The 72089-nt window shown below is 35.8% G+C and overlaps 4 protein-coding genes and 1 long non-coding RNA gene across 6 annotated transcripts; 3 read left to right on the forward strand and 2 right to left on the reverse strand.

Annotated features, from left to right (window-relative positions):
* Window positions 1-13591: 13591 nt before the first annotated feature.
* Window positions 13592-14945, forward strand: LOC113308702 (E3 ubiquitin-protein ligase SGR9, amyloplastic-like). Its single transcript, XM_026557165.1, has one exon. It carries the CDS (start codon window positions 13663-13665, stop codon window positions 14551-14553), a length of 891 nt encoding a protein of 296 aa, XP_026412950.1. The 5' UTR covers window positions 13592-13662; the 3' UTR covers window positions 14554-14945.
* Window positions 14946-20823: 5878 nt separating this feature from the next.
* Window positions 20824-21776, reverse strand: LOC113308625. Its single transcript, XM_026557088.1, has one exon. It carries the CDS (start codon window positions 21744-21746, stop codon window positions 20925-20927), a length of 822 nt encoding a protein of 273 aa, XP_026412873.1. The 5' UTR covers window positions 21747-21776; the 3' UTR covers window positions 20824-20924.
* Window positions 21777-22266: 490 nt separating this feature from the next.
* Window positions 22267-24252, forward strand: LOC113311707 (pentatricopeptide repeat-containing protein At3g62890-like). The gene has a single exon (XM_026560512.1). The coding sequence runs from the start codon at window positions 22267-22269 to the stop codon at window positions 24250-24252; it is 1986 nt and encodes a 661-aa protein (XP_026416297.1).
* Window positions 24253-24534: 282 nt separating this feature from the next.
* On the reverse strand, window positions 24535-25466 carry LOC113311023. Its single transcript, XM_026559866.1, has one exon. The coding sequence runs from the start codon at window positions 25216-25218 to the stop codon at window positions 24805-24807; it is 414 nt and encodes a 137-aa protein (XP_026415651.1). The 5' UTR covers window positions 25219-25466; the 3' UTR covers window positions 24535-24804.
* Window positions 25467-38776: 13310 nt separating this feature from the next.
* On the forward strand, window positions 38777-40795 carry LOC113313371. 2 transcript variants are annotated; one of them, XR_003341818.1, is made up of 2 exons: window positions 38777-38886; window positions 40610-40795. It is a non-coding gene; the product is annotated as an uncharacterized LOC113313371 (long non-coding RNA). The 2 variants fall into 2 exon arrangements; XR_003341819.1 differs by having other exon boundaries at window positions 38780-38886; window positions 40602-40795.
* Window positions 40796-72089: the final 31294 nt, after the last annotated feature.

Below are 72089 nucleotides of genomic sequence, written 5' to 3' on the forward strand. Positions count from 1 at the left end.
CTCATCAACATCTCTATCAATATCTGAATCACCTTCATCAGAAAGTTCATTCAACTGTTCTTCTAGGAGAGTTTCCCAATCAACAGTTTTCACATCAAGATAATGTTTGGATATTGACTTAGATGTGACAGTTCTCTCAGTTGAATCCAAGCTTTTAGAATCATCTGGTAATTTCTGAACTGGTACGTTATTAGAGATAGACTCGTCCATAATCAGATCGCTACAAACACAGACTTATAAGGTCTCTAACGTGTTTGCCTGCTCTGATACCAATTGAAAAAGCGGGGGTCTAACAACACCACCCAATATCTCGCTTAGCAATCTGTATGGACTAACTCCGGAATACTTTGCTAGAGAATCAACTAGACAGTCAGACTCAATCTAGATAAAAGTATCTCAAGGAGTTAATATCTCTCTCTTGATTTGATTTTTACTCAATCTAAAAAAAATAGCGAGTCTTTATCAAATACAAGGAATACTTGGACGGTACCAAAGACCAATGTCCAAGGATCAATCAATATCAATCAACAACCAAAGGTTGGATTTCCAATTGATGATCACGAACGCACAACCTGTATTATTTCAATTATATAAAATATAATGCGGAAAAGAAATAACACAGACACCAGAAATTTTGTTAATGAGGAAACTGCAAATGCAGAAAAGACCCGGAATCTAGTCCAGATTGAATACACACTGTATTAAGCCGCTACAGACACTAGCCTACTACAAACTAACTTCGGACTGGACTATAGTTGAACCCCAATCAGTCTCCCACCGATTCAAGGTACAGTTGCACTACTACGCCTCTGATCCCAGCAGGATACTACGCACTTGATTCCCTTAGCTGATCTCACCCACAACCAAGAGTTACTGCAACCCAAAATCGTAGACTTGATAATAAACAAATCTGTCTCACACACAAAAGTCAATCAAAGGATAAATCTGTCTCCCACAGATAAACCCTAGTTTTGTTCCGTCTTTTGATAAATCAAGGTGAACAGGAACCAATTGATAATCCGGTCTTATATTCCCGAAGAACATCCTAGATTAATCAATCACCTCTCTACAATCCTTCCTGACTACACAAGCGGATTATTGAGGAATCACAAACAGGGAGACGAAGATGTTTGTGACTTATTTATCTTTCCTATCGGAGAACTCTCACGATCTCAAGTCAATCAATCGATTTTACTCGTACGATAGAAGATGCAAGATCATATCACACAACTACGATAAAGTAGTATCGGTCTGTCTTCACAATCCCAATGAAGTCTTTAAGTCGTTAATCTGATTTTAGAGAAGAAAATAAAAGGTTAATGGAGATCGACTCTAGCGAGCGCACTAGTAGCACACAGACGTGTGGGGATTAGTTTTGCACAATGCAAGATGTCTCCTTTATATAGCCTTCAAATCAGGGTTTTGCCTTATTTACAAACCAATCCTTATTCACTGTTAGAAGAAAACCTGATTTAGATTCAAGATAATATTTCCCAACCGTTAGATTGAAAAACCTAGCTTGTCACACACATTTTGGTAAACTTTTACGGGGTTCGTGAAAACCATGCCCAAACGTGTACGTGTATGTTGGTTCAACATAGTAACCCAAAAAGGTCAACCATATGAGCATTTCATATTAACCTTGTTCTTCTCCACCATAACTAGTTCAATTGACTCAAATGAACTAGTTAAAGAGTTGTTAAATTGCTATGAGATCTTTTGTAACTACACAAGACACAATTGAAACAAAGATGATTCGATTCGATTGAATCGGCTCATGAACTTTATAGCCACGGTTTGCATAAAGCATTCCTTATTAATTTAAGTTCCATGTTCAGAGAACATCTTTAGATCATAACCTCTTAAGTTCACATACAAGTTCGCGGACTTAAGTTAATCGGTTGAGTTTTCCAAACTCAGCAGAAATTCTCGGAAAAAGAACTTCCGCCAGTTTGCGGACTAAGCACACAAACGAGTTTTGGAAAATCCAGCAGAAATTCTCGGTCGAGAACTTCCGTCAGTTCGCGGACTGAGTCTGCGGACTGGGTTCGCGGACTTGGCAAGCCAATTCCACAATCCTCCCGATTTATCTTGATCAACAAAGTTCGAAAGCTTCGGTTCAAGGAATACATGGTTATGTAATCTAAACTCTTATTTCAATCATTGAGACATTCTCAGAGGACGTTATGTAGCCGTTATTCACATACCGATTCACGTCAGAGCAATTCTCAAAGTGATTGAAACTTTTCATGACTTTCGTCACTAGGTGAAGATAAACTTGATCAAAGCGAAACGCTTTACCAACGCATGATTTCGAGATATAGATAGGCGAGATATACTCGGCTCAAAATATCAAATGTGTATGATCTATTCTATATAGCATACGCCTTTTGTCTCATAAGAAGTAGGAGATACAAGAATAGACTTTTGAGTGATAGATAAGTTCAAGTCTCCACATACCTTTTTGTTGATGAAGTTCCACGGTTCCTTGTATAGATCTTCGTCGTTGTATGATGAATCGCCATGAAGTCCTTGAGCTCAACTACACTTTTCTATGCTAGTCCGAGACTTAGCTATGTAGGATAGAAATTAAGACTTATAGTTTTGATCACTAACATTGACAAACGTGCTTGAGATAGCAACGGATGCGAGGTTGACCGAGCTATGCTCTAACAGTGTTAATATGTAATCCTTACCTATGGTTTGATTAAATGTCTCTTTGTAAAGATGGATCAACATAGTCTCATTTCCACTGATAGCAGTTGCGATAAGTTGGTCATGGAGTTCTTTATTACATTCTCTTAACAAGACAACATTTCTACAATTTCAATGTTAGTATCTCCGGCTACACCGAGAGGTTACCATCTTTCTCATACGTCATTATGTCTACTAGACAGACAGTCATCCACCTCAATATCTCCCTCATAACAAAATGTACATCAACTATGCCTAACGAAACAACAAAATGAAAAGGTGTTGATCCATTGCTGTAATTTCACCTGTCAGTGCTTCAAGGAATTCTCGGAAAAATTTATGTGCCCTACACCACTCTATTAAAATTTGATTTGATTTTATTTACATATGCAATACTTGATTTGATCTTTGATGATGCCAATCAAGATGCAATATTTCCAGCAACTTCTGATATCATCAGTAACATCGGCAAGGTTGTAGATAGTCTCTACAATAAATTCGGCTAGTTGTTGTTTTTCTTTGTGCAGTTTTTTTTTATCAAGTCTCTTCTCTTTCTCATGTTTCATGAAGAAGAGATGAATATAATTAAATATAGAAGAGACGGGTTAACACATGATATTGCCTAGTCATGGTTTTGTATTGCCTAGTCATGGTTTTGTTGATGTTTGCTGGGAAGGTGTTCGCTCGAGTCTTTCATAATTTATATTTTGCACTTGAAGTTTGAGTATGATAATTGTTAATTTGACGTTGTTTTTATCATATGAGTTGGAAAAAAGTAGCATAACGCTTCATTGTTTGATAATTTGCACCTCCAATTGTCTCATTATCTTGTCTCTCGTTTGAATTTGAACACTGTTGGAGATGCTTTTATTATCGTTATCACTAAAGAAAAGAAAAAAACTAGAAAGTTTTCTCAAAATATTACTTATTTTGGAGATATTTTTTCCCATAAGATTTTAATATAAACATCTATTAAAATGCCTCCAAATCTTTTTAACATAGACTTTATTGAAACCTTAAAATCACTCATTTCAAATTTCAAACCCAGTAACAAGAAATTTGGAAGACTGTTAGAATGTCGCGCTATAACAAAAAAATTCGAAAATATTTAAAAAGATTTTATCGATTAACGAGATATTTAAGATGTCTTTCAAAAATCCTTTGAATTAATCCAAAACCACTAACTGGTCTGGAGATATTATTCAATGTATGTATTCCTTCTTCTTTAAACGACAAGTTATGATAACACAAGTATCTTATTGTCCTTCATTTTCATTAACCAAATGTTTATTATTACTTTTTTTTCTTGCCTGATGCGCAACAAAATATAAAATGACTTTATTATTTAAGATTCATATCACCATAATTCTAAAAAAAATTTATAATTTCCTAGGAAAGATCTATGATTTCTTAAAAAATATGGGAAACATACTTAGAGTATAATTTCTTAAACAAGATGGGAAACATACTTAGAGTATGTTACCCGAATACATTGTAGCTTTTTTCATCACTAAACCCCTTGTAAGTCTCTTTGTTCCATTGGTACATGGATTATTTAGCAAATTTAAGGCCACGCCTCGAAAAAGGTTTTGTGGCATGATGTAGAGATTTCTATCTCGATGGGTGTCAAATCATTAGACACTAAACTATAGTAAACAGTAAACTAGCAATGTGGATTTTAGAAATTATTCTTTGAACGATTTTCTTTTCCCAAACCAATTCCGCATTCTTCCACAGAAATAATATATCCAAATTAAAGTTTCATAGGAATATATTTTGTACAACTAGTTATTTTGCCACTAAACCTTGACTTGTATTAAAATGCAGAAATAGTTATAAAACAAACAAGAGTGCTTACTCTCAGGTTCTAATCACCAGGTTGTTTCCGCTAAGGTTGTTACACAAGCTTCCTCCAATGACTATATCAAACTCAGCAAATGAGGTTATGAACGGTTCCAACTTACCATCGTCCAACATCTATATATCATCAATATCAATCAGATTCACCATTTGATTTTATAATTCCTACCATCTACGAAGAATAGTTTTACTTGTCTCTAAAATTTTAATAGAAACAACTATTTTTAAAGGTACTCGACTTCTATGTTGTCAATGCCAGATAAAAGTAAGAGAACTTTCATGCTATTTAGGAACATCTCCTTCGGCATCGAGAGACGGTAAGCAATAAAGTCAACCTGAAATGAAATTACAACTCTTCTAAGTCTTTCAATCCTACTGATTCCACCACCTCATGTGTGGTTCATAGGGAAGTCTGACAAAGATTCTATCTTATCAGGCTCAAAACGGTTTATTTCTCCCAACCAATACTAGGTTATATTTTCTAACACACTACATATTATTTCTCCCAAGCCACACTATGTTCTACTTTCATCATACTATACATACTACCCTCACTTTGCCGACTTACACCTTTTCTATCATGTTCTATTAGGAAAAAAATAAGGTGGTTCTATCTTTGCTTTAAGGTTCACTTTTGAAGAAAAAAAATCAATTTGGTTCATATCTGTTTAATAAGAATATGTTGAAGACACTATATTCATATATATATATATATAACCGACTTACATACTCTTTCTCTCACAGTTCGGGGATTGAATAGATAGTATTTGCTGATTTGCGCTGAAGAAACAAAACAAATATTAATAAAACAGTAAAAACCCGCTTAGGTAATCTTCATAGGTCACATTTTAAGTACATCCTTGAACAACAAATAAAACATTAATATTGATGAAATGGGAAATGGTAAACAATAAATGTGAAACTAATCTTCCTAATTAAACTAGTATTTGTGTGTAAAGGGTTTTTTTCTTTATCAAAGTTCCAAACAGAGGTTTAGTCAACTAGAGGCCAGTCAATTGAGTTTTAATGGACGTGGAGATACCTTTTGTGCAAGAGATATCGGGAGATTCTTTGTGAGCTCATAAGTTTTTCGGACTTTCAGTTTTAGAAAATCTTGGTAACTCATAAACATAAAACAAATACAATGGTCTGACTATCAAAAAAATAAAATGATACTACCTAGGATTATAGAGGTACTTTCCATAGGATTCTAGAGATACTTTCCATAAAAATTTCTCTGGTGGTAATTAGATGGTCAAACTTCTTTCTGTTTTGGAAACTTAAGTTTGGATGAGGGTATCCAGTTTTAGAGACGGGAAAAAGGAAAGTCAGTGAAAAAAATTCATATAACATCTTCTTATTTTGTCTGAAAGTTGATAAAAGAGAAACCAAATGAGGACTTGGTTTCTCAATTGATTATTCATAGGGTATTAAAAAAAAGTCGAGAAGCAAATACATTGTCTAATAGGGAAATGAAATCTCAATTGAGAAACCAAAAGAATTTTTCTAATGAAAAAATCGATTTATGTGGAAGACAATGTTCTTCTAATGAAACTATTTCCTTACTTCTCCATTAAGCTTGAAATTCATCGTTCACTTAGTATGTACTATCTACTCGACATGTAGGATTTTAAGGGGAAAAATCGTTCCAAAATTTGGTCTGAGTGAAATTATTAATATTTTTTTTCTATATTAGAAAGGCATCTCAGTGAAAACAAAAACATTGAATCGAAATAAAAAATCTCTAGACTTTCTATTTTATTTTCCAAATGAGCCGGATATTTACTGATTTATTTAAAGGTTTTATTTCTTATGCTGGATGAAAGTCGTGGTCTTTTGCCGGAAAATTACAAATATCGGCATTAAAGTTGTCATATGTGTTAGAGCATTGCTCGGTCGAACTCGCATGCCTTGCTATCTCAATCATGTTTGTCAATGTTAGTGATCAAAACTATAAGTCTTGATTTCTAGCCTATATAGCTAAAGGTCTCAGACTATGATAGAAAGTGTAGTTGAGATCAAGACTCCATGCCAATCATCATACAAGACGAAGGACTACTCAAGGAACTGGTGGAACTTCATCGACTAAAAGATATGTGGATACTTGAACTTATCTGTCACTCAAAAGTCTATTTACTTTATCTTATATTCTTGAGACAAAAGTCGTTTTGATATATAGACTTTCACTATACACATTTGCTGTTTCGAGCCGAATTTAACTCATCTATTTATTTTTCGAAATATGTGTTGGTAAGCTTTCGCTTTAGCCAAATTCATTTTTACCTAGTGACGAATGTCATGTTATGTTTCAATCATTTTGAAAATTGCTCTGACGAAAAATGGTATGTGAATAACGACTATATAACGTCCTCTGAGAATGTTTCAATGATTGAAATTAGAGTTTAGATTACATAACCATTGGTAGGATATAAGCATTGTTGTGGAAACACATATATGTATAAGTCCTTATTCCTTGAACCAAAGTTTGCGAACTTTGTTGATAAAAAGAAACGGAATGTGGTGTGAGCCAAGTCCGCAAACTCAGTCCGCGAACTGGCGGAAGTTCTCGACCCGAGAATTTCTGCTGGAGTTTGTGAACTCCTTTTGTGAGCTTAAGTCCGCGAACCCAGTCTGCGAGCTTGAGTAGGTTATATCTAAAATCGGTTGTTCATGAACTCATGTTTATATAAACTAAGGAATGCTCTTGCAAACTGTGGCTATAAAGTTCATGAACCGATTCGAGTGAATCAAACCGTTTTTGGTTTTATTGTGTCTTGTGTAGTTACATAAGTTCTAAGCAATTGAATAACTCTCTAACTAGTTCATTTGAGTCATTTGGACTAGTTATGGTGAAGAAGAATATGGTGGATATGAAAGTGATCATATGGCTAACCATTTGGTTAACTATTGTTGAACCAACAAATGTTAATGTTTGGGAACGGTTACATAAACCCAAAATTGGACATTTAATTTGTGTGTAACAAGCTAAGGTTTCGATCTAACGGTTGATAAATATTAGCTTGAATCTAATCAGTTTTTCATCTAACGGTGAATATTGAATATTTTTTTACCAAGCTAACATTGATTGCAAACCCTGATTTGAAAGACTATATAAGGGAGAACTCTAGCAAATGGGAACCCTAATCCTCACACCTTACGTGTGATACTAGTTGCATAAGCTAGAGTCGATTCTCCTTTAATCTTTGGTTTCTTCTTCTAGACCAGGTTAACGACTTAAAGACCTCATTGGGATTGTGAATCCAGACCGATACTACTCTTCTTGTAGTTGATCTGATCTTGTTGTTTCTATCGTTTTGAGTACAATTGTAATAATTGGCTTGAGATTTATATCTCTGATAGGCAAGATATAAAAGTAATCACAAACACTTCGTCTCATCGTTTGTGATTCCACAATATCTTTTTTCGCTGCGTCGATTAGGATTATTGTGAGGTGATTGATAATACTAGGTTGTTCTTCGGGAATATAAGTCCGGTTTATCAATTGGTTCATGTTCACCTTGATTTATCAAAAGACGGAACAAAACTCGTAGGTATATTCGTGGGAGACAGGTTTATCTATCACCGTAGACTTTTCTATGTGATACAAATTTTTTTATTAAAGTTTTCGACTTTGGGTCGTAGAAACTCTTAGTTGTGGGTGAGATCAGCTAAGGGAATCAAGTACGTAGCATCCTGTTGGGATCAGAGACGTAAGAGCATAATTGTACCTTGGATCAGTGTGAGATTGATTGGGGTTCAACTACAGTCCAGACCGAAGTTAGTTTGGAGTAGTCTAGTGTCTGTAGCGGCTTAATACAGTGTGTGTTCAATCTGGACTAGGTCCCGGGGTTTTTCTGCATTTGCGGTTTCCTCGTTAACAAAATTCTTGCAGGGGCGGATCTACATGCAGACACACTTAGGCACGTGCCCATGTTGAATTTCCAAAAACATATACGTCCTACCAATGTTTTGCTCTAAATTTTCTAAAAAAAAGGCAAGAAAATAACTTGTTTGTTATTCTAGTGAATCTGTTTACATTTTCTACCATTCGAAACTTTAAATTAAGTTTATTTTATGTCCTTATATAGATAACAGAATAATTAGTAATTAATGTCTATAATATCTTTTGCTACAAAAATTAAAACTTTCTTTAGTTATGTGTCATCAACTTAAACCAATTCATTAGGCCTCTACCATTAAAAAAAAAAAAACTTAACCTAACTACAATGTTAAGTTGTGCAATATCATTTCTATTTTTTACAAAATTTCTTAAGAAAAGTTTGATTGAATGTGTATTTCTTAAGCAAAGTTTGAATGTATATATGAACAGATGAACGTTGAAGGCGAGACATCATCAACTCCAGGTAATTCAACGGGAATTAGTGAGACATTGGCAGCACAAATCAATTCGAGAAACAATTAAAATGAAGAATTACCACGGTCTCCTATCCCAAACACATTTCGTAAGTAGGAAATTTTTCTTTATATAAATCTATACAAGAAATTGATTAATAAGTTTTTCCAAGTTCAATATCTCTGTTAATTTTGATTAGTAAATCCAAATCGTAGGGACAAACTCGAAGCCATTATGAAGGAGTATTTTCTAGCATGAAAATTTTGAGGTCTCGATTATGCAACCAGATGGAAGATGACTGATTCATATTTCGTTTTTTTACATTGAGAAAGATGTCTTTGATGCTATAAACAATTAAGTTATCATACAATGATTCAAAAGTACAAGAATTTGTAGGGGACAAATATGAAATACATATTAACTCTAAAATTAAAAAAAAAAATCTAGAAAGTGCCTCTACCAACATAAGATCCTGGATACACTACTGAATTCTGGTGTCTGTGTTATTTCTTTTCCGCATTATATTTTGTTATATAATTGAAATATCACATGTTGTGCGTTGTTCAATCAATTAGAATATCCGACCTTTTGGTTGTTGATTTAAATTGATTGACACTTGGATATTGGTCTTTGGTACGTACCATCCAAGTTATCTCTCTTTGATAAAGACTCGCAGATTTCTATTTGCTTGAGTAAAGATCAAATCGAGAGATTGAGATATAAACTCTTTGATATACTTTTTATCTAGATTGAGTCTGATTGTCTAGTTGATTTTATAGAAAGTATATTGGAGTTTGTCCATACAGATTGCTAATCGAATTGTTGGGTGTGGTTGTTGTACCCCCGCTTTTTCAATATGTTTCTACTCTTAACTACAAATATCAGCATTAAAATTGTCATACGTTTCTACTCCTAATGTAGCAACTTTACCATATTTTGCTACTGCATCCGCGACTTGATTATCATCCCGGCTCACAAAAGAAAAAATGCAATAATGAAAACTGGAAAGTAAACTCCTAATCTCTTTTAAAATATTTATATTCTCCTATTGAATTAAAAGACTGTTGTTAGTGATAGACTGAATGAATAGCTTGGCATCTGCTTCCATGTTAATTCTGGTTAACGATCTTCTCTTAGCTCATGCTAATGCTTCCCGAATCGTCATGCATTTTCCTTCCTCTGGATTAAAGACTCCATTTGCATAACTCTCTTTGATCCCTCCACAATCCCCTGTATGATCACAAATAATTAGTCCCGTACCAAGATTGGAAATGAGAAAGTAACAATGATTATGATAATGCTACTGAAAGAAAATATATTTCGGTTCAAGACTTCTGATAGCCACAACTTTCAAAAAAAACTGTGGCAAGTTGTTGCGTGCATATTAACGGAAATATCGATTTAAAAACCATGGTTTCTAAGTTACATGCATAAATCCAAAAATATGGATTTAAAAATCTTCGCTTCTCTCATGTAAGCTTTCAGTTATGTTATGTGAATTTGCTCTAGAGGGATCCATGTATGTTAAAAAGATGACAGTAAAGAATAACAAATTTACTAACTCCCCCTTATTATAAGATGACAATCTTAGCTGTGTAATTTGGGCTTGGACAACAAAAGCAAAGGATGAACTACAAATCTTAATGATGGGATTCTCTAAAAATCTGTAGAACTTGAATTTATTCAAGGACTACGTAACTGTATGATTTTTGGTACATAAATGCATATGACAACTACTTATTTTCTCTTCTTCTGCACTGAAATGCATAAATGTTTAACAATCTTAATTAAGAGCAATCTATTATTCATAAATTATTTTTGTTTCAAATTGATCATTTGGAATTTCCCTAGCAATGATATTCATTATCTATGGCGATTGGGAATGTTTCAAATTGTTTAATGAGAGTTTCCAGAACTACTGAGATTCTGGACACAAGTCAGGTACACCTACCCAGTACGCGTATCCTAGACATCTTAGTTCCGGAATAAAGGATGTACGCATACCCAGTATGCGTACCGTAAGGTTCTGAGTTCGTGAATGGGGGAGGTACGCATATATACCCACTATGCGTACCCCAAGGGTCTGAGTTCGTGAACGACTATGGATACACACACCCAGTACGTGTACCCCAACTGCCTAAGTTCACGGACTAGCCTATAGGTATGTGTACCCCTACACATACCTACCCAGTATGAACTAAGTAGATGCATACAAATTATTTCAAAAATACGTTTGGCATTGCTACAACTCTCATAAAACGCTTATAAGACAACATTGTTCACTAAATCACTTTGTGCTTATGAATCATGGTTTAAGTCTTGAGTGTTAATGAACACGATTATGCTTATAAGCTCATAAGGCATATTTTCCATGAACTATCATTGTACACAGTTCCAAAATCCTGGACCATAATGTATGTTGTTCTATGTAATTTCAAAGCGAACTTCTTGCATGCTTACATGAATTCCTAACAGGAATTTCATCTGACTTGAGAAAGTGCTGTCTTGAATCCCGAGTTATCTTAGCTTGAATTCAAATCTAACTAGAGACTTGAAAATATATAAATAGAGATGTTCTTGCAATTAGAATTCTCAATCCCTGACACTTTATGTGTCTTAGTTTCAAACTAGAGTCGTGCTCTATTAACCTAGGTCTCCTCTGGGAAACATAATTAGGTTTACGGCTTGAAGACTTCACTTAAAGATTCGTGAAGCCAGGTAAGACTATCTTTACCTAATAGTTCGTGTATCCTAATCTTGTTCTTATTGATTATTGAGGTTTTCGTTAATCTACAATCAGGAATGAGATGGATAGAAATCGCAAAGTTGTTTTTATCTTAGACTTTGTGATTCCTCAAGATAGATATCTATAACTCTTCTTAATTGGTTGGCTTAGATTGTTATTAAGAGGTGGTTAGTAACCCAGGCTTCTCCACTAGCTGAATGTAAGTGTTCTGGATTCGTGAGGTATGTTAGCTTTGTGTATTGCAAACAGATTTCCAGGCCTTGATATAAACGAGCTAAATGAAAATCAAATAGGCTTATTTGTTAGAAGCATATTGGTATCAAAAGTCTTCACTTAGGTTGAAGCAACTCTTAGAATGTAAAGGACGTCAGCTAAGGGAATCAATTGCGTAGACCGTTGCGAGGTTCAAGAGACGTAATGAGTATGACTGCAGCTGAATTGATTGAGGGTTAATTCTGTTTCAACTACATTTCAGTCCAAGGTATGATGGTAAGATAGTATCTATAGCGGCTTAATACAGTTTGGTATTTAAAGCTAGATGAGGTCTTGGGGTTTTTCTACAGGTGCAGTGTTTCTCGTTAACAAAACTTCAAGTCTCTTGTGTCCTTTTTGGCACTATATTGTTTTATCTTTATGATATAGGAATAACACAAGTATATTTATTCAATCTAGGTAGTTTAAGTCCTTATTAATTGTGATCGATAACGAGACTTGTTCTTGTTGAATTCGTATCTTGAAAGATAGATTACAAGTTTCATACTTGGAAGAATTCAGATCCTCTTGATTTGGTACGACTAGATTGATCTTGGATATTTATTTGTGAGATCCTCCAAGTACTCCTCTAAGCAATGAGGTTCACGGCTTTATCATTCGAGGCATATTTATTGTGGAAGAGAAAGCGAAAAACTCTATATACATATTGTTCGATGATCTTTAATTTAGATCTACTTATAATTGTATTCGATTTTGTCCATACAGGTTTTCGAACAAAAAAACTGGTGATGTATCCTTTTCAGGTTCCTTCATTACTGGATTCATAACCAACAATTTAATAATTCAAACAAAAAAACAAAAATGAAGGATCAGGGATTGAACAATGTTTATCTTTGATCGTTCACTTTCTCGTCAGTCAATCTCGATGACTTATAACGCGTTTGGATACCAGAAGCAGAAGTTATTAGCAAAAATATTTTGTTTCACAAAAAATGACTTTTTTTATTTCTAAAAATCGTTTTGGAATCTTATATCCGAATTATTTCTTGCTTTTTGACTTCTAGGAATCGAAAGACTTTGTATTTAAATACAGCTATTAATCCATTATCAACAGTTCAACTTCATTTTGATTTACATAATAAAAATCCAATAAAACCTTGAAAGAAAAATAAAAATAAATCGGCCTCAAGAGGAAGGAAAGAGAAAGGCCAAACGTGCAGCATTAAGTTGACAAGGTACTTATAGACAAAATCTCACCGTTTCCACCCAACACTCTGCTCCACAGCCTCTCTTATCCTCCTTACATGACAACTAACATTGCTACGTCCAAATAATAGTAAAACACTAAAACCTGACATTCTTCCTGATCACTCCTTACACTTATTGTTTGATGCCTTATAAGCCCTTCAAATTTGAAAAGACACATTTACCCTTCATTACACACCCCCAAGCATCTAGCTTGAGCATGCTAATGTAGAGTTGGTCGTATTTGTTGTTGACGAAAGTTTTAGTTTAACTACGATATAACTATAGAAATAGTAGTTGGTTGCCTTGCCTATGACTTGCAAAAGAAAGATCAGAAGGATAAATTGGCCTTCATTCCATGGACTTGTGTCGGTATTGTTACTTTCTTCCACATTGAAAATTGAAGTATAAATAAAAAAATGAAGTTGCAATTACAAGAAATCTTTGTGTCTAATTTAGTCACCTAAAAAAGATTTCATGTAACCCACTTTAAAGCACAACATTCTCCGAACTCTTCTTCTACTTCTAGACACAAACACAAGATCCCATAATGGAAACGGATCACCAGTACCAGAGCTCAAGTGAAACGATCATGGCTTCATTGTTAACTCTAACACCCACTCAATTCTCTTATCTCTCCCACACACTCTCTTCCGACTTCCATATTCAGACACACCGTCTTTATTCGCTCCTATCTTCGCCACTCCGTTTCGCACACACTCTCCAGTTCCTTCAAACTCTTTCTCTCCATGATAAAACCTTGCTCATAGCTCGTTACCTCCAACGAACACTGAAACAGCTCACTAACACTTGGGAAACCGAAACACATGCTTCTCCAAACACGGGTTATTCGTATTCGAATCGATTAAGGTTAAGAGAATACGACGCCGTTTCATTGCTCTTGTTACTTTGTGAAGTGTATCAATACAATTCTCAATTTCTACAGACGTATTCATTGATGGAATGGCGTGAAATCCTCAATGATTACGTGTTCAACAACACTTTAATGAGTATTTCCGGCATGGGGTTCTCATGTACTAGTTTAGTCCTATGTCCTTATATTGATAGCGTAATAAAGTGCAAGAGATTTCTTGATACTATGATGAGTTGCAGCGTTGGTCATAATAAACAGGTCGTCGCGGCAGCATCTGCATTGGCAGTCGTTTCGTTAAGATCAGTCCAAGTTAGTAATGAAAATGGAAGCAATGGGGTTGATCCTGTGTTCTGTGTAATATGTAAAGAAGAAATGAAACAAGGAAGAGATGTCTGTGAAATGCCATGCAAGCATTTATTTCACTGGATTTGTATATTGCCATGGTTGAAGAAGAGAAATACTTGTCCTTGTTGTAGATATCAAATGCCAACAGAAGATGTTTTTGGTGAGATCGATAGATTATGGGGTGTTCTGATCAACAAAGATTGTTGCAGATTAAGGAATTGAATCTGAAAGTTTGATCAGAATTGTCTGTCAGTGCATAGGGAATTGGATTGGGTGATTGAGATGAGTGGATGTTGGGAATTGGTTCATTTTCATGGATAAAGTGAAACGTGGAAGTTAGATATGGGGGGTTCGAGTTTACATTGGATCTGATGGAGATAGCTTGATACATTGGACCTTTCAAGCAAGCTTTGTTACAAGAGTCCATAAAGGAAATGTATGAAATTATTACACCTTTTCAGTTTTATAGGAGTCGCTATCAGTATTGAGTATTGTATTGTAGTTTGATATACTCTGATCCTCCAAATACTAGGGCTGCTGCAATGCCTTTGTTTTATAGGGCTTCATGTGTCCATGTAAATTGTGAGGATCAAGTGATATAGATTGTCTTTTGGTAAATGTAATCATCTGCATTGCATTTCGGAAAATTTGATTCCATATTAGTACAATCGTCAATCTCCATGAATACCATCGGCGGATGGCCCCGCGATTCCCCTTAACTCCCAGAAAACAACCCACATGTCGAGAATGTGATTCATACTCGATACTTTAGTTGTCCGACAATTTGAGGGTAGTAATCAGTGAGGATAAGCACTCGGTGACTAGGCCTCATAAAAAATCAAAGTGTATAAGCCAAAATACGTGGGGATATTTTTCTGACAACCGGTCACAAGACCAAAACCGAGTCAATAGTCATCTAACTCGTCGACTCTAACAAGCTAGATCTCAATTCTAATTTTCTAAACCATGCCATTGGATAAGTTTCTTTTCTTTGAGACAAACACACCAGTCTAAGCAACTTAGTAACCGATCTTGTTGCTGCTAATTGGAATGCAGAGAAAGATTCAATAAACAGCAATTCCTTTGGAAATTCAACCGCAAAACTTTATAATTTCAAAACGGTGTCTTTTATATTAGTGAGCAAACTTCAAAATGCTCTAACTGCTAATATTTCAGTTTTATGTAATAAATCAACCACTCTAAGAGCATTTTCAATGGTAGGGGTGAAGATAATCCTAGGTGGAGGTCATATTATTACATTTTTATTGTGGGACATTCCTACGAGGCTAAAAAAAATTAAAGTTATACTTTCTACCTAAAATTTCATCTCCATTGTTAAGGTATTATAATCCTAGAACTTAGAGAAAAATTAGCTTTTGAATAAAGAATTGATGATATGTCAAAAGACCTTGGATCATGGAGAAGGTAAAGATATGACTTTCTCCTTTACCCTTTCATATGAGATGGCATCCATGTCATGCATTTATCTTTATCTTGACCTTGTCATTGGAGATAAATTTTTGATTTGAAAAGTGTTAAATCCTAGATGTCATGCTCTTTTAAAACCTTCACCCTACCATTGGAGATACTGTAAGAAGTTGGAAAAACAATCAATTAGACCAACTGATTAATCATCTCAACATGAGGATGACATAATCTCTGAACTGTATATGCCCCACACTTCTGGTTAGAAGTGTCTGGTGTTTCTATTCTCTTTTTCTATATAAAAAAAAAAAATAACAACAACTTAGTAACATATGGAAAGTGCGGTGTATAGCTTCTTTCAAACTACAGCTATTTTGAGAAACATAATTTAAGAGTAAAAACTTAACGAGGGAGAATGGGCGGAAACTTTTATATGTACACTATCTCACTGGGCAGTATGGACGCGGTTAAAATGGTCATGTTTCCGTGTTAGACTGCGTCTGACATTTGGACGCGCGTGTTTCCAGGACAGACACGTCGGTGACATCGCATACACATGTCACACACTATTTTAATATAAATGTCTATTAAAAATGTCTGGATTTTTTGTATATGTATTATTTTATTTGTGTACATGCTTATTGTTACACAAATTTGCTATCTATCAATAATTTATTAGCATTGTTGAGAAATTACATTTATAATATACACATTTTAGTGGGAAATGTGACTAGTTTGATAACGTGTCCGCGTCCTAGTTTTTTGAAAATTCATTCGTGTCTGCGTACGTCGTGCCCGCGTCACCGTGTCTGCATCAGTGCAAACCCATGATTCGAGCCATTTTTCCTCTAAAACTCAAACGACAATGAATTTAAAGCTAATATTTTGATGATGCATGCATTTCTCTTATAAGGCTCTATATTTCTGTCAAAAATGAGCATAATCCTAGATACCAAACCCCACCATTTGCCGACGTTAATTTCAACCGTTAACCTCTAACGATTGATTTTTAAAGGGGTAGAATGTGGTATACGTCTCGGATTTTGCTCATGTATGGTAGAAATATAAAGTCTCATAGGAAGAACTAAAATATTAGATTTAAACTCATTGTCATTTGAGTTTTATGGAAACAATGGTATAAATCACTATGATATTGTGCATATAAGAGTGTCCATGAATCCCCTCTAAACTTAATATTGTCATTTTCGCATGTCGTGTAGGTGTAGATGGTGAAATTTGGATAAGGGCAAAAGTGTCATTTCAAGATCATAGGACAAAACTAAACTCTCAATGGAGAGGTTAATCCCTTGGCCCTTAAGGAACTCATAGCCATGATTTTTAATATACGTCCCTGCGAGACTGGTCGTGATGCCGTGACTCATAGCGCACATCCTCGACGAGATGCTGCTGATAATGTAGGTTATGTAGAGCGTAAAACGTCCCCGTCGGACTTATGAACCAGGACAACCATAATTTGATCATGTCTTCGTGAGACGCAGCTGATTATGATGCCATGATCCCTAGTATACATCCTCGACGAGATACTGTTGGTCATGTAGCCACTGTAAATGCGCAAAAACGTCCTCAGTAGACTTATGAACCAGAGCGGAGACATGCATGTCTCCTATAAGCACGACTCACCCTATTTGAGATCAAGCATTGATTCCTAGTACATTATCGCGAGATACACTAGTCATGTATACTCTAGGTTCTGACTCGACTCACTGAGGCTTTCGAATAAATTCTAGGACATCCCTACGAGATACGTTGGTTATTTTTTCTCTGGTCCTTTCGACAGACTCTTAGAATATCCATTCGATATACATTGGTCATGTCGTCCCCATTATACGGACACAATTAACTCCTATCACATCTCTGCAAGATACGTTGGTCAAAAATAAATGAGCCAAAGTCTCGCAGAGACATTATTAGGCGTGCAAGCCTTCTTTTTTCTCCCGAACATGTCTCAACTAACTTCGGAGAAAATCAATCATGCGAGCCAAATCTCAGATGGCCTCAATCATATCGGTCAAATATCAGACAGCCGCAGTCGCGTTGGCGAAATCTCAGACATCCTTAGTCGCGTCAGCCAAACGTCAGGTGGCCTCAAGCTAAGCCAGCTCGTCTAAAGAGTCTTATACAAGCATGAGAGTCATGCACAAGACTCACTTAGGTCTCATGCCTCTTTCTCAGTGACTCAAATACACTCACGACTAGTAAATTGATCCTGAACTGTACATTTCTATCCAAAAACGTGGATAATCTCCCTTGAGTTCCGCATGCTCAACAAATGGACCCACAAGCAGTAATACGGTCTCCACGTAATATATCTGACTGGCCATAGAGAGAGGGAGCCCATCCTCAGCTCCTCTCACACTCTACACATAATTTTTGAGACATTTCATGCCTTTTCACGTGACTCATCCTAGTCATTCTCAAAAATCAGAGAATATCTCTTTATCTCGGTTAACTCGGATATAGAGAATATTTGTCTCTCAACACATCATCGCAAAGGATGACTCAGCTTCACACAAATATATCAATTAGGGTTTTGGTCTGGCGGTCTACGACACGTGTGAGAAATACCTGGACTATTTCTTACCGCATAAGAGAGTAAAGGCGGTAAAATAATGAGATAAACTCAACCTAGTTTATCTTTGTCTATTCCTAAAGAGACGGTAGAAGTGCTCTGCACGACAAGCATTCCCTATCTTCACTGACCTGAGATTAGAGAATTCAGTTATAAATAGGTCATCTATTTCTCCAAGTTAACACATAACTTTCTCATAAACTCTCAGAGCAATTACAAGTTTCATGATCTCTTAGTTCATCTTCTTCCCTCCCTAAGACTTTCCTTAAGCCTTCTTCCCGATGAATGAAGCAGCCTTTCAACGGCCATTGCATGGTTTAAGTGACGACTGTCGTGCTCAACCTCTCATAACTCACTTTCAATACACTAGAATCTCACTTTTAGCCTCTCACCAACTTTAGGTAACTACAGTAGGTAATTTTAAAAGTTTTCCAAATATATAATCCACACAATTCGATGTTCATTTAAAAAAAAATGAAGTTTTGAAATATTTATCTTCATTTGTATAATAATGGCATTTTCGTAAATAATGATTTCAAGTATATTTTATTTAAATCCCATAAAATTTATTTATTATTTAGGAATTCTTAATTTTAAGCATTTAGGTCCCTATTTCGTTAAGCACTTTATTCTCTATTTAGTTTTGTTAAGCAAATGGTCCCTGCTCCAACAATTAAGCAATTAATTTTGTCCTTATTCCATTGAGTTGAACCAAAAATGTATAAGGTTTTGATTTAGTTTGCTTGTCTTAAACAGGGGGAATAAAGAAGAAAGATGTGTGTGAATGTGGTGCTTCCCATTTATCAAATTTCAACCTTTCTCCTCTAAAAAAAACCGCAAACATGAAAACAAACACGGATAGAACTAATTTGTTGAAATCGACTTATTTGGAGAACATCTAAGCAGATCAGCCTCCTTTAACTTCTTTTCTTCTTGCTTTCTATATATCTATTAAAACTTAATTTAATTATTTGCATCCTAGTTTATTGTATTTTCGTTTTCCAGTACGAGATTTAGGATTTTTCCAGTTCAGGTGTTTGTGTTTCTGATTTATTTGCTAAAATATCTTTCTTGCTAGTTTTTGTTTTAAGTAATGACGATTCCAATTGAGGGTTGTGGCTCTTTCTTTATTAGAAGAACAACTTCTTTAGCTTTGATGGAAACAACATCAACAAAAATAAAATTAGCAAAATCATCTTCAACTCTGTCAGCAACACCATGAGTAACTTCATTAACAGTAACAGTGAAACTTATCAAGACATTATTTTCGATTCAATAAGACTCTGACCGTTTTCGATCGTTCCAAAAGACTGATGTTACTCGTGTTATTCTTGTCACCCTAAAGACCAATGTTACTCTTGTTGCCTTTATTTACATGTTAAAAAACCTAGGTTTGAAAACCCTTGGTTGGATTTTTTTAAGATATCTCATTGTTGCAAGCCTGCGGTGGTGCGGATATATTTTGGTTAAAACGTATTTGGCCTTTTAATTTAGATCTGTTATTGTTATTGTCCTTGTTGTCACTTCGAATAGTTAAAATAATTGGTGAACATCTTGGATCTGTCAAGAATTGGTTGAATAGTTAATTTATTTATTTTTTAATGTTTTCTACATCTTTAATGCTTGTTATATGATTTATAATCTACCTTGAAATCAATGTATTTCGAATTTTATGCTTGTTATATGATTTATAATCTCCCTTGAAATCAATGTATTTTGAATTTTATGAGAGAAAGAAAATGAAAATCATTTGCTTTTGGGTTTTTTTTATTTATGCCACTCTATTTTTTCCGATAATTATTAGCTAAAAAGAGAATAAATTAATAAATGACGATTTTACAGTGATCGAAGAATTTTCACGATGCACATAGCCCCAGGAGCCCACACCAAGAAATATAGGTGTTTTGGATCCCATTATGTGTAGTGGGGAATTTTCGGTAGGAATTCTTTCTGACATAAAATAAAACAAAATAACGAATTTTCGTAAAAATTCTTAAAAAACTTCCCAAAAAACCGCCCTAAAAATCCGCCAGAAACAAAACTTATCCAAAGACGGGATATCCTGTTGTCCTCCGCGGGATCCACTGGGATCCACCAAAAAAACTGTGAGAGAAAAAGCAAACTCCATTTTTTTTCTTGTGTGGTTCATAATCTCGGTCTGTCCAAAAGCCTTGCGAAATAATAGCATCCGAGGCAAAATTCTTGAATGCTTCCGAAAAAAAAGAAAAAAGTTCCTACTTTTGTCTTGTCCGACATTTTAATTAAATCTCTTATTTGACTGGTCAACCTAACCCCAGCAATCCAAAAACTACCAATGGTCAGTTACAATCAAATTAATATGCCATAAATCTGCAGCAATAAGACATAGGAGCATAATGTAAACATCAGTCTGCAAATCGGAGTTACATTAGGGGAAGGTTTTGTACTTGCTCTTTAGAGCTTCAAAAAAAAAATGAAAAATTCAAACATGTCTCGACATTAGATGTAACAGAATGTTTGAAAGTACATGTGGTGATTACAAAACATTGCGAATGAAATACAAATTTCAGGATATAAGGTCTTAATTATCCTTGTACAATCAACTAAGATAAACTGTAACCAAAAGCAAATTCTTAGAATTAACGGCAATGTTCTTAACCGAGGCATATCCATTAGCCCCCTGAAACTTTCCAGTCCCTCCAATAACAGCAATATGAGATTCAGGATCAGTAACTCGATGAACACCGAAGAATCTCAAACTGTCTTTAAGTCTCCCGCCATTATTAGCCAATATCACAGTCATTGCCATCATATGATCACCTTTTGCACGATCATTAACAGGTAACGAATTACTTCTTTTGACGTACACGCCTTTAGCTTTTCCGAACACCGAAGAAGTATGAATAACCAAAGGATCAAGACTCCCTAGTATCAACTGTTCATCAATGGGAGTTATATTTCCAGATTCTAATCCTTGTAATGTTGCCATGGCGGGAAATGTAAAACCTATATTTGATATTGAAGGATTAAATGTTTGATATTGACCTGCTGGAACTGAATTCAAGTGATGCGTCGGGTCGGATATGGACCTGGGTGATGGTTTTGTTTCCTTTGGAGGTTTATAATGACCCGTAATTGGATCATGGTGTGGATGAATTTGATGGTTATTGATTTGGGTAGTCATTGATGATGGCGATGATGATTGTGATTGTGATTTTGGTGAATGGTTATTAGGATTGTAAAGTATGTCTTTCATGAAGAAAATGGTCGGGTTAGAATGATGTTGATGGGTTGCATGAAAATGTGGTTGTGGTAAGGATTGATACTTCTTCTCACCGTCGAGGAGTTTTCTAGCCATGGATGGCATGAAAAATACTAGTAAAAGCAACATAACTGAGGGATTCTTCCATATTTTCTCCATGAAAGAATTTATGAAGTTTTTCGAATCTATGTTTTGAATTTTGTTTCCCTCTTTTTTGATGCATATATTTAGTCATGATTATTGGAGTAGTTAATTAGCAACCTAAACCAACGAAATGATAATAAAACCATTATAAACTCCACGGTCAACAGAAAAAAATGAATTGGATTAGGTTGAATTTAACAAAGTAGGAATATTAAGAAGTTTCGTTGTAAAATAAAAAAATCATCGTCAGTTCATTGTGTAAATTGTGAGATCATCTCCTGGAAATTTTTAATCACTGCATTGCATTTCAGAAAATTTCATGGACCAAAATTTGGTGTATATGACCAAGCCTCGTAAGCCAAAATAGGTGGGTTACGAGGCCCAGTCACAAGACCAAAATCCAAAAGCGAGTCAACTCATCTAACTTGTTGACTCATCTAACTTGTTGACTCATCTGACTCAACCATATCTCAATTCTCAACCATGCCTTTGGATAAGTTATCTTTCCAGACAAATTTTTCACAAGAAAACTAAAATGGCAGCTCAAGCTGTTCCCAACTACTACAGTCAAGTAAAACCTGAAAATCTTCAGAACTTTCAAACTATAACCTCCAAGCTAGAGTTATGCAGCTCACTTCAACAAGCCAAGCAAATTCACGCTTGCATCATCCGAAACGACCTGCCAGTAGAAATCTATGCAAAACTTTTACAGTTCTGTACTTCATCTTCTTCCTCTGCTGATGCCCTTAACTATGCTACTCAAGTTTTCGATAATCTTCAACATGAACCAACCATTTTTATATATAATACCATGATTAGATTCTATGCTAATAATAACTCACCGGGGCGAGCTTTTTCACTCTACAGACAGATGAGAGAAAGAGGAACACAACCCAACAATTACACCTTCACCTTCCTCGTCAAAGCTTGTACTGTTAACGACTCTTTACTTGGTCCTGCAATTCATGCCCAGAGCATTGTTTATGGGATTCAAGAGACAGACGTGCACGTCTACACTTCACTGCTTAACATGTATGCCAATGCCACTACTAGAGAAGGGAATTTAGCAATTGCCAGGAGCTTATTTGACAGGATGAAGAATAAAACTGCAGCGACTTGGAATTCCATGATAGCTGGGTATTCAAGGACGGGGAAGATTGATACTGCGAGAGAGCTCTTTGATCAGATGCTTGAGAAAGATGAACATTCTTGGAATGTTATGGTTTGTGGGTACACCAGAACTGGAGACTTTGATGTTGCAGAAAGATTGTTCAATCAGATGCCAAAAAAGACTCTGCCAACATGGAATGCCATGATTGCAGGATATGTCAGAGCTTCAAAGCCAACTGAAGCCCTAGCTCTCTTTCGGAAAATGCAGATCGCTGGTGTTAGACCAGATGCAATCACAGTAGTCACAGTACTTCCAGCTTGTGCTCTTATGGGTGCTACAGATTTAGGAGAATGGATCCACATGTTTGTCAAAAGAAACAAATTTGATCATAACATATCAGTCTGCAACGCCATAATAGATATGTACGCGAAGTGCGGTTCTATAGATAAGGCATTTGATGTTTTCAAGGGAATGAGAGAGTTGAGTTTAGTGTCCTGGAACACAATGATATCTGCGTTAGCAATCCATGGATGTGGTAAAGAAGCTATTGAGCTGTTTACAGAGATGGAAGACGGAAGAATAGTACCTGATGACATAACATTTGTGGGATTACTAAATGCATGTGCCCACACTAGGCTTGTTGACAGTGCAAAATTTTACTTTAACAAAATGCAAAATGTTTACGGCATACCTCCAAAGATTGAACATTACGGGTGCATGGTCGATGTACTGGGACGAGCACAACTTCTGGATGAAGCCCTAACACTCGTAGATCAAATGCCCATTGAACCTAATTCAGTTATTTTAGGCTCTTTGCTCAATGCTTGCAGGATTTGCAGGAACTCCCAAGTAGGTGAAAAAGTTCTGCAGAAACTGGTGCAACTGGATCCTTCAAATCCAGGTTATTATGTGCTGCTTTCAAATATGTATGCCGCTTCTGGTGAATGGGAAGAAGTTACCAGGGTGCGGAACTTGATGAAATCTCGAGGAGTTGGGAAGATGCCAGGATGCAGTTCAATAGAAGTTGATAACATGGTTCACGAATTTGTTGTTGGAGATAAGACTCACCCTCAGACCCAAGCAATATACACCAAACTTAATGAGATTTCCTCGAAGCTGGAATCTGCTGGTTATCTGCCTGATACTTCAAATGTTTTCTTCGACTTGGATGAGGAAGAGAAAGCACAGAATCTTTCAGTACATAGTGAGAAGCTGGCAGTTGCATTTGGTCTTCTAAATACAAGACATGATAAGCCAATTCGAGTGGTGAAAAATCTCCGTGTTTGCAGAGACTGTCACGCTGCAATAAAGCTAGTCTCCCAATTATACAATCGAGAAATCATTCTCCGAGACTGTAACCGCTTTCATCACTTCAGAGATGGTAGTTGTTCTTGTAATGAGTTCTGGTAACACTCGAATACTTCACATAATTCAAGTAGCAAGAACAAGAATACAATACAGAACACCTTGGAGTCGATAAAAAAATGGTCTCACACTCCTAACAATGTGGATTAACAACATGGTTACAAAGATTGAATCAAAACTAGTTCAGCCCTAACTTGAAATAACCTAGTGATAGCAGTACCCATATGTTTTTGTTGCAAATACCCTGAACAGATTTCAAACAAATGTTTACAGAACAATTACGAAGACAATGAAATTATAATTCAAGCAAAATCAATACCGAAATAATGAGAGTCGGATTCAAATTCATTACTTAGATGGATAAACAGTATCAACAAACACTGTTAATCGGACACTCATGTTCCCAGAATCACAAAATCAATCCAAAAAGATCAAAAGACAGTCAGTTCTATCTAAAAAATAGTAATCCGGCAATGGAAACAAATCAACAAAGACACAATTTTCATATAATTGAACTGAGAATCATAAATTCAAACAAATACCCAATCAAAGCAAAGATTCAATCTTTCGATAAGCATTTCAATTCTCACTCAATCTCTAATGCTTCCTCTTCTTATTACTCCGACTAATATCCCTCTCTTCCCCATCCTCCGTCTCTTCTTCCACTTTCTTCCTCTTCTTCTTCTTTCCCTCTGTTTTCACTATCCCTTCCTCAGTATTACCAACACTCTTTACTTCTTCTTCTTGGTAATTGTTTCCAGTATCTGCTAAAACTCCATTTTCACTAACCTCAGCTTTGGGTTTCCTCTTCAGTTTCCGTTCTGATTTACCAGATTCCAAATTACTATGATACTGTGCTAATCCATTCAGTGAAGCATAAGTACGCTTCACATAAACTCGAAGAGCATGAGAAGCACCATTTTCAGAAGACACGAAATTTTTCAGAATTGATGAAGCTTTTGATAATGATACGGGTTCTGATGATAACACAAATCCTGAAACTGTCTTCATCTTCAAACAAATCGAGGGTTCTGATGAAATCTGCTAGTGTTTTCTGCAAGAGGAGGTCTGATGAAGAAGAAAGCTAGGGTTTATGGAGAAAGGGGGAGGAGGGAATAACTAAATACTTGGAATTTCTTGGGTTTCTGAATGAAGGGCTACTGGGCTACGTTTTATACGGGCTGGGTTTGCGAACCGGTTTTAAAGGATGTCTAAACGTGCCAAATTGACAACCGGCGGAAACGGAACTTGTGACGGCAAAATATCGGATCCCCGTATGGACATATCCCAAGGTACAAATGTAGGATAAGAAGAAAGATGCAGAGCATATAAAGAAATTTTGAAAGCCGCTACGCCTGTATCTACCACTTCAACTTGACGAAGACACGTGGAAAAGAGATAAAATCAACGGTCAAATTTAAAAATCAAGATAGAATATTTAATGACGATACGTAAAATATGAAATAAGAAATAAAAGACAATGTGACCTTATACTACTTTTTGGTAAACCGAGAAACCGAACGGAACCAATTAGGAGATAATAAAACCATTATAATTGATTCGGTTAGAACGTATAAACGGCTATGATTGGTTTGGTTTGGGTGAAATCCTCCAATCCGAGATAACGGAATCAAAATCGTTTCAAAAAAAAAAAATTAACCGTAAATATATTGAGTTTATATCTTACTCATTAAGTAAAAAATATAAAAATCCTTATCAATGTAATCATATGAACTCAATTTCCTTCTCATTTTTTCTCACATCTCTCATCTTCCTATCCTCAACCAATTGCTAGTCTCCTATATCATCTTCTTCTTGTGTAAGAATCTTTTGTTCTGTTTTAGGTTTAATGTTTAGTTGTTTTACGTGATTTTCAAGATGTATTTTAGGTATGAATTTTCATTCTAGTCAATGAAATCTTGGTTAATTCTTGTTACATATTCAATTTGGAAGCTTTACTTGATTATAATTCGTTGAATTGTATGAACAATGGGGTGGGTTTGTTGCTGTTGTTGATCAGTCCGTAATGAACAAAAAATTTTGGTTTAATTTTGTGTTTTTCCTAAAAGGTGAATTGGATTTTGGTTCCTTGAATTGGAAAACAAGTTGATGATATACTCAGTCATGGAGAACGGACGGTTATGCACAAAACTGAGTCGCTTCGGCTTATAAACGAACCGATTTATTAATGGCTTGGTTTTGGTTTGAGAAACCAATAAACAAAGTATCGCGGTTTTGGTTCTGGTTTGGTAGAAAATCGAACTAAACAGTACCATGTACAGTCCTAGATGTGGAACGCTAGTACCTCGACTAAATACGTGATCGGATAATTCAACAATGGAAAACTGACACGAAGTATATCGGACAATCCTTTGAGAGAAACTAAGCCAAACGAGAAGGAGGGTTATTGAAGCACAGTAGCTCAAGAAATACCAGAACATAACTTGTAATTTGTTTTACTTATAAATACCCAACTTGTGTAGAAAGTTGGACAGAATTTTGGGAGAGTAATTAACGTGAAAAGAGAAAAGAATAATGTGAGTTCGAGAATATTTTGATATTTCTAATCTTATCGTGAAAAGGTAAGACTTATAATTTCTATAAGATATTAAGCATCATTCTCATGGGAATAGATCTTTTTAATAGCTGAACCACATTAAAATTTGTGTTCACTTTCACTATAATGCGTCTAGTTGTTTTTACTAAGTTAAGTTTCGTACCTCTAAATTTCTTTGTGTAACTGCGGATATTTTGCAGTTATACTTAGCGCTAGATACAGAGATACCAAACATTTATCTTCTTAAGTCATAAATCATTTAGAGTTGAGCTCTTTTCCAAGCTTCATGAATTGATCTTGAAAGCAACTTGGTTTCTATGACTCCTTGCTTTAAGCTCGAAAAGATGCTCTAAGCCATGCACTAGATTTTGAAGTATATCTTCGTTTAATCAAAGTTTTATGCTTATTTACATCATTTCGCAAGAAAATATCCCCAAAGCGAGAAACTAGATTTTGAAGTATATTATTGTTTAATCGAAGTTTTATGTGAAACTTTTTATTCCTTTATGTTGTTTTCAGTAGTCATCTCGCAAGAAATGCGGAATAAAAAAATTCTCTCCAACTATGTAAAACTAAATCTTGAGAACAACTTAATTTTTATGATTCCTTACCAAAAGTTTGAAAACATCCATTAAAAACGATGTAGAAAAACAAAGAAGCATCGGAGGAAAATTTGGTTGTTATAGCTTATATATATTTATTTGGTAACTTTGAAGGATAACACGCATTAGTTGTGAGAGATTATGTAACAAACACATTTTTTTATAGAAGATTATTTCATAACAAAGACATGTATATTTGATTTGGGGAACTTTTATGATTGGGGATTGGAGTAGACGACAACTCACTATTTTTAGGACATGACATGAGATTCAAGATGTGTATTACTCTAACAAATAGAACTATATGTATCTCGTACATTGCAAGATTCAATTAAAAAAAATGATTGCAAGACTAACTAGTCAACTTACTATATAGGAAAATAAAATGTATTAAAATGATCGTCTGCTTAAGTTTGGTCTGATTCATTTTTCTAAAGCATTGTTGTATGTCAATATTTGCCACTAGTATCTGTAAAAAAACCAGTAGCACCAAGAAAAATCCATTGCTTGTCTATACTTTTTATTGGTATTGGAACCATCAGCCGTTTCAATGGTGAACTCCGTGGAAAAGATCCTCTAAGCGAGGCACTAGATTTTGAAGTATATTTTCGTTTAGTCAAAGTTTTATGCTTTTTCGCATCATTTTGCAAGAAAAGATCCCCTGAGCGAGAAATTAGATTTTGAAGTATATTTTTGTTTAATCAATGTTATGAGAAAATTTTTCTTCCATTTTGATGTTCTCAGTAGTAATTTTGCAATAAAAACTTCTTTTGACACGACTCTTTAACTAGGAGTAACGTTCACGCCCAATATAACCGGGGAAAGTTCTGCGAGGGGATCCGACGAACGAGGGGCAATGATACTAGCATTTGGATAGGTAAAGGTAAAAGTGGGTCCGTTGTTTTGTGAATCACGGGATTTATCCCGGTTTTTTCTCCGGTAAACCTAGAGTCATTTTTAACTACTCGGTAAAAATAGAAAAGCAACTCTTTTGACGCATGCTTGCAGTCAAAAGCAAGAACTTGAACTGTAATTTGTATATTGTCCAAAATAAGTAAAAAATGCTTGGCAAGAATGATTAGAGTTTATAAGTTCAGCAGGAACTCATATGCGAGAAAGAAGACCAGTTTTCTATGTGTTTTCTCTCTTTATTTCTTCTTTTCCATCGGTTCCTCTCTTTATTTCTCAAACAATTGTTTGGAGATGGATGAAGAATATACATTTGATCACTATTTTAATTATGATCTATATAGGATCGAAGAAGATGAAAGGATTTTTGCTCAAATCCAACATGTGAAAGAAGAAGAAGAAATAAAAGAAAAAACTTTCTTCTATGACCTTGTAAAATTAAATCTTGAGAACAACTTGGTTTTTATGATTCCTTACCGAAAGTTTGAAAACATCCTTTAGAGACGATGAAGAATAACCAGGAAGCATCGAATAAAACTTTGGTTGTTATAGGTTATACATATTTATTTTGTAACGTTAATAATTGGATAATACGGATTGATTGCGATATATTTTGTAACTAACACGTGTTTATTGTAAAAGATTATTGTATAAAAGACACATGTTTATTTAATTTAGTAAACTTTTGTGACTGAGGATTGGGGTAGATGGGAACTCACTATTTTTTAGGATATGACATGAAACTCGAGATGTGTATTACTCCAACAAATAGAACTATATGTATCTTGTACGTTGCAAGATTCGATTAAAGAGAAAAATTTGATTGCAAGACTAACTAGCCAACTTACTTTATGTAGGAAAATAAACTTATTAAAATAATCGTCTGCATAATTTTGGTTTGATTCATTTTTCCCGATGCATTGTTGTATGTGAATAGTTTCCAGTAGTATATGTGGAATTAAAAGTTATTTTAAAATAAATGATGAAAAAACTCGATACGGTATTCATAGTATCTTAAAGTATTAGCTATGTTCTCATGCTAGGTTTTATTAACCAGAATTAAATATCAGATGATTGCATCATCAAAATATTTAAATTCTCAACATAATATATGAATTCAAAAACAAGACTAGAAGAAAAGAAAGACCTAACCCTAGGATCAGTGGATGAAAATCATCAAAACCTTCAAAAACTTAGATAAAGTTCATCGAAGCCATAATAGTACTCGACTTGGACAATTTAAATGCACAATTAAAAAAAAATGAAACCTGACTTAAACAATTAGATAACTCATCCAGTTTACTAAAACAATAAAAAACGTATGAATTCAAGTAATAGATAAGACATCATAAGAAACAGCAGTGAAAAATCAAAATTTATTAAAGAGGCATTGAAAGACATACTTTACTAATCTGTTAAAGTTTGATTGCATCTTAGTGAGAATGTTTATGACAATCTAAGTTAGGGTTTGATGGCCATAGAGACACAGTATGTCACTCTGTTAATGAATATCAAACTGAAGTAACTCTAGTTTAGATTGGAGGAATGATGCTTGCATAACTCCTTCAGTTTCCCTTTGATCGACTCTCTTACGTAAAATGTAAACCGGGACGTCTAAAAATATAAATTGTGATCCACGGAGTAAAACAATCGTTTTGTCATGATAAGTGTCTTCCTCATATTCATCAATAACATGAGTAAAATATGTGTCTGTGTCTATTGAACAATTTCGGTTTTGTTTTCTCGATTTCAGTTTCTTCCTCCTAATGTTCTCCTTCTTATGCCTCTTTTTCTTCTTCAGAACTCTAATTTCCTCTTGCTCAACCTCAGTCGTCTCTTCCCTTTCTTACTCTTCTTTGTCATAAAATGGGAAAACAAGATTCTCAAACTTGCTCATCTTCTCTTAATTTTTTTTTACTATATAGTAACTAATAGGCATATAGAACAATTCGAAGTTCTTAAAATATTCGATAATCGTCATTTTTTAAGTCAAGATACAATAACACAAGATATGAACTGCATTGGCTTATTTCTCCGCTTTTTCAAGTTTATCTCTTGCTTCGTTTTGGATGGAAAAAAACAGGTCTCGCTCCCCTTTATTAAGACCTTCCTTAATAAAGCGCAATTTCTTTAGTTGAACTATATCTGCAGGAAAAGAAAAGGCAAAATGATCAACTTGGTTAAACAACATTGTAAAAAAAAAACTAACTGAAACATTAATATGATATTGAAAAGATATATTACCTCTCGCATGTTTCCTCTCTTCGGATTAGTGTCACCGATCAATCCATGATTAGTTACTCTGAGGAATAGACTTAACAAACGATATGTCGCTCCTTAGTTCTCTACCTCTAACTCTAGACCTCTCAGGACGACAAAGTGCTTGGAGCATGCTTGAATCCCTCTGATAGAATTTAGGGTTTTTTCCATCAATACATGTACAACGTACTCATTTAAGAAACCAAAATTCTGACCACCTAATAAATCCTCAGCGGTGGGATCACATAATATCTCAAATGTCGCGTGAACCATAATATACTCAACATCTCCAATGTCCAATAAATTTCGGCATGCACCATCTGATGCGGTGGTGAGGATTGATTTGAAATTATCGAGTGAGTTTTTCATCATAACTTATGTCGAGTGAGTTGTGCATCATAATTTCTGCATCATTTTAAAAACTAGTTAGTTACGAAGATAAAAGAGTGAATTAACCCTGATTTGGAAAACCACTGAGGCCTAAGTAGTTGCGCCATAAACTAACTAATGTAACCGTCAAAATCAAGTGAAAAGAACACAACAAGCATTTCAAATTCAGATAGAAACTAAAGAAATCATTACACGCAAGAAAATCAAACTGAGAAATCCAAATGTGTATACGTATTTTAACTACGATGAAAGAAGAGAACTTACAAAAACAAAAATCAAAGAATTAAACTGAGTATTTCGCAACAAAGATAAATGAACAAAAATCAAAACCTAACATGTATTTCAGCAAAGATGGAAGAACATAAAAAAATCACAAAAATAAAACTCACCAATACCATATATTTAGCCTTCCCGCCGTCTTATTTAACGCTCGTGATTTCGTATAATATGGATCTACAAATAAGTCTAAAGATGATATGGCTTGACCGAGTTGGATGTAAGCGCTAACATTGATAACCTTTAAAAATTCCACTTCAATATAAATAACACATTTCCTCTACCACCCGACACTAAGAAATCAATCCCGAAAAGATAACCGAAACGGAGGATCATTCCAATAATAGTTGTGCCATGGGATTTAATATGAAACCCTTTAGAAAAATCACGAAGATGAGTATGTTTTAACTCTAGATTAGAAGAGTGAAATAAAATTTGTAAATCACAAAGAGAAGTATGGTTAAAATTTCAGACATCTTTGATAAAAATATCTAGTTCCAATGATATATGACATAAAGTTATAGTTGTTTCTATAGTTGGAATAGTAAATATTTTCAAAAAGCTTATCAAAAAGTTATAGTTGTTTCTATAGTGGGAATAGTAAATACAAACTACTTTTCTACATCTAATTATAAAGATAAACAATATAATGCGGAAAGGGAAAAACACAAGACACCTGAAGTTTTTTTAACGAGGAATCCACAATAGCAGAAAACCCCCAAGACCTCATCCATATTTGAACACCAAACTCTATTAATCCTCTACGGACACTAGCCTCAATTGAGACTGAAACGATCATTCAAGAGATTCAGCTATAGTCGCGCTTCGTACGTCTCTTGAAGTCACAATCCTCTACGCAATTGATTCCTTTAGTTGACATCCTTTACAACCTAAGAGTTACTTCAAACTAAGTTAAGACTTTTGATATCAATCTACCTCTAATAGATAAGCCTATTTGGTTTCCCGTTTATATCAAAGATCAAGCCTTGGAAATCTATTTGCAATAGACAAAGCTAGCAAATCTCACAATCCAGAACATTTACACTCAGTTAGATGAGAAGCCTGAATCTTTAACCACCTCTCAAGAACAGAATTAATCAATTAAGAAGATTTTTCAGATATCTATCTTGAGGAATCACACAGCCTGAGACGAAGAGAACTTTGTAATTTTTATCCATCTTGCCTGAAAGAGATTACGAAAACCTCGATAACAGAAAAACAAGATCGGGATACATGAACTATCAAGGTAAAGATAGTTGGACCTGGTTTCACGAATCCCCAAGTGAAGTATTTAAGTCATAAACCTAATTATGTTTCTCAGAGGAAACATAGGTCAATTGAGGATAACTCTAGCTATCAACTAGGACACAAAGTGTCAGGGATTGAATTTCCCAGTTGAAAGAGCATCTCTATTTATAGAAGTTCAAGACTAAGGGTTACTTAGAATTCAAGCTAAGATAACTTGAGATTCAAGTAAACATTTTCTCTGTTTAGATGAAACTCTAATTAGTGTTTCAACTAAGCATGTGAGAGTTACTCTTGAAATCATATAGAAGAATATATACAGTGTTCCAGTTACAGAACCGTATATAATAACTGTTCTGGAAAATATGCCATATGAACTAATAAGTTATGTGATGTGTATTTAAACACTTAAGAATTTAATCATAATCCACATACACAAATGTTTTAGTGACCAGTGATGTCTTAGAGGTGTTTATGAGAGTCATAACAATGCTAAACATATTTAAAAAATAATTCTTTGAGAATCTGCTCAAGTTTTACTGAGATCGTTGGTAAAACGGTTCGTGAACCGTATAGGCAGTTCAGGATGCAACGGTTAGTGAACCGCGTTCTCTAACCCTGCAGCGGGCTCGTAAACTAAGATGACAATATTTCATGAACTGGGTTAGCTAACTGTAATCCGTTCTCTCCAATATATAAAAAAATTAGACCACCAAAGGAATGGAGAAGGTACCAAGTACACCATAATCTTTTCGATATCAACTTGTAAGTCCGGTACCTTGCGTGAACTAATATAGACATAGACTGTCAAGAAGATAGCAAACCACAAGGTACACACTTGATATATAGTTACTAGTTCGAAGCCGAACCTAACTATAGGGATTAACCCAAGTGTTTGGAATTAACGTACAATATATTTATTTTTAATTATAGCTAAAAATAATAATTATAATTGCAGAAACTAAAAATAAAGACAAATCAAGATTTTTATAAAATGAGGAAACTGCAAATGCAGAGAAACCCTGGGACCTAGTCCAGTTTTGAACACTCTAATAATTAAGCCGTTATAGATCACTACCAACTTTGTATAGTTGAGACCAAGTAAAATACCCCTAGTTACCTAGTTTCCTCAGTATACCTGCGCCTACAACCAATTTGGCTAACGCACGTGAATATTAAGATAAATTCCACTATCTTAAGCTTTTTCTGCCTTTCTGAAGACTTTAAGCACTCATCCCTTTACATCGTCTTCCAAACAGTAAATGACTAATCTGTTTGGTAACCATTCTTCTTCTCTCAAGAAGTTAATCAGAGATATTACAGTTGAGCTTTGACAAAGGATTTTATGTTTAAAACCAATTAAACTCCTTTTTCGGATTAGATCTTCCAAGATATGGATTAACAAGTTAACTAGATCAAGTCAAACATAACTATCAGATTCCGACTCTAAAGAGTACCGCCAAATGATAGCTTGTCGATCTAAACACGACTAGAAATAACAAGTTTATCAAAGATAAACCGGATCTAATTGGATCCTAGCCGATCAAGTTTGTGCACGAAGCAAATCACACAAATATCAAAGCAATAAGAAAATCTTTTTGTCTTCAAACCTTCAATTGTCTTCTGTACCTGCACAATAACAAACTTGATTCCATCTTATGATCGATCATGCACAGAACAAAGTTTGTTTACAATGGATGATCACAAGTCAACGTCAGATCTAATCAGATCTGAACTACCGCTAATCTCTTGATCTGGTTTGAGTGACCTTATGTCAGAAGAGAAGTGTTAGAGCATTGCTCGATCGAACTCACAAGTGTTGATATAACAAGCTTGTTGTCAAATTTAGTTGTCAAAACTATATCTTGATTTCTAGTCTACAATTAGTTAAGTCTCGGTCTAGGATAGTGGAGTTGATAAACGAGCCAGTAATCATTTGCGTTCTACCGTTTGAAGGCGAACATCAACTGAAGCTTTCGGAGAACTTCATCGACAAAAGGTAAGTGAAGACTGAACCACCTATTTCTCAAGTTATATTCACCTTTCTATCCTTGAGATGATTGTTGCATAACTAGTTATACTAGCTTGCATAGAGAAGAATTTCGAGTCGAGAATTAATTATTTAGTTTAAGAATTTCTCGAAATATAATGACTAAGCTTAATGAACATTTGTTCATACTTGATCAAATTCGTTGGAGAACAATTTATTGTTCGGAACCAAATCATGATTCAAGTTTATCATTCGAAAATAGCCAGGAACAATGATATGTATCATTGATATTATTCAGGAATGTTTCGAATTGATTTAGAGAAATATAGAACTACTATATTCGGAATACAAGACAGTGTTATCAGTCTTACAAACTAAGAAAACGGTTATATGTCTGAAACCATATTACATGTATTCGTACACGTAGCGAAGTAGCTATATATTGACTTTCATATTTGTGTAATATGCATATTCGTATGTACATCATGGGAAAATATGTTTGTTTCGTGATCCGTATAGGTATGTATATTCGTATACAAACCATTATGGAACTGTGGTAAGGGAACCGAGTTAAAAATTTGCAAATCGATATGTGAACTGAAAAGTTTTGTAGAGTCCGGAACTTGGTAATTGCATAAGTTTGCAAACCGATTTATGAACTTAAAAGTTCTGTAGACTCCGGAACTCGGTAATTGCATATAAGTTTGCAAACTGGTCCACGTACTGTGACTTTCACGAACGATTCAAGTAATTTTACTCTGAACATTTACAAACTATGTCGATCATGATTCAATTGTGATTAAATTATTTCTATGAAGTAATTTGCATTTGATAATTTCTCTAATTAACACTAGACTCACTTGATCACATGATTGTGACTCAATTTTAATGTCTTAGTGAACATGAAAATGAGTGTTAAGCTTTTAAGTTCAAATACTAGTTTCGACTAACCATGTTGAACATAGTCTTTATACACGGTTCGGTTATGGTTTACCTAACCGTAGTGTATATCTTGTATATGTGATTAAGACTCAAAACTTTCATCTAAATGTGGTCAATGTTTTCTTGGTTCCAAAGCTATCTTAGCTTAAACCTAAAGCAACCTAAGCTTTAAAGTCTATATAAGGAGAACTCTTGGAAATTGGGATCTTTGAATCCTAACACTACTTTTTGGTGTGTCCTAGTTGTATCTAGAGTCATCCTCTCCCGAAACCCTTTGTAGGGTTTAGCGACTACAAAGACTTCATTGAGATTCGTAAAGCCAGGTCCAGTTATATTTTATCTTGATAACTTGACTATCCTGATCTTGATTGTTTGTAGACCCTTGCTACATCAATCAAGATAGATAGTAATCAACAGAGTCTCTTTGTCTCATACTTTGTTGATTCCACAAGTTTTATATTTGTGAGGTGAATAATAATCTAGGCTGCACCTCGGGTTGCAAAAGTCCGGATTTTGAGGCTAGCCATACTTTTGTCTAAGTTTCCATCGATTTCCATCACCTGGATCTATCGTTTGATCTGATCATCCTTTTAGATTGTAAATCAGGAAATCAAATATAGACTTAATCTGCGGGAGGAAGATTTGGTTTAAAGTATTCAATTGAGTTGAAGCAACTCTTAGTTGTGGGTGAGATCATATAAGAGAATCAATTGCATAGAGTTCTGATGGGATTCAAAAGCGTGTAAGGAGCGCGACAGTACCTGAATCAGTGGTAGACTGAGTTCGGGCTCAACTACATTCCAGGCTCAAGTTAATTGGTAGTAATATAGTGTTTGTAGCGGCTTAATACAGTTTGGTGTTCAATCTGGGCTAGGTCCCGGAGGTTTTCAATATTTTCGGCTTCCTCGTTAACAAAACTTCTAGTGCCTGTGTTATTTCTTTTTTCACATTATACTGTTTATCTTTATAATTGAAATATCACAGGTTGTGCGTTGATCACTCACAGTAGCTAGGTCCAACCTTGTTAGTTGTAAAAGACTTGATTTATCCTTGGACATTGGTATTTTGCACCATCCAAGAACTCTCTTTGTAGTTAGGTTCACGGATTCAATTCTGTAAACGTTCTAACAATAAAAGAGAGAGATATAACTTTAGGCACTTTCCTTGATTTATTTTTTACTCTCGGAGTTGTGTTGAGTTTGTCCATACAGATTGCCAAAAAAAAGTTGGTGGTGTAACTTGGTACCCCCAGCACTCTCAGTTGGTATCAGAGCAGGCAAACACGTTAAGACATAATAAGTATGTGTTTGAAGCAGTCTGACTATATGGACAGGAGTGCAATCTTTATAAACGTACCGCCAGCGTTTGATGGATCATATTACTTATGGCGGAAAATTTTTATGCTTTCCTTTCTACAAGCCCGTGACTTTTAGACATGGAAAATTGTAGTTATTGGTTATAATGCACCAACACTTGTTGTAGACGGAGCTACTGTTGCAAAGCCATTGATAGAATATAGTGAATCTAAGATAAGTGTTGTAAATCATAATTCAGATGGGTTAAACGTTATTAACCACGCCATAAGCCTAGATCTCCAGCACCATGTGACTTCGTACACCAGGTATAAAGATGCTTGAGATATCTTAGAAAATGTATTCGAAGGAGATACCTCGGAGAAAGTTGTTAGGCTTCAAAACCTAATTTTGACTGTGAAAACCTCCGCATGACTGATGAGGATTCTTTTGAAGAATTTAATCAAAAGTTATCTAGTATTGTTAATGATTGTTTTGCATTAGGGAGGACTATCTCCTAAAAGGAAATTATGATGAAAATTCTTCGATCCTTACCAGCAAGATACGAGTCTAAGAAACATGTCATCATAGAAGGAAATTGTTAGAGCACTGCTCGGTCGAACTCGCAAGCGTTGTTATCTCAAGCTTGTTTGTCAAGTTTAGTTGCTAAAACTATAAGTCTTGATTTCTAATCTACTTATAGCTAAGTCTCGGATTAGGACAGAAAGTGTAGTTGAGCATTATACTTCACGGCGTTCATCGATTGAAGATAAATAACTACTAAGGGGAGATTGTGGAACTTCATCAACAAAATGTATGTGGAGACTTGAACTCATCTATCACTCAAAAGTCTATCTACTCTATCTCCTATTTGAGACAAAAGTCGTATAGCTATATAGACTTTGATTATACACATTTGATATTTCGAGCTGAGTCTAACGTGCTTACATATTTCTCGAAATATGTGTTGGTAAGCTTTCGCTTTAACCAAGTTCATCTTATATTCTTGATGAAAGTCAAAAGATGATCATGTGAAAATCGCCTGGTAATATCTTACATGATTTATGTAAGACAGTCATTTGATGTATACTCGGAATGTTTGGTATTGATCATTCGATCACTTAAAAATTGCTTCGAAGCTAATAGTTTGTGTGAGACAGCTATTGTCGTCTTCTAATAATGTTTCAATGATTGAAATGGGAGTTTAGAAATATTAACCATGATTGGGTATAACATAGTATGCGTACTTGTATGCTATCTGTTGCAAGTTATTCCAAGTCCGGGAACCATAGTATGCATACATGTATGCGTACTGGTTGGTTTAATGAAAGTCCGGGAACTTAGTATGCATACCCGTATGCGTACTGGCGTAAAGTTCATGTCCGGAAAATTCAACTGAGTTTGGAAGGTATGCGTACTCGTTCGCATACTGGCGACCCAAACTTAGTCCGGCCACTTAGGTATGCGTACCTGTTTGCATACTTGAGTAGGTTATGTTTTAAAATCGGTTTGTTCATGAACTAATACATTTATATATTAAGAAATGCAATCTTTTGCAAACCGTGGCTATAATGTTCATGAATAGATTTGAGTGAATTAAAATCGATTTTTCTATAATTGTGTCTTGTATACTTCTATGAGAATATAAACAATTGAACAACTCTAGAACTAGTGTCATTTGAGTCATGTGAACTAGTTATGGTTGAGATGAGCAAGGTTGATATGAAAGTGTTCATATGGCTAAATTCGGTTAACTATTGTTGAGCCAACAAGGTGTACACGTTTAGGTACGGTTACTCATATCTAAATGAAGTCACTTTTCATTTGTGTGTAAAAAGCTAAGTTCGATCTGTAATACCCTGTATTTTAGTTACGGTTTCGGGTCAGGTTATACCCTCTAACTTGTTATTTAGGTTGTTGTTCTTTGACCTTATCCTAGGTCGGTTGCTTGAACTAAGAAAACTATAGGTGGAAATAGAGTCATTTTAATAAATAGATAAAATTAAGGTAAAATGAAAAGATAAACAAAATAATAAATTTGTATATTAGTGATAGTTTTAATATTGTATTAATATAGATTTTATTATAATTAAAATTAGGAGAGAGAGTTAGAGGTTAGAGAAGAAAATGCTAGAGAAAGAGGAGACGGAGATGGATCTAGGGTTCTTGAGTAGGAAGATTAATTATAAAAATCAGTAGAGGATCAACTCAATTGAGGTATAATGCTAGACCCTTTCTCTTTTGGTGTTTATCTTTGGTGTTTGCTTCATATGTCTTTGTATTGTTAGGTTTCTGTAAATTATTTAAATAAATATATATGTTGTATTGATGATCAGGCTTCTCACTTTCATAGATAACATGATTAGGTACCTCTTTTTAAAGTTTTAGAATTTTCCAGCATAAATTCACCGTTGAATGTTTCTTGTAATTTGGATCATAGTTTCTGAAATTCTGGACAGTTTCATTTTACATTGGTTTTGATGTTCTTAGGTAGTCTTAATGATATTAAAATGATTTGGAGTCTTAACAAAAGTTGTAGATAAATGTATTATATTTCATTATACTTTGGGTTTTCTTAATTTGAGACTAATATCAATTTATGGTGAATATTATGGTAAACTGGTGTTATCTGCACAAATTTCGTGATGCGTTTGTAAAATCATTATCTTTTTATTGAGCCGTTAGTTTGAAGTGAAATTTGGATATGTTATAAACTATGGTATCATGAATGTTTAGTAAAACTTTTAGGTAGATCGGAAAATGTTATCACCTGAAACACATGATGTAAAATGTCTGCAGTTAGTATGTTTGATTAAATGGTTGAAAGAAATTCATGTTGTTAAGCCATGGTTGCTTACTTGCTTGTATTGTTTGTAAAAATAATTTATAATATATAGAACATGTTTCATGATAACGGCGGGTAATGATCCCCGAGAGTTAAATTGATAATGATCCCCATGGGAACTTGTGTGTTCCCGACCCGATGGCGGATGTCTGTGCCGATAAACGATAGGTGGTGTACGAACCAAGGTTTTCGTACTGTGAATGAAAGGGTAATGATCCCCGATATCCAATGAGTATGATCCCCATAGTAACTTTCGTTCCTGACCATCGATAGAGGCTGTCTGTGCCGATAAACGATAGGTGGGTGTACGGACCAAGGTTTTCGTACCGTGAACTCAAGATTTTTTGGTGAGATGTGTTGAAATATAGATTAAATGATTTGTTGGAAACATAATTGGTTTTATGAACTCATGATTTGAAACTTAAATGGATGAATTATGAATTGATGTGTTAAATCCCAAATGGATGATTAGTAAACTCATGTTTTCTCTGTGTATATTAATACGTACATAGATGTATTAAATCATTGATGAATGAATTGTTGACAATTATTTTGGTATTGTAAACTCATGGTTTGTCGGTGACAATATTAATTTGTGAATCGTTTGTTGAAATCTCTATTGAATGATTTGTGGAAACCTTATTGGCTTTATGAACTCAAGCACTGAATTACGGTTTGAAGTATTTGTAGAAAATATTGATAGTGTTATGAATTCGTGTGTGAAATCTAATTGGATGAGTTATTGAAAGTATTATTGGTATTATGAACTCGTGATTGAAGGATGATTTGCTGATATAATATTAATATTGTGAAGTCTTGTTTAGAAATCTTAAGATGATTTGTTAGAAACAATATTTTATTGTGAATTCATGATTAAACAAATGAATTGAATGATTTGTTGAAAATAATATTTGTGAGGTAATGTTGTTGGTTGAATATATTCGTTGAAGTTGCACTAAATGATTGACATCCTTGATAAAATGATTTTGTTATCGTACTGTTATTCCTTGATGAAATGATTTTGTTTTCGCATCTTTAGAGAATAGGGGTGCATTCTATTGAGTTGTCATCTCACCCCAATTGACAGCCTTGCAGATTTATTAGAGTGGCACAGCGAAAGCTAAGAATGAGTAGCTTAATGATTGAATTGTGTTATTGTATTGCTTGAAATGTAAATCTTAACTGAAATGTTGTTAAAGATATTCAGTAAATTCATACGAATCAACTCATGTATATAAAGATTTAATTATGTTTCGTATATGAATAAATTTTTTAAGTTTCTATTCTGACCCGTAACACTTCGAGTTCGGATCTCCATATGGGTTTGACCCTGGTCCAGAACTCGGGGTGTTACACGATCTAACAGTTGAAAGATTTTAGCTTGAGTCTAATCAGGTTTTCATCTAACAGTGAATATTGAATGCTTTGTTACCAAGGTAACATTGATTACAAACATTGATTGCAAACCCTAATCCCCACACCTCCTGTGTGATACTAGTTGCGACTAGAGTCGATTCTCATTTAACCTAGGTTTTTCTAAAAAATTTAGGTTAACGACTTTAAGACTTCATCGGGATTGTGAATCCAGACCCAACTATTTTCTCTGTAGTTGCGTGTTCTTATCTTGATGTTTTCTATCGTATTTATTAATATTTTCTCTAAGATTTGTTCGAGATTTAATCTACGATAGACAAGATAAAAAGTAGTCACAAACATCTTCGTCTCATCGTTTGTGATTCCACAATATCTAGTTTCACTACCATACGATTAACATTATTCTAAGGTGATTGATATTACTAGGCTTTTCTTCGGGAATATAAGTCTGGCGTATCAATTGGTTCTTATTCACCTTGACTTATCAAAAGACGGAACAAAACTCATAGGTATTTCTGTGAGAGACAAATTTATCTATTCAATAGACTTTTCTATGTGAGGCAGATTGGTTTATCAAGTCTTCGACTTTGGGTCGTATCACTCTTAGTTGTGGGTGAAATCAGCTAAGAGAATCAAGTGCGCAGAGTCCTGCTGGGATTCAGAGGCGTACGGAACGCGACTGTACCTTGACCAGTGTGTGATTGGTTATGGCTCAACTACATTCCAGTCTGAAGTTAACTTGGAGTAGAGTAGTGTCTGTAGCGGCTTAATACAGTGTGATGTTCAAATCTGGACTGGGTCCCGGGGTTTTTCTGTATTTGCGGTTTCCTCTTTAACAAAATTTCTGGTGTCTGTGTTATTTATCTTCCGCATATATTTGTTTATATAATTGAAATAGCACAAGTTGTGCGTAGTTCAATCAATTAGATAATCCAACCTTTGGTTGTTGATATAAATTGATTGACACTTGAACATTGGTCTTTGGTACCGTTCAAGTTGTTTCACATAATAATCAGGATCGCGGATTTCTATCTATTTGATTTGCTGATCACATTGTGAAACAGAGATACAACTGTTGGATATATTTCCATTAATTGAGCCTGACTGTCTAGTTGATTCTCTTGGAATTTTATTGGAGTTTGTCCATATAGATTGCCTAAACGAAATATTGGGTGAGGTTGTTATACCCCCGCTTTTTCAGAAATAACCTTGATACACTTTCAAGAAACACTCTTGTTGGAAAGTTAAAGATATTTGATCATGAACTGCAATCCAAAGCCGGAAAGGATATTGCGTCCAAGGCACTGAAAAACACTAAAACCTTAAAAATTGATAGTGTTGACAACTCTGGAGATGATATTGTCGATCCTGATTTTTCAGATGAAGATCTGGATAACTCGGTTTCATTGATCACAAGACGGTTTATAGAACTTCTTAGGAAGAGAAATAAACGATTCTCCAGGGACAAACCTCCAATGTTAGCTAAGCCACATAATCGTATTTCTGCTAAAAACATAGAATTCAGCGATACTGATGATAAGGATATTACACAGTGCTTCAAGTGTAAAGGATTTGGTCACCTTGCCGTTGAGTGTCCAAATCGAAGAAAATACACTGGAAATAAGAGTTTGGCTACGACACTTGATGAAACCTCAGATTATTATGATTCCGAAGAGGAAGAAAATTCAAATGTAGCATTCTTGGGTGAAATTGTCAAATTTGATAATTGTAGCAATACTCATATCAATCTTGATAGTTTAATTGATGATTTCATCAAAATTATTGGAGAATGTGATGGATTTTTCAAATACTAATGAGAATTCTAATATTATTTTAGGTATCATGTGTTTAACCGCCAAAGTTGTTCCTGAAAAAATCTCAAATCTGACATGTCCTTGTTGTACTAGTAAAGGTCTCGGACTCGCACAATGTTTTAAATACAAACATAAACTAAAGTATGTAAACAAACTGCAACAAAGAGCTAGTCGGTCGTAAAATGCACTTAAACTTGTTCAAAATTCCAATACCGAGGTATACAAAGTTAACTCTTCTTCTTCTAAAAGATTGATGGATACGGAAAATTTTCAAACAAAGAAAAGAGTTCGGACTAAACGTTCCGTTCTGAAGGATATTGTCAGTTCTGTGCAGGAATCTGGTGGGGAGCAGTCTTGTGCTCACCTCAACACAGTCTAAGTGTGTTGAAATATGCATCTTATTGATGAGTGCCAAATATTGTATATATTTATCCCTTTTTGTTGGCATTTAACTCATCTTTTGTGCAGTAATTCTACATTTTATCCCATATTCTGTATTTTCATTGTTTTCAAGAATAAATATTTTTCTTACTTAATTTTGCATTTTTAGGTAATAAATAAAGTCTGGATGACTTGCGGAGCGGAAAAGAGCTGAAGAGTGGTGAAAAGCCGGAAGAAATTACGCAAGGAAGCCGCAAAGAATGGAGCGCACGTCCAAAAAGCTAGGAATGGGCTCAAGAAGGAAGAATTGTTCTTAAAGAAGATATGGGCTTGGCATACCCAAGGCCCAAAACCCTTACCCAAACCCATTTTCTATATCCATACCCGCCTCCATTCTCAGCCGTTAGATTGGATCCATCTCATCATCCAATGGTCGCTTCTTCATCGTTCATCAAAATCTGAAGTACCTGCAAAACACCATAGTGCCTAAATTCCAAGCCTTCAGATTAGATCACATTTAGATCCTACGGTCGCTTCTTTGCCTGCGCATCAAATCTCGATACTTCCGCTTAACACTTCAACACCTAACCCCATCTAGAGCCGTTAACTTCGTTGTATCAAGACATCCGACGGTCGATACCAGCCTCTTCAGGCGGAGCCGTCCGATTCACCTACCAGCTTCGATTCCAGTGGCTCAGCTTCGCCAACATCTAACTTTGATGCGCCCGCTCAACACCCTAAAAACGGATACCCTATACCCTAAACTGTCGACCCATTCTTCTCCTATTTCTTTCTTCTTCTCCTCCACCCGACAGTTGCAGAGCTGCAACTGCAACACCCATTCCGCCACCATACCTCTGCCACAACCACACCACCTTCTTTATCATCACCACCACCTACCGCACATGGTAACTTTCAATCAACTTCATCAACATCACACGATTTCAGTGACGTGTGGAATTGATGAGAATGATTGCATGTTATCAATCGAAGCTAGAAAAGGCATGGGAAGGAGCAGTGAAGTCAGAGGAAGGATGGGTCAGCGATTGATTGAAGAAATTGCGCCATCAAAGTAAGATTTTACGAAACCCTAATTTCTCAATTTTTGGGATTTTTATAGAAAACCCTAATTTCTGTTAGGAGAAGCAATGAATTAGTTATGGGTTCAATTTGTACTGTCAAAAATTAGGTAAATCATATACCTAATTTCACTGTTTGAATTTGGGTATTTTTCTATAAACCCTAAATTGGGTATTGGGTATAAAAGGGAACTGTGGGTTTGTGTGTGAGGTTTTATGCCTGGGTTAGCCAGTGTGTCACCCAAGAGCACTGGAATAGCCAGTGTCTCAAGGGTTAGTGTTTAATTTTCAACTATTTTTATGTTTATTCCATTACTCTTATTCAGTTTCAATTCAGTTGCTGTTTTTGTGTTTCAATTCAGTTCATGTTTTTGTTTTATGTCTTCTGTGTTTGTTTATGTTCAGTTCAATGCTATGTTTAGTAATTGTTTGTTGTTGTTGCTGTTATGTGAGTTCTCATGTGTATGTGTATAGCTAGGCTGAGATGATTCCTTAAGTCACTGTTAGTGGTGGAATGCTAGGTTATAATTCATGTACATTGTTTTGATTGAGCAATGGAGAAATTAGTGCTCATAGCAAGCTTATTCTCTTTCCATTCCATTTGTATGCTTAGGATCATAAGTTGACCTTAGCTGTCACTTAGTTCCATTAGGAATTCAACCTAGAATTACATTGTCTGGCTAGGTCACAAGGTGGATTCATAACCTAGTTGTGATGTTTACTGTTTTGTGTGAATGTTAGGCTAAAGCCTTTGAAGCATTGGATTGATTGAGCAGTGGGGAGAAACTAGTGCTCACTAGTGACTGTGAGCAAACTGGTTCTCTCCCCACCCTAGTAGTATGCCTAGGCTCACCTTCACCATTTCACCTTCACCATCTCCCCTGCCCTTGGCTTAGGCCTTGGTTCCATTGTTCTCTGCTTGTAGTTTCATTGTACTGTCACATTTACTTCACTATTACCTTGTGTTTATTGTTTTATCATCCATTGCCTCATTATTTCACTACTATCTTCATCACTTTCACAATCTTTTGTCACTGCTTTGTTTAGTGCATTGTTGTTTAGTTCTTTGCTGTTTAGTCATTGTCTTGTTTAATTTTCTTCATTGTCTTTGCCTTAGGCTAACTGCCTTTGTATTATTGCCTCACTGCCTTCTTCCTCTATCTTTGTTGTTTTGGCCTAGAGCCATTGTTGCTCACTGTTACCTGTCTCTCCTGGTCACTTCTTTTCTTCTTGACCAAAAACTCTCTAAGCCCACTGTCCATTGTTTGTACAAACTGAAGCCCAGTTCACTGAGGCAAAGACCCAGTTCAATCCAAAGATCAAGCCCAGTTCAATTCACATCAGAAACCAACTGAACCTAAGTTCAGCCCATCAAAACCACTGAAAGCCCAACTCATTCCAAGGGTATTCATAACCCATTAGCACTCAAAAGCCCATTGATTATTCATAGCCCAATAGCAATTTAGAGCCCAAAGTAGCTAAATACTCCAAACACACCCAGTCTCTGTGGATCGACCCGTACTTGCACGAGCTACAACCGACGACCGTGCACTTGCGGTATTACTGTAGGCCCCCGTTTTCATTACGCTCATATTTTCACCCTCCTTGGGGCCCACCAAGTTTTTGGCGCCGTTGCCGGGGACTGGTGCTGTGTTTTTCTTGTAGTTTTATTAGCTATTTTTGCATTTCACTGCATAGCATTTGCATCTGCATCTGCTTCACTTCATTTGCTGTTGGACCTGCTGTTCTGAACCTGTTTTTCCTCTGCTGGGACGCCACCAAGGAAAAGAACCAAAGCCCAACTGGGTTTTTGCAACAATATCAGAGCAGCTGGGCTGTGCTTAAAAGGTAACCCATTTAAGAGAACCCGAATTGTGGGCTTCCAATTTTTAATTGTGGGCTTGTAATATTAAAGCCAATTTTTGGGCTTCTCTTATTTTCTGTTGGGTTTGTAATAATTTTTGTGGGCTTGTTTGTTTAATTTGTGGGCTTGTATTTAATTTTTGTGAGCTTGTTTAATTTGGACTTGTATTTTGTATTCTGGGTTTTTAAACCCAGCTGAGCTTGTAACCGATCACGCTAGTTGAACTCGTTAGTGGGCCGAGTACCCAAATTCTAGGCCGAGATTTTGGACTCAGTTCCACCAAAAGTCTTCAAACCAGCTGAGCCACAGCAAACACAAAACCAACAGTGGGCTTGCTCCCATTCAAAAAACCAAATTTTATTTTCTTTTCAAAAAAAAAAAAAAAAAAAAAAAAAAAAAAAATTGCTCCCAATTTCAAAAAAAAAAAACCAAAAATCCCATAAAAACCAAAGTTTTCCAAATGTTTCCCTAAAAAACCAAAATTTTTCTTTTTCCCGCCAAAACCAAATGTCTCCCGACAAAACCAAATTTTTTCCAAAAAGTCCAATCCCATTAAAAACCAAAATTTGCTTGTAGATAATGTGTTAGTTAAATTTCCTTTTGTATATATTTTGTGCTCATCCATTGTGACTCCGAATATGTTGGAGTTTTGCCTTGGATAACGGAGTTTTAACTCTGCTTTCGCCGAAATCGGGTATTCTCTCTCCTTTTACTCTACTCAGCATGTCCCTTTCCATATGTTGCATTTTAATTCGTTCCATATTTTGAAACATTGAGGACAATGTTTAGTTTAGGTTTGGGGGTATAGAGTGGATACCATGATAATATGCTATAATTGAAAACGAACTCCTTCTTCTTTTGAAAAAATCGAAAAAATTATAAAAAATTAAAAAATTGAAAAAAACATAAAAATGGAGCTCATTTACCTTGAAATGTTGACTCTTGTGCAAATATGTATTTTTATTAGGAGTCTTAGTCTAGATATTTAGGCACCCTGATTCTAGCACAATTCACATAGTGATAAGAAATTTGCACGCGCACGATCTACCAATACATGTATGGCCTCGATCTTCAAGGTGTTTGATAGGAAGTTACGATTGCCAATCACTTTAGAATACTGAACGAAACTTGACTAGCTTGTTCTTTGGTTGGTTGGGATAGAAGGTGGAGGTTACATTAAGAAAGACAACCATCGAATTTAACTGGGTGCATCAAAAAGGGCTACCTCTTGCAAAGTGTCATGTAATCTTTTGTTTCCTTTTGTATATGTATCAAAGGTGTTTCTATGTCCAAATCAAAAAAAAAAAAAAAAAAAAAAAAAAAAAAAAAACGATGTATATTCAGAAAAAAAAAAGAAAATATCAGAAAAATACAAAAAAATCAAGTGTTTATCAATTCCATCATCTCTTGTTCCAAAAATAAAAAGAGAATAGTCAATGTAAATAAGAGTCATGTAAAGAGTCATCTTTTGTGTTTTATTGTAATAAGCAAGGAAGGGTGTATGCCATTGATGTACAACGCGAGTAATTGTGAAATACCTCCAACTCATTCACAATTCTCGTAAAGTCCGGACAGCTAGCTAGATTTCGACCTTGGTTCTTATCCTGAGAAACTATCTCTTGGTGATTAGTAGTCATAACTTCAGATCTTTCTTTACACATGTGTAGATACACTTTACACTCTTATCACATGTCTTTTTTTTGTTATCAGTGCTAGGATTGTGCCTTTGATAGCTAGATTGACATCTCCATTTTGCTGTGAGCTTAAACTGTTTTGCACATGTCACATTTGATGGAATCTGAGCTTATATTTTGACCTAGAACTTTGTAGGTACGTTCTAAGCAAACCTTCACGAGACTTCAACTCGTCCACTAGGGACACTTAGTGGTTTAAAAGGCTTAGTGCATACGCTAAATGCATTCGAGAGACCAGCGACAGTGGTATAGTTAGGATTTCCTTAGTTTTGTTTTACTTGAGGACAAGTAAAATTCAGGTTTGGGGGTATTTGATGAGTGCCAAATATTGTATATATTTATCCCTTTTTGTTGGCATTTAACTCATCTTTTGTGCAGTAATTCTACATTTTATCCCATATTCTGTATTTTCATTGTTTTCAAGAATAAATATTTTTCTTACTTAATTTTGCATTTTAGGTAATAAATAAAGTCTGGATGACTTGCGGAGCGGAAAAGAGCTGAAGAGTGGTGAAAATCCGGAAGAAATTACGCAAGGAAGCCGCAAAGAATGGAGCGCACGTCCAAAAAGCTAGGAATGGGCTCAAGAAGGAAGAATTGTTCTTAAAGAAGATATGGGCTTGGCATACCCAAGGCCCAAAACCCTTACCCAAACCCATTTTCTATATCCATACCCGCCTCCATTCTCAGCCGTTAGATTGGATCCATCTCATCATCCAATGGTCGCTTCTTCATCGTTCATCAAAATCTGAAGTACCTGCAAAACACCATAGTGCCTAAATTCCAAGCCTTCAGATTAGATCACATTTAGATCCTACGGTCGCTTCTTTGCCTGCGCATCAAATCTCGATACTTCCGCTTAACACTTCAACACCTAACCCCATCTAGAGCCGTTAACTTCGTTGTATCAAGACATCCGACGGTCGATACCAGCCTCTTCAGGCGGAGCCGTCCGATTCACCTACCAGCTTCGATTCCAGTGGCTCAGCTTCGCCAACATCTAACTTTGATGCGCCCGCTCAACACCCTAAAAACGGATACCCTATACCCTAAACTGTCGACCCATTCTTCTCCTATTTCTTTCTTCTTCTCCTCCACCCGACAGTTGCAGAGCTGCAACTGCAACACCCATTCCGCCACCATACCTCTGCCACAACCACACCACCTTCTTTATCATCACCACCACCTACCGCACATGGTAACTTTCAATCAACTTCATCAACATCACACGATTTCAGTGACGTGTGGAATTGATGAGAATGATTGCATGTTATCAATCGAAGCTAGAAAAGGCATGGGAAGGAGCAGTGAAGTCAGAGGAGGTGGGTCAGCGATTGATTGAAGAAATTGCGCCATCAAAGTAAGATTTTACGAAACCCTAATTTCTCAATTTTTGGGATTTTTATAGAAAACCCTAATTTCTGTTAGGAGAAGCAATGAATTAGTTATGGGTTCAATTTGTACTGTCAAAAATTAGGTAAATCATATACCTAATTTCACTGTTTGAATTTGGGTATTTTTCTATAAACCCTAAATTGGGTATTGGGTATAAAAGGGAACTGTGGGTTTGTGTGTGAGGTTTTATGCCTGGGTTAGCCAGTGTGTCACCCAAGAGCACTGGAATAGCCAGTGTCTCAAGGGTTAGTGTTTAATTTTCAACTATTTTTATGTTTATTCCATTACTCTTATTCAGTTTCAATTCAGTTGCTGTTTTTGTGTTTCAATTCAGTTCATGTTTTTGTTTTATGTCTTCTGTGTTTGTTTATGTTCAGTTCAATGCTCTGTTTAGTAATTGTTTTGTTGTTGTTGCTGTTATGTGAGTTCTCATGTGTATGTGTATAGCTAGGCTGAGATGATGCCTTAAGTCACTGTTAGTGGTGGAATGCTAGGTTATAATTCATGTACATTGTTTTGATTGAGCAATGGGAGAAATTAGTGCTCATAGCAAGCTTATTCTCTTTCCATTCCATTTGTATGCTTAGGATCATAAGTTGACCTTAGCTGTCACTTAGTTCCATTAGGAATTCAACCTAGAATTACATTGTCTGGCTAGGTCACAAGGTGGATTCATAACCTAGTTGTGATGTTTACTGTTTTGTGTGAATGTTAGGCTAAAGCCTTTGAAGCATTGGATTGATTGAGCAGTGGGGAGAAACTAGTGCTCACTAGTGACTGTGAGCAAACTGGTTCTCTCCCCACTCTAGTAGTATGCCTAGGCTCACCTTCACCATTTCACCTTCACCATCTCCCTGCCCTTGGCTTAGGCCTTGGTTCCATTGTTCTCTGCTTGTAGTTTCATTGTACTGTCACATTTACTTCACTATTACCTGTGTTTATTGTTTTATCATCCATTGCCTTATTATTTCACTACTATCTTCATCACTTTCACAATCTTTTGTCACTGCTTTGTTTAGTGCATTGTTGTTTAGTTCTTTGCTGTTTAGTCATTGTCTTGTTTAATTTTCTTCATTGTCTTTGCCTTAGGCTAACTGCCTTTGTATTATTGCCTCACTGCCTTCTTCCTCTATCTTTGCTGTTTTGGCCTAGAGCCATTGTTGCTCACTGTTACCTGTCTCTCCTGGTCACTTCTTTTCTTCTTGACCAAAAACTCTCTAAGCCCACTGTCCATTGTTTGTACAAACTGAAGCCCAGTTCACTGAGGCAAAGACCCAGTTCAATCCAAAGATCAAGCCCAGTTCAATTCACATCAGAAACCAACTGAACCCAAGTTCAGCCCATCAAAACCACTGAAAGCCCAACTCATTCCAAGGGTATTCATAACCCATTAGCACTCAAAATCCCATTGATTATTCATAGCCCAATAGCAATTTAGAGCCCAAAGTAGCTAAATACTCCAAACACACCCAGTCTCTGTGGATCGACCCGTACTTGCACGAGCTACAACCGACGACCGTGCACTTGCGGTATTACTGTAGGCCCCCGTTTTCATTACGCTCATATTTTCACCCTCCTTGGGTCCCACCACTTATCTCATGTGCCCTTGAAAGAAATAATAATTTTGCATATCAGGGCTTTGGATCAAAGTTTGAATATTATTTCTTGGATATTCATATGTCTCAAGTAATGGTATTGGAAATTTCGATCTGCAAAACTTAAAACAAGAAGGGATAAAAATGACATTTTCATTCCGTTTTAGGTTTTGTGTCCGTGAACCTTTAAATGTTCTAAAATCCTGCATGATAAATGACTTCCACTTCAAGATTCATATCTCTTTCTCAAAAAGGTTTGTCTGTTGAGCCATAGATTTGTGTTTCACAAATTCATTTTTCTCAACGAATCATGGAGGTTCCAAGCACAATGTCTTCTCGTGAAACCCTTGATCCAATGATTTTTATATTATTCCAACTAACAAGGAGAAAGAGAGGTGTAAGGACCCTAAAGCTCGTCAACGTTATTAGACCAGTCAAGAGACGAATTAACCGCTAATGACTCGATTAACTGAACATAAATTTTAATTAATAGAAATTAATCTAACAATAATTTATATATAAAACTAGTACCATTGGATAGATCTCGAGAAGTTACACGAAATGGACTACTCGAATGTGTCAATCGGATACCGAGCGAATAAGATATCATCTGAATTTCCGGAAGGTAAAATAGTCTTTTTGCATAGAAACCGACATGGGTTGCCCATATCAAATCAGGTGGGTGCTTTAAATGAAACCCATATCCCCATACCAAAACCTGTCGAGATAAATTCGACCTCGTTCATTCTTCTTCTTTATTCTTCTTCTTTATTCTTCTTCTTTTTCTTCTTCTCTTTCTTTATATGCTGCGAAAATTCCAGAAATGAAATTGAGAGTAGATTTAGAAAGTCAGTTTGGTGAAGCTTTACAGGTGAAAGAGGAGTTGTTGTGACTATGAATCACAAAAAATAAAAGAATAATTCAGTGAATCGTGATGAAGAGTAAGTAGGAACTATTAGGTTTTCGGGATTTGTATGAAGTCTGTGAATTTGAAGATGGTAACGAGTGTTAATAGTCTAAGGATGATAAGTGAAAAAGCGCGGGTCTAACAACCAAACCCAATATTTCGTTCGGCAATCTGTATGGACTAACTCCAATATAATTCCAAGAGAATCAACTAGACAGCCAGAATCAATCAAGGAAAAATATCCAAGAGTTATATCTCAATTTCTCAATATAATCTGCAATCAAACATATAGAAATCTGTGAGCCTGATTGATATGAGAAATAACTTGGACGGTACCAAAGACCAATGCCCAAGTATCAATCAATCTATATCAACAACCAAAGGTTGGATTAACCAATTGATTGAACTACGCACAACCTGTGATATTTCAATTATATAAACAAATATAATGCGGAAAAGAAATAACACAGACACCAGAAGTTTTGTTAACGAGGAAACCGCAAATGCAGAAAAACCCCGGGACCTAGTCCAGTTTTGAAAACCACACTGTATTAAGCCGCTAGAAACACTAGCCTACTACAAGTTAACTTCGGACTGGAATGTAGTTAATCCCTAACCAAGTCTCACACCGATTAAGGTACAGTCGCGTTCCTTATGTCTCTGAATCCCAGCAGGACTCTACGAACTTGATTCCCTTAGTTGATCTCACCCCACAACTAAGAGTTTCTACGACCCAAAGTCGAAGACTTTATAAACAAATATGTCTCCCACAGATAAATCTATTCTAATAGATAAATTTGTCTCCCGCAGAAGTACCTATGAGGTTTTGTTTCGTATTTTGATAAATCAAGGTGAACAGGAACCAATTGATAATTCGGTCTTATATTCCCGAAGAACAACCTAGAAATATCAATCACCTCACAATAACTTAACTATATGGTATTAGAAGAAGTTATTGTGGAATCACAAAGAATGAGACGAAGAGCATTTTGATTACCTTTTATATCTTACATATGGTAGATAAATCTCGAGCAAATCTTAGAGAAGATAGTACTCAATACGATAGAACAAGCAAGATCAAAACACGCAACTACAGAGAAAACAGTTGGGTCCGGCTTCACGAATCCCAAATGAAGTCATCAAGTCGTTAACCTATAATGGTTTTGGAAAAACCTAGGTTAAAGGAGAATCGACTCTAGTCGCAACTTGTATCATACAGAAGTGTGGGGATTAGGTTTTCCAGTTGCTAGAGTTCTCCCTTATATAGTCTTCAAATCAGGGTTCGATAGCTTAGAAAAAACGCAATCAATATTCACCGTTAGATGAATCCCTGATTTAAGATTCAAGCTAAGTTTGCTTAAAACCAAAGCAATATCTCTCCACCGTTAGATGGTCTTAGCTTGTTACAGACAAATGAAATATACCTTCATTTAGATATGGGTAACCGTACCTAAACGTGTATATTGAGTTGGCTCAACAATAGTTAACTGAAGTTATCCATATGAACACTTTTGTATTAACCACATTCATCTAACACTTCTATATCAAATATGATGATCAATCAAACATGAAAGATAATCAAATGAATCTAATTGTGTTACTCATAGAGTTGTTCAATTGTTTATATTCTCATAGAAGTATACAAGACAAAATTGAAACAAAACATGATTTGATTCATGATTGTACAAAGTACTTATTCAAGAATCAGTTCATGAACATTAAGCCACGGTTTGCAAAGATTGCATTCCTTAATTTATAAATGTATTTGTTCATGAGTATGAAAATCATACTTAACCGATTTTAGAACTTTAACCACTAAGTTCGCAAATGGGTACGCAAACTTAAGTTCTAGACTTTGGTCTTGTCCAGCAGTTTGCATACGGGTACACATACTGCTGTCCTGGACCGTAACTCAGGTAGAACCGTTATACTGGTATGCAAACTCTGTTCCCGGACTTTAATTAACATTTAAAACCGTCCGCATACTGGTATGAAAACTTGGTTTCCGGACCTGAATCATACCACAACAGTTCGCATACTGGTATGCATACTGTGTTATATCCAGACAATGGTTAATTGTTCTAAACTCCCATTTCAATCATTGAAATATCCTTAGAAAAAGACAATAGCTGTCTCGCACAAACTATTAGCTTATAAGTAATTTTCAAGTGATCGAATGATCAATACGAAACATTCCGAGTCGACATCAAATGACTGTCTCACACAAATCATGTAAGTTGTTACAAGGCAATTTTCACATGATCATCTTTTGACTTATTATTTAATTTCCAACACATAAATTGTTTCCAACTAAACTCGTCAAGAATAATGATGAACGTAGCTAAAGTAAAAAGCTTCCAACACATATTTCGAGAACTAGATAAGCGAGATAAACTCAACTCGAAATATCAAATGTGTATAATGTAAAAGTCTATATATCTATATGACTTAGTCTCATTAAGAGATAGAATAGAATAGACTTCTGAGTGATAGATAAGTTTTAGTCTCCACATACCTATTGTTGATGAAGTTCCTCCAAGCTCTCCTCAGTAGATCTTCATCTTCAATCGATGAACGCCGTAAATTCTAAACCTCAACTACACATTCTATCATAGCTATAAGTAGACTAGAAATCAAGATTTATAGTTTTTATCACCTAAACTTGACAAACAAGCTTGAGATAGCAACGCTTACGAGTTCGACGTAGGGCTCTAACAATAAGGGTAGATGGTAAATTGAGAATATGACGTTGAATTGATGAAGAATTGAAGGTTAGGCTTTCGTGGAAATTTTAAAAGAAGTTTCAGAAGGACCAATTGATTATGAAACTAAATAATAATCGATGGGTTTTCTATTGTGAAACCTTTGGTGAGAAAGTAGAGGTTGATTTATGAATTTTAGTGAAAATTTGATGAATTAAAGTTTTGGTTCTTCCCCAAATTAGGAATTAGGGGTTTCTGAGAATCAAAGATGGTAATGAAAATTGTTGGGCTGAAGATAGATTTGAGATGATTGCTCAATTGGGTCAAGGAAAGGAAGAATTTGACTTCAATTGCCTGATTGAGACTATTATAAGGAAATTATCCTTTTAAAGTTAACTTCAAAAGTATTCAATTTGATAGTTGAATGTATGTGTTTGTTAATGAAGCTAAGATTAAGATGGACATGGAATAAAGTTATTGTTGAATTTAGGTTTGTATTGGATTAGTGCAAGAGATGATCTGGGGATGGAGGTGGATGAGATGAGATGGTATTGATATTGATTGATTGTGCAGTTGAAGCAAGAAATGATTGAAGTTGAGATTCACAGATATCATAGAAGTGTTGAATTCATGTGAATGGGTTTAGTATGGAACTGTAATTGCTCCAACTTACAAGAGAATGTATAAAATATGAAAATATGGTTGCAGAAATGAATGATGTATTGATAATTGTAGAGTTAGAGATAATGATTTCCGGGAAAACTTGTCGTTGCTGCGTATAGGTAAGCTGAACCCATAATTGTAACTGCATTGTAGAATTTGTTTGGATTGAATGATTTATTAGAATGATGAGAATTGTAAACATTGTTTAGTTGAGTTGAGATTAAATATTGCAGGAATTGGTTGTAGTGCCTGTGTAGCTGAAGTAATCAGAAAACTTTAGGTTGAGATAGAAATTGCATTGTAATGATGCATCATGGAAATGCCTTGGCCTTTGGCCTGTACAAATAGTTATGGCCTTCAGCTTTTCAGTTCAGTCAGATATCTGAGTCTATCTGACTGAGTCGATCTGCCTAATTTAGTTATCTGAGTCAATTCTGTCTAGCTCAGATAGTACAAGGGTATCTGAGTCAATGCAGATTCTAGTTTCCCAATGAAATGACAAGGGTATCAAGTAGACCATAATATTTTCGATATCAACCTATAAGTCTTATACCTTGCGTGATCTAATATTGTCAGAAACTACCAAGAAGATAGTAACCACAAGGTATACACTTGGTATATAGTTTCTAGCTCGAAACCAAACCTTAAACTATAGGGATCAACCCAAGTGTTTGGGATTAACGTAAAAGTGTATTTACTTTTAATTATAACTAAAACAATAATTTTAATTTCAGAAATTAAAAGTAAAGACAAGACAAGATTTTGTTAACAAAGAAATCGCAAATGCAGAAAAATCCTAGGACCTAGTCCAGTTTTGAATACTCTCAAAATTAAGCTGTTATACAAAGAATACTACCAGCTTCGTATAGTTGATACCAAGTAAACTACCCCCAGTTACCTAGTTTTCTTAGTATACCTGCGCTTACAACCAATCTGGATTACGCGTGTAAATCCTTAGATAGATTCCAACTATCTTAAGCTGCTTCAGCCTCTCTGAAGACTTTAAGTATTCAAGCCTTTCGATCGTCTTCCAAACAGTAAATCACTAATCTGTTTGGTAACCACTCTCCTATCTTAGGAAATCAATCAAAGATAATTGTGTTGAGTGTGACAAAGGCTTTTCTATTTAAAATCAATTAAACTCCTTTGTCGGGTGTAGATATTCAAAGATCTGGATTAAACAAGTTAACTAGATCGAATGAAACAGAAATACCAGATTCAGATACTGAAGAGTACCACCAAATGATAGATTATCGATCTAAATACGACTAGTCAATAATAATTTTATCAAAATATAAACTAGATCTAATCGGATTCCATCCGATCAAGTTTGTGCACAAGCAGGCACAAAGATATGAAACCAATAAAAAAAATCTTCTTGTCTTCAAATATTCAATAATCTTCTGTATTGCACGATAACAAACTTGATTCCTGAGTTATGATCGATCACCTACAGAACGAAGTTTGTTAACAATGGATGATCACAAGTCAACGTTAATCTCTTGGTCTAGTTTGAGTTGAAAAAGCGGGGGTCTAACAACACCACCCAATATTTCGATTAGCAATCTGTATGGACTAACTCCGAAACATTTACTAGAAGATCAACCAGACATTCAGACTCAATCTAGATAAAAGTATCTCAAGGAGTTAATATCTCTCTCTTGTTTTAATTCACTCAAGCTAATAGAAATCAGCGAGTCTATAATCAAACATAAGGAATAACTTGGACGGTACCAAAGACCAATGTCCAAGGATCAATCAATATCAATCAACAATTAAAGGTTGGGTTTCCAATTGATTGATTCAAACACACAACCTGTATTATTTCAATTGTATAAACAAATACAATGCGGAAATAGAAATAACACAGACACCAGAATTTTGTTAACAAGGAAACCGCAAATGCAGAAAAACCCCGGGACCTAGTCCAGATTGAATACACACTATATTAAGCCGCTACAGACACTAGCCTACTCCAAGCTAACTTAAGACTGGACTATAGTTGAACCCCAATCAGTCTCCCACTGATCCAAGGTACATTTGTACTCCCTACGCCTCTGATCCCAACAGGATACTGCGCACTTGATTCCCTTAGCTGATCTCACCCACAACTAAGAGTTGCTACGACCCAAAATCGCAGGCTTTAACAATAAACAAATCTGTCTCACACAGATAAGTCTATCAAAGGATCAATCTGTCTCCCACAGAAAAAACCCTAAAAGTTTTTGTTCCGTCTTTTGATAATAATCAAGGTGAACAGGAACCAATTGATAATCCGGTCTTATATTCCCGAAGAACAACCTAGATTCATCAATCACCTCACAACAATCTTAATCGTATGGTAGCGAAACAAGATGTCATGGAATCACAAACGATGAGACGAAAGTGTTTGTGATTACTTTTTATATCTTGCCTATCGGAGAACTCTCACGATCTCAAGACAATCAATATGATTGTACTGTTACGATAGAAGATACAAGATCAGATCACACAACTACGATAAAAGTAGTATCAGTCTGGATTCACAATCCCAATGAAGTCTTTAAGTCGTTAACCTGGTTTTAGAAGAAGAAAACCGAAGGTTAAAGGAGAAACGACTCTAGCACGTAAACTAGTATCACACGTAAGGTGTGGGGATTAGTTTCGCACAATACTAGATGTCTCATTTATATAGCCTTTCAAATCAGGGTTTTGCCTTAGTTACAAAGCAATCAATATTCACCGTTAGATGAAAACCTGATTTAGATTCAAGCTAATATTTCTCAACCGTTAGATCGAAAACTTAGATTGTCATACAGAAATGACTGTACGCTTCTAGGTTTGTTAACTGCACCCAAACGTGTACATTATTGGTTCAACAATAGTCTACCCAAAGAGGTTAACCATATGAGCGTTTCCTACCAACCATATTCTTCTTCACCATAACTATTTCAATTGACTCAAATGAACTAGTTAAGAGAGTTGTTCAATTGCAAGGAAATCTTATGTAACTATACAAGACACAATTGAAGCAAAGATGATTTGATTCACTCGAATAGGTTCATGAACTTTAATAGACACGGTTTGCAAATGCATTCCTTAGTCTTTTAAGATTAAGTTCAGAAATCATATTTAGATTTATAACCTTCTCAAGTTCGCAGACTAGGTTCGCGGACTTAAGACACCGGATAGAGTTTACAAACTCCAGCAGAAATTCTCGGGTTCGAGAACTACGTCGGTTCGCGGACTGGGTGCGCGGACTTGGCTCATGCAAGTAGTTTGTCAACTCCAACATAAATTCTCGGGTTTGAGAACTTCGGCAGTTCGCGGACTGAGTTCGCGGACTTGGCACTTTCCATACTTCCGGTTCTCTTGATCAACAAAGTTCGAAAACTTCGGTTCAAGGAATCCATTGGTTATGCAATCTAAACTCTCATTCCAATCATTGAAACATTCTTAGAGGACGTTATACAGTTGTTACACTATTTCTCGTCAAAGCAATTTTCAAAGTGTTTGAAACATTCATGACTTTCGTCACTAGGTAAAGATAAACTTGGTCGAAGCGAAAAGCTTACCAACACATATTTCGAGATATAGATAGGCGAGGTATACTCGGCTCGAAATACCAAATGTGTATGATCTAGTCTATATATATATATATATATATATATATATATATCATACGACTTTTGTCTCAAAGAGTAGGAAATAGAATAGATAGACTTTTGAGTGACATATAAGTTCAAGTCTCCACATACCTTTTTGTCGAGAAGTTCCACCGGTTCCTTGAGTAGATCTTCTACTTGTATGATGAATCACCATGAAGTCCTTGATCTCAACTACACTTACGACCCTAGTCCGAGACTTAGCTATAAGAGATTAGAAATCAAGACTTATAGTTTTGATCACTAACATTGACAAACATGCTTGAGATAGCAACGCATGCGAGTTTTACCGAGCAGTGCTCTAACAATCTCCCCCTTTGTCAATTTTAGTGACAAAACTATCAATATATATGGAATACAAAAAAGATAATGAAACTTTAGTAGCTTCTATTCCATATGTCTAATCTTCAACATTCCTCGAAATCTTCGTCACTTCCAAGTACTCTACTGATCCCAAAGGTTGTAAGTTTAGCATCACCGTTGTTGAAGATCCGTGGCTATAACAATGAGAAAGCATCGGTCTCGATCATTGTTATACAGTGTCATAGTATTATTACACAGTGTCAAAGTCCAATTGTATCACAACTTCAACAATAATACTATGGTGATATGTATCACTCCCCCTTAGTCAATACTCCATCTCACATGAAAACCACTCCCCCTTACACAATGATCAGAAAACCATATGTATTTGTAGTTTGAACTACATATTAATTCTCCCCCTTTTTGTCAATAAAATTGGCAAAGGTACAAGAACGAGATCATAATGAAATTTCTGTAAGAGACATTTCATGACTGAGAGAAAGAAACACACATCATCTTATTTAGATGCAATCATATAGCCGAAACTAACAACATTCATCAAGGTGTTTAAAGATACAAGATAACCCCTCTAAAATTCCACAGCCGCACACCCCTCAAGATATGACCATTAAGCACAAGTTCAAAAGAACTCTCCTCCATTTGATGTCATTCCCAAGGGAACAACAACGAGCGACCTTAATTTCAAGAGAAACGAAGGATTTTATTGGACACCAAAACCATGAGAATGATTTTTATATCCAAAACTCAATCAAATTAATCATAAGTAAACCCATGATTAATTTAATCGGAATACATAATCAAATTAATCACAAAAGTGATCAATTTAATTCATTATGCTCAACATAAGTAAACTTACGAAGCAACGACAAAGTTAATCATACAAGAGAGTGATTGGCTTAATCATATATGTACTCAACACAAGAGAACTTGTGGAGTAATAACTAAATAACCAAGAAGATGATTAATTTAGTTCTAAATGTTCAACATAATGTACCATACGGAACAACAAACAAAGCTAAACAAGAATAATCAACTTAGTTGTATCGTGCTCAACATAAGACACATCACGGAGCCTTACGGTAACGCAAAAAGATGGATCAATGAAGATCTATACCATGGAATACACAAGGATTCATTCTTTTTCACAAGCATATATAATAGCAATAATCCGTGGATACAAATATTTTAACCTATCTTCCGTCAAGGGTTGACAATATAGGCTTAACTTTTGTATTTGTCAAAAGTCTATTCATTCTTAAACCAATACATGAATATCGATCATGACCGACTTTAATTTTGACAAAATATGGGACAACAAAGTTCACGGACGTAAACAGAAATATCCCATAACAAGTTGCAATATAACAAAATAAAAAATATTGCAAAACATCATACTCCAAATAGTTTTAGAATTTTAAACCAAAAAACCTAAAAATAAGAAGATGAAAATAATAGCGATGTTTAGCCACAATCATCGCTATTCAAAGCACTAGTTATTCTTCCAACTAAGCCAAAAAGAAGACATACTAGGCAACAATGTCTTTGAGAAATTCTTTATCATTCCCGAACTCCTTGTCGTCAACAACCATTGGTACATAAGGTTCTTGAAGATACGAGTTAATATCAACAAACCGTCTTGGCTGATGATGTCGAACCAGGGATTTCTGAATTTCCAAAGACCTTAAAACGCAAGCTTTTATATCACGAATCTCTTTTATTACCTCCTTCAACTCATCAAGAACATCGAAAAATTTCTGAGAGTTAGAAGGGACATCCCTTGGCTTTCTTGTATTCCTCCTTTTTCTTTTCAAGGACGAAATTACTTGAGATTTTTCTTTTTCCTTGATTGATGGCTTAACAATCATGTTGACATCCTTTCCATCCAAAGACATGATGCTTATGAGAACAGCTATAACCAACTGATTTTTGTGATTGGAATTCAGAATCTCTACAAGTAGTCTTGGAATATAAAATAATATCAAAGAGGAAAAAGGAATGCAGGGTTCGAAACCTTTAAACAGGTTCGTGGACGTCCAACTCTAAACCCCATAAAGAGTAGAATTATCGAAAGTAACCTTTCCTTTTATTTGATAGACAAAAATGAATAAACCTAAGAAAACTTTTCCTAAAGCTTGTGCGTTCACAACCTCGTCTCTTTTGAACAGGCACGTGAGACAATATTTACCAAACAACACAATTAATTTGTGCTGTGGTGAACAATGATTTGTCCACCATTTTCCTCATGAGAGGAATCCTCCGAATTCTGTATATCAAAGCGATTTGACCATACTTTCTTCTCAAATGGTCTTGTTTTGTCTTTAGAAACTAACTTCTTAGACGAAGATAAAATCCTACATACCTCAGCGGTCTTATGAGCAAGTTTAAGCTTCCTTGCTAACTGATTTACTCTTCGTTGAAGTTTGTTGGCGTGCCTCAGTTGATCTTTGTACTTGTAACATCTTGATAGTTCATGATCCTTCTGAGAACAAAACGAGCACGTCAATCTTGGATAATAATCAGGCATCTGTGGTGCAACAACAGCTAAACACACGATAGATCCTGAAATATTAAAGACAGGGTTTCCAAAGGTTGGGTCAATTGATTCTTCCATCATGATTGTCTTCTTATCTTCACCGAAACCATCAAGATTGATATATGTATTGCTACAGTTATCAAAATCAATTTTTTCACATAGAAGACCGATACTTGATTTCCTATCTTCATCAGAATCATGGATCTCAGACATCTCATCAAGTGTGACAGCAAGACCTTTGTTCCAGTGTATTTTCTACAATTTGGGCACTCGTTTGCAAAATGACCAAACCCTTTACACTTAAAGCACTGTGGCATATCTTCGTCATCATCCTCGTCAGCATCCCTGTTTTTAGGAGGAACACGATTGTGAGGTTTATCCGATGACCTAGGTTTGTCTCTTGAAAACCGTTTACTTCTCTTCAATAAAAGATCCCTAAACTGTCTTGTGATCAAGGAGACTGATTTGTCAAGATCTTCATCTGAAAAATCACCTGATAGATGCATTTATGTGTCTATTTTGTCCTCAATGTTTCGTATTGTTAGTACTCGATTTCGTACTTATTGTGGTGTTTTATGTGTTTGTAGGTATTTTTTGGAAATAAACGTTTTTGGAAGAATCGGCTCGAAAAACTGCTAAAGGCACCTCCCAGATGTTATTTGCTAAACGGACCCCTGCTTTGGATAAGGGGCACCTCAGTTGGACAACTGTTATTTACACTCCACAGACGGATAAGGGGCGCCCACATCTTTTTCGTTTGAAAAGTTCTTTTGGCGGGAAACTCTTGGTTCTCGACTGTGTATATTTGGTCATGATTCGTACGAGATTTTTGGAGATTGCTGACACGGGAATTGGTTGGTGACGGCTGTAACTCTAAAACAGGAGTGGTAGTTTCCTTCGATTCGTACAAGGAGGGATATATTTCCGGTTTGAAGAAGACAGAGGTGAAGATATTTTCAAGATTTTGTTTGTAAGTTACGTGCAGATTTGGAGAAGATTTGTAGTGGGAGTATATTCGGCATTGATTAGAGGATTTTGGAAAGAGTTTTAAGCAGGAAAGAAGACGTGTGAGAAGAAACGGGGGTCTCGGGTTTCTGTGATTATTTCACGAGTCATTTGAGTTATGTTTGGAAACTGCATGAGGAGACAACATGTTTTAATCTCTACAGTACGTGTTGGTGAGGAGTTTGGAGTATGTTTCAACAGCTGCAGACGCGTAAGGGAGCTAAAACATGAAATTATTCCCGTGATATTGCAGAGAAGGAAAGGGAATTAATGAGAGTTATTGCGATGATTTGCTGGGTCCTGTTGAGTATAAATAGACTCTTGAGGTATCATATAGGTGGATGGAGAGTTGGGGAAGAGAATAGAGAGCTACAGAGAAGAGATTGGACGAGTTGCAGAGAATATTTTTCTGCTACTGTAGAACACGAAGAACAGACTGCCAAAGACAGTCGTTTTCCAACAGTGACAACGACGCTTAGTCGTGGGTCGTATAGCTACAGTGGTTGCGACACATAGTGACAGTCGTAGAAGCTACAACGTCAGTAACAGTTTATTTTTGTATCTGTAACAATTATAACTGTTACAAAGGCCCTGTTTTATACCTTTTCTCCTTGTAAACACCTTTTTGAGCAATGAAAAATTCCTTTGAGTGCGTTTTCACCATGCGGAGCTAGACCCCATCACTGGGACAACGGAGGAAGCAGCTTTTCATGATTGTGGTAAATGAATTAATTCTTTTATTGACTTTTTGCATAGATTTAATTGTTTTATGATTTCTATTAATTATTTGTTATTTTGTTAGATGTTGTATGCGTAGTTCTAAATACTTCAGATGCGTCATGCTTTTAACTTACAAATAATATTTTACGAAATCTATTTTTGGCAAAGAACTAGAGTCACAACTTCTTTTCTTTGAGCTATATTGTCCAGAGTTAATGACTGAACCATAACAATATGAAAAGTAGTGGAATCCTGCGTCTCAGCGTCTCTTCATCTTGTGACAAATTGTGTATATATATTTTTCTTTATTTTCTCTATTAAGTATTAAAACAAATTCTCAACAAATTTGAGTGAACGAATCATCTTACTACAACATTATTGAAAAATACCATCAATTTTTGGCGCCGCCGACGCGGATTTGTTTATAAATTTGTTTTTAGTTTTTTTTATTTGTTCCTTTTTACGCCTTTTGGTATTTCTTGTTTTCTTTCAGATTTGGAACTGAGCTAAAGAAAAGGGGAGAAAGTGCTGAAAACAAAAGCAAGCCAAAGAAGAAAAGAAAGGAGGAATCCAAAAGGAGTGAAGAAGAAAATTTTTGTATCTAGATATTCTATTTTATTTTATTTTTAGAAACTGTAATTAAGGTTTTTATTTTTGTAATCTTTTATTTTTGGACATTTTTTTTTTATTTTCGAACATTGAACTTTGGGACTTTATTTTTTTTTTAAACCCTACGGAAGGGTAGTTTTAAATATAAACTGTGTGCAGAGAAGGACGACGATTATGATATCGTCTCGGCCCCTCGGGTTCGTACACGACATTGGAGTTGTGGCTCGAGTCGACTTCAACGGTTCATCCCCCGTCTGGAACGGGAGGTAAGATTTCTAAACACCCGCGAATCTTCTATCAGCGGGTTTATTGGATGATTTTGTATGCCTATATGTTGAGGACCTGAAATCGGATTTAATTTTCTAGTAAAGGGCAAGGCCTGGCCAAATCAAGATAAGGACTCGGATTTCATCACCGTTTCCTTCTTGCCCGCCTTAGGAACACATAACCTACGCGAACCTAAGCCTTAAAATTTGGACTAGAACGAGACCGATAGGGTAACGAGCTTAATAGGAAAGTCATTCGAAAAATATTGGTTACTCTTTTAAGCATACTTCGAAGTTCATGACGGTTTCTGTGAGTTGAATGCGTGACTGCGCCACCTTGTAATGCGCTGAGGCCTTGGGTATCAAAGCTCTACACAGCTTCCCTCGCCTATATTCAACTTACTTTGACTCGGATTGATTCCAGAGGGGTTTGCTCAAATTGTAACGAATTCCCTTTCGAAGGATTAGAAGCTGGTCTAGAAACAATCTAAGTGGAGCCATCATGCTTTTTGTTTGCTAGAGAAAATAGGCTTGTTGTGGTCGAGTCAGCCTTCTTTGTGTTTGTTTAGAACTCCCTTGCAGTTAGGATGTCGAACTGGTATTATAATAGCCAATACAATGAGTATCCGACTGAGCAGCTTGGACATTATCCTTTTTATGACCATAGTGTGAATAGTGATTGGGAACGCAAAACTTTTGAAGGTTATGGTCCATACCATTGTGAGCCCAATTACTATCCACATACCCACAGGTCATATGAGCAAAACAATCCTTCTTTTTCTCTAGAAGAGTCTCTCAGGAGTTTCAATGAGTCAACACGGAAGTTATTTATGAAAGAGACTTATAATATTCTTCTCCCGGAAGAGTCCGTAGAGCGGTCAACTAAGTTATCTCTAGAAGAGACCCTCAAGAAATTTAATGAGAGTACAAATAGGATTGTGGAAAAACTTGCTCAGGATAGTCTTAAATTCCAGTATAGTGTTCCCAATACCAGCCTTGAAAATAAGGATAGTTTTTATTCACATAATCGAGATGACGAGGTTATAATTGGTAACACTACCTGTTTTGATGAGGTTCAATCTTTTTCATGTTATTATAAAGATGATTATGATGAGGATAGTATTGATGAAGAACATGAAATATGTAGGCATAGTGATCAGGAATTTGTTACTCCGATTGAGCTTTATAATGATAGTGTTGTTTCTAGTACAAATCCAAATAATTTTAATAATTATTCACCTATTCAAAAGGATGAGGATTTGACTAGAGATACCACCGTTTTAGACGATGTAGTTCATGATCCTTTAGCCTGCAGTGTGTTGTATAATCCATTATTTGATGTGCCTATCAGTGAATCGGAGGAAGTAACCATGATTAACACCCTAGTTAATGAGCCTTTATTAGAAACTTTCGCTGATAATCCTTTATATGATTGTGATGATGGTTTAGAGGAAAAAGTTTACTCTGAGAATAATGTTTTCGAGTCTAGCGATTTAGGAACACTAATCTTAGAAGACCACAAACTCGTAGATATGAGTGAGGATGAACCAGACTTAGAAGAATCAATTGACCATTTCCAGGAATCTGATGACCTAGAAATTAGGGAGACTGTGACTAGTCTATCTAGAGACACAGAAAACTCTAAGTTTGGGGTGATTATCACTTTCCCGATGCCTTACCTTTAACTCTTAAGTTCTCTCGTGTAGGACTTGACATTTGTGCCTCAACCATTTTACAAAATTATCTCCATACACCCTTTCATGAACCTAGTTGTGTCCATAAGAGAGCTCAGTAGTTAGAAACCCATCCTCTGGTTGATGTGGTTAACCCAGACTATGATACCAAGATTGACTTTGTTTTCCCACCAAAAACTTTTCTTCCAATTGTGGGAACTTACGATTTTCAGATGTGTCGGTTATTAAGTTTCGATACTAAACCTAATTACTTTAAGATATTAGGGTCGACACATTTTCTTAAGGAAGACCACCTCTTTCATTGTGGTCAGCTGGCTGAGTCAAATCTGATTGACTTAGAGGATCCCCAGTTATTCAGGCTTTTGTTATGCGCTTCTAAGTTCCTACTTGAGTATTTCCAGACTCTTCAGCCCGATCTTCAGAATTCCTTTGAGGAAATCCATTCCAGGAAAACTTCTTATTTAGACCCTTTTATAGAGCCTGAACCTGAACCACAACTAGATGTAGTTGTCTTAAGCAAGGGTATATTCGGTATCTTCTTGGTCTGTTGCAGTTTCCTCTTCTTGTGGGTAACACTTTTTGATCCAGATGACCCACAATTATTTCGGCTACTGCTATATGGTTCTACGAGGTGACTAATTCTTCCAATGTCTGGCTGAAGAATTTAAACTTAACACTTCTTGGGAGGTAACCCATGGTCATGCAACACGGTAATATATTTCCTTGTCTATTTTGCTTCAAGTGGTAACAATTTCTCCTTGTTCATGCTTTTAATTTTATCTTTAGAACATTTAAGACAATTTTAGATTTAAGTTTGGGGGTATGGGAGAAACTTTTTAGTTGCAGTAAAAAAAAAAAAAAAACTCCAAAGCCTAGAAATTTATGTTTATTAAGGATGGCACTAAGCAGTCTAAGTGGATGGAAGCATTTTGGTTGTAGGAGTTGAGGAACCACTCTGATTAGATGGAAACATCTAAAGAGTCTATTCATAAAAGCACAGAGCTCAGGTGTTAGAATTAAAAAAAAACATGGTAGTTTCACCATATCTCGTTGAATCCTAATCCTTCTGTTTTTATTTTTTAAGTGATTTGGTGGGGTGAAATAGGGTGATTGAGATGTATAAAGAAAATAAAAAATTAAGACCAGACCATCAGACCAACCAGAATAAATTCAACAAAGTCTACCACTGGTGCCCTTGTATATGCCAGTTGTGTTGACCTAGAGTTAGGTTTATCGACCACTGGTCCCCTTGTATATGCCAGTTGTGTTGATATTAGTCAGACCGATATCTAAGTCCATTAGGATAGGTTCATCTTGGCAGAGGCCTTCAGACAGATATGGGAAACACCGTTCACTTTGACCCATCGATTTTTTCTCTTTATCCATCTTCTTAATCTTTCCATGTGATTGGTTGACTCCGGTTATGATGTCCAGAAACTATCTGAATAGAGCTCTGTCACTTTATATAAATTTTAGTATGCTTGAGTGCAAACTCGTGTACATCAATTGGAATTTCGCATCAGGGTACTTCCTCTTGTAGTCAATAAGTATGCCAACCAAGGAGATTCTTTAGTGCCTTCCAAGGTTCTGCATAGATAGCTAGGGTCTGGAGTAATGGTTTTGTGGGCACACCTCTGGTAAACCCTCCCGAGATTAACTCAGTTTTCTTAGTTTTGCTCGAGGACTAGCAAATAATAAGTTTGGGGGTATTTGATAGACGCATTTATGTGTCTATTTTGTCCTCAATGTTTCGTATTGTTAGTACTCGATTTCGTACTTATTGTGGTGTTTTATGTGTTTGTAAGTATTTTTTTGAAATAAACGTTTTTGGAAGAATCGGCTCGAAAAACTGCTAAAGGCACCTCCCAGAGGACATTTACTAAACAGACCCCTGCTTTGGATAAGGGGCACCTCAGTTGGACAACTGTTATTTACACTCCACAGACGGATAAGGGGCGCCCACATCTTCTTCGTTTAAAAAGTTCTTTTGGCGGGAAACTCTTGGTTCTCGACTGTGTATATTTGGTCATGATTCGTACGAGATTTTTGGAGATTGCTGACACGGGAATTGGTTGGCGACGGTTGTAACTCTAAAACAGAAGTGGTAGTTTCCTTCGATTCGTAAAGGGGGGGATATATTTCCGGTTTGAAGAAGACAGAGGTGAAGATATTTTCAAGATTTTGTTTGTAAGTTACGTGCGGATTTGGAGAAGATTTGTAGTGGGAGTATATTCGGCATTGATTAGAGGATTTTGGAAAGAGTTTTAAGCAGGAAAGAAGACGTGTGAGAAGAAACAGGGGTCTCGGGTTTCTGTGATTATTTCACGAGTCATTTGAGTTATGTTTGGAAACTGCATGAGGATACAACATGTTTTAATCTCTACAGTACGTGCTGGTGAGGAGTTTGGAGTATGTTTCAACAGCTGCAGACGCGTAAGGGAGCTAAAACAGGAAATTATTCCCGTGATATTGCAGAGAAGGAAAGGGAATTAATGAGAGTTATTGCGATGATTTGCTGGGTCCTGTTGAGTATAAATAGACTCTTGAGGTATCATATAGGTGGATGGAGAGTTGGGGAAGAGAATAGAGAGCTACAGAGAAGAGATTGGACGAGTTGCAGAGAATATTTTTCTGCTGCTGTAGAACACGAAGAACAGACTGCCAAAGACAGTCATTTTCCAACAGTGACAACGACGCTTAGCCGTGGGTCGTATAGCTACACTAGTTGCGATACATAGTGACAGTCGTAGAAGCTACAGCGTCAGTAACAGTTTATTTTTGTATCTGTAACAATTATAACTGTTACAAAGGCCCTGTTTTATACCTTTTCTCCTTGTAAACACCTTTTTGAGCAATGAAAAATTCCTTTGAGTGTGTTTTCACCATGTGGAGCTAGACCCCATCACTGGGACAATGGAGGAAGCAACTTTTCATGATTGTGGTAAATGAATTAATTTTTTTATTCACTTTTTGCATAGATTTAATTGTTTTATGATTTCTATTAATAATTTGTAATTTTGTTAGATGCCACATGCTTAGTTCTAAATACTTCAGATGCGTCATAATTTTAACTTACAAATGATATTTTAAGAAATCTATTTTTGGTAAAGAACTAGAGTCACAACTTCTTTTGTTTGAGGTATATTGTCTAGAGTTAATGACTGAACCATAACAATATGAAAAGTAGTGGAATCCCGCGTCTCAGCGTCTCTTCATCTTGTGACAAATTGTGTATATATATTTTTCCTTATTTTCTTTATTAAGTCTTAAAACAAATTCTCAACAAATTTGAGTGAACGAATCATCTTACTACAACATCATTGAAAAATACCATCATCACCCTCAGACTGATCATCTTCAGAGACATAAACACTTTTACTCTTATCAAGTAATTTAGTGTTCTTCTGTGCTTTAAAGGCAACATCCTTTCCGATTTTGGATGTATGCTCATGATCAAAGATCTTTAGCTTTCCAACCAATGTATTTCTGGAAAGATTATCAAGGTTATTTCCCTTAACGATGCCATGCTTCTTAGACTCTTATCTAGATGGCAGCGATCTGAGAATTTTCATCACAATGTCCTTTTCAGGAATAGTCTTACCCAATACAAAAGATGCATTAAAATTTTCAGACACTTTGTGATTAAACTCATCAAATGTATCTTCATCTGCCATACGAAGGTTCTCCCAATCGGAATTAAGTTTTTGAAGCATGGCTTCCTTTTCACTGGAGTTACCTTCAAATACGGTTTCTATGATATCCGAAGCATCTTCAGACTGATTGCAATTAGACACATGGTGTTGAAGATTTGGGGTAATGGCATGTATGATAGCATTCAAACCGTCGGAATTTTGCTTTGCAGCATTTATCTCAGCAGGGGTGTATTCACCAATAGGTTTGGGAACGTTTACATCTCCAACTGCCACAACGGGAGCATCATAGCCATTAACAACATATACCCATGATTGAAAATCACGTGCTTGAAGAAAAGCTCGCATATCAATTTTCCACCATAAGTAATTAGAGCCATCGAATACTGGTGGTACGTTAATAGAGATAGCACCTCTGTCCATAGAGTCAGATCGCTACAAACACAGACTTGTAAGGTCTTAAACGTGTTTGCCTGCTCTGATACCAATTGAAAAAGCGGGGGTCTAACAACACCACCCAATATTTCGATTAGCAATCTGTATGGACTAACTCCGAAACACTTACTAGAGAATCAACTAGACAGTCATACTCAATCTAGATAAAAGTATCTCAAGGAGTTAATATCTCTCTCTTGTTTTGATTCACTCAAGCTAATAGAAATCAGCGAGTCTATAATCAAACACAAGGAATAACTTGGACGGTACCAAAGACCAATGTCCAAGGATCAATCAATATCAATCAACAACCAAAGGTTGGATTTCCAATTGATTGATTCAAACGCACAACCTATATTATTTCAATTATATAAAAAAATATAATGCGGAAATAGAAATAACACAGACACCAGAGTTTTGTTAACGAGGAAACCGCAAATGCAGAAAAACCCCGGGACCTAGTCCAGATTGAATACACACTATATTAAGCCGCTACAGACACTAGCCTACTCCAAGCTAACTTAAGATTGGACTATAGTTGAACCCCAATCAGTCTCCCACTGATCCAAGGTACATTTGTACTCCCTACGCCTCTGATCCCAACAGGATACTGCACACTTGATTCCCTTAGCTGATCTCACCCACAACTAAGAGTTGCTACGACCCAAAATCGTAGGCTTTAACAATAAACAAATCTGTCTCACACAGATAAGTCTATCAAAGGATCAATCTGTATCCCACGGAAAAAACCCTAAAAGTTTTTGTTCCGTCTTTTGATAATAATCAAGGTGAACAGGAACCAATTGATAATCCGGTCTTATATTCCCGAAGAACAACCTAGATTAATCAATCACCTCACAACAATCTTAATCGTATGGTAGCGAAACAAGATGTCATGGAATCACAAACGATGAGACGAAGGTGTTTGTGATTACTTTTTATATCTTGCCTATCGGAGAACTCTCACGATCTCAAGACAATCAATATGATTGTACTGTTACGATAGAAGATACAAGATCAGATCACACAACTACGATAAAAGTAGTATCAGTCTGGATTCACAATCCCAATGAAGTCTTTAAGTCGTTAACCTGGTTTTAGAAGAATAAAACCGAAGGTTAAAGGAGAAATGACTCTAGCACGTAAACTAGTATCACACGTAAGGTGTGGGGATTAGTTTTGCACCATACTAGATGTCTCATTTATATAGCCTTTCAAATCAGGGTTTTGCCTTAGTTACAAAGCAATCAATATTCACCGTTAGATGAAAACCTGATTTAGATTCAAGCTAATATTTCTCAACCATTAGATCGAAAACTTAGCTTGTCATACAGAAATGACTGTACGCTTCTAGGTTTGTTAACTGCACCCAAACGTGTACATTATTGGTTCAACAATAGTCTACCTAAAGAGGTTAACCATATGAGCGTTTCATACCAACCATGTTCTTCTTCACCATAACTAGTTCAATTGACTCAAATGAACTAGTTAAGAGAGTTGTTCAATTGAAAGGAAATCTTATGTAACTACACAACACACAATTGAAGCAAAGATTATTTGATTCACTCGAATCGGTTCATGAACTTTAATATCCACGGTTTGCAAATGCATTCCTTAGTCTTTTAAGATTAAGTTCAGAAATCATCTTTAGATATATAACCTTCTCAAGTTCGCAGACTAGGTTCGCGGACTTAAGACACCGGATAAAGTTTACAAACTCCAGCAGAAATTCTCGGGTTCGAGAACTACTCCGGTTCGCGGACTGGGTTCGCGTACTTGGCTCACGCAAGTAGTTTGTCAACTCCAGCAGAAATTCTCGCGTTTGAGAACTTCGGCAGTTCGCGGACTTGTCACTTTCCATAATTCCGGTTCTCTTGATCAACAAGTTTCGAAAACTTCGGTTCAAGGAATCCATTGGTTATGTAATCTAAACTCTCATTCCAATCATTAAAACATTCTTAGAGGACGTTATATAGTTGTTACACTATTTCTCGTCAAAGCAATTTTCAAAGTGATTGAAACATTCATGACTTTCATCACTAAGTAAAGATAAACTTGGTCGAAACGAAAAGCTTACCAACACATATTTCAAGATATAGATAGGCGAGGTATACTCGGTTCGAAATACCAAATATGTATGATCTAGTCTATATATATAGCATACGACTTTTGTCTCAAAGAGTAGGAGATAGAATAGATAGACTTTTGAGTGAGAGATAAGTTCAAG

The sequence above is a fragment of the Papaver somniferum genome, chromosome 9 (genome assembly GCF_003573695.1).
Source record: "Papaver somniferum cultivar HN1 chromosome 9, ASM357369v1, whole genome shotgun sequence".
NCBI classification, from domain to species: Eukaryota; Viridiplantae; Streptophyta; class Magnoliopsida; order Ranunculales; family Papaveraceae; genus Papaver; species Papaver somniferum.

Excerpts from the sequence above, each read along its gene's own strand:
- LOC113311023 (XM_026559866.1), bottom strand. The coding sequence starts at position 25,218 with ATGAAGACAGTTTCAGGATTTGTGTTATCATCAGAACCCGTATCATTA.
- LOC113311707 (XM_026560512.1), top strand. The coding sequence starts at position 22,267 with ATGGCAGCTCAAGCTGTTCCCAACTACTACAGTCAAGTAAAACCTGAA.
- LOC113308625 (XM_026557088.1), bottom strand. The coding sequence starts at position 21,746 with ATGGAGAAAATATGGAAGAATCCCTCAGTTATGTTGCTTTTACTAGTA.
- LOC113308702 (XM_026557165.1), top strand. The coding sequence starts at position 13,663 with ATGGAAACGGATCACCAGTACCAGAGCTCAAGTGAAACGATCATGGCT.